Genomic DNA, 72,089 nt, shown 5'->3' on the forward strand with positions numbered 1-72,089 from the left:
TGATATTTTGTTCTGAATTTGGTTCTAGCCTCCCAATTCCTTTGATGTAAACATGACATCACTCTAAAAATGGATCCTTAAGTGTCTTAATTCTTACCCTGTGGCTTTCTTTCTCACCAGAGATACCTGAAATAGATCAAAGCTTTAGAAGGCTTGTGGTTTGGATGCGCTGTTAGGAACATTTTGATACATCTGCTCAGATTTCCTTCATGTTTATTATAGTCATTGGTTTTCCTTGTTTGTTTTTAATTGCTTTTTTATCTTAGTGCATTTTCTTTAAGAGAGGCAGGCCCAAACCCAGACCTTAGATCAAAACGCACTGAACTTCAGGGAAGCTCAGATGCAGAGAACTTTGAGGTTTAGGCCCATCATTTTTCTTTTTTTAACCTACACTTATAGTCAGTGTCTCACTGTCTGGACTTGTTTTGAGAATGCTGGCACTAAATTAGCTAGGAAAGCTTTGGGACAGGGAACCAGTCTGACTAGTCTTGGTCTATCATTTGGGGTCATGCGAGTGGATCCTTGTGCATGCATGGTGCACCACTGAAGTCAGAGGGGCTCCACACATAATTAAGGGTCTTTGCATACACATTGGATTTAAGGATCAGTGCTTTAGTCCAGTAAAATAGTTAACTAAACTGTAGTATCATCAGCCACAAGTGTTCAGAGATCACGAGTCAGGCTCTCAGAAATCATGAGATGGGCTTAAAAATCATGAGATTAAAAACAGCAACAATAAAACAAGTTTGGTTTCTTTTAATCTGCCTTCTTCTTTTTCAGCTTCATCCTCCGGTCAGCTCTAGTTAGCATAAATATATTTCATCACCTTGTGACCTTCAGTTCATGGTTCTTTGCAAAAGGAGTTGAGAATGAACCACTTCATGTGGCATTTTGGAAAGAGCACATATATTTTTCCATAGAACTAAAAAGGTAGTGGTCAGGAGTGATGCGAAATGAAAACACCATTGAAGTGGAAGCAGACGTGTGCAGTAGGGGGTGTAATGAATGTAAACATGGTGCAGATTTATCATTCTATAAATATACCCAGTCTTCCGATAAGTCTCTTTTATTAAGACAATTTTTGGCATAATGTTTTACCTTGGTTTCCACCTACAGAGAGTCTATCCATGTTTCCCACCTTCACAAATCTTGTCCCCAAAGACAGTTCTGTAATGAGAGTGAAGTGATTTTATTATTGCTTTTGTTAATCATGCTTCCTGCATCCCATGATATGCATCTTATTCTTCTGGACATAAACTGTGCCAGAATTATTGGGGGATTAATCAATACCTGTTATTAATCACAATCACAACTGGTAATCAGAATTGCAATTGCCAATTTATTAATTAGTGTAACCCTGTTCAAATGTCAACAGTCATTAAATGTCCAGTACATATCATTTTAAATTCAACCCAGTATCTATAAAGCTGTACAATTACACGTCAACCTCCTGTAATTTATTACACAGCAACAGTGCTTTTTATTATTAATTATTTATTATATTTTTTCCAGTCACCCAGACTGTTTCCTAATCTATTTATATGTTTTTTTCTTGTTGTGTATATATAATCTAATATATAAGAATTTATTACCATTCCTAATAATAAACAATTGTAAGGTCAATGCAAACCCAACCTGGGAATGTTTAGAGTTCTTGTTTTGAATTGTCCTTTCAATGTGATAAATGCTTCAGCCAGAGAACAACATTTGGGTGCATTCCAGATGCTGATAAACTGAAATTATTTGCTTTCTTCTGCTGGAGGACATAATTTATATTAACAAAGCAGCATTTCATTTTATTAACTAGGGCACTGGTTTATTTTTGCCAGACTATGCATGCCATCTAACTGGTAATTAATTGACCTTTCTCCTGTAAAGATCTGGGGGAAAGAATCTTAACCAACTGCTGAACAATTTAACAGAGTGAAACGAATTAAGAAAGCCACTCATTACAATGGAATCATATTTTTCCTTATGTCCTCTTATTGCTTTTGTTGCTAAAGATATAAAAAATTAATTAGAAAAAAGGAACTTTCCCATAAAGTCACCAGTTTGGCTTCCACTCTCTCCCACCTCCACTGAAATTGCTCTCACCAAGGTATCCACTGTCCTCCTCATGGCCAGATCTCATGGTCTTTATTTAGTCCTCATCCCTCTTGACCACCACTTCTGTCTTTCACACTTCTGACAATACCCTGTTTCTCAAAATCTTGTCCTCCCTTGAGGCAAGTTTGTGGCTATACAATCTTGACTGTATAAGAGGCAGAGCATAGCAATGCAACCCCTCATAGGCACTATTCCTTCCTGCTCCCCCTTGTGCCTGGAGGGTAATAATCTGCTAGTGACCCATACCACACTGTGCTAACTAAGTTGTGATGGTCAGCAGAGCTAACGTTCTATGCATTCTCTGCTCAACTGGAGCATGGCGGCAGGCAAGTGTCAGACACACAGTGCAGGCTTTCCCCTTACACTCTGAGACCTGAAGTCCAAGGAGGCCATGAAGGCATGTGGAAGTGGTTTAACTCCCCTCTTTGTCCATGCATAATTAAGATATGACAGTTTCCTAATATATCCTTGAAAAAAAATTCTGAATTAAACTTTAGGTAGCTTTGGAGTCCATTGTTTTAAAAATGCAAAGTTGATGTATTATTGTGAACTCGTATGTAACTTCTATCGGGGGAGATATGACCAATGTAAACCCTGAGTAGTGTTATGAACTTCAAAGGACTATTTATAAGCTATATATACAGTCTAAGCAAATATACCGCCTTCGGTTATGCAAGAACTTGGACTTTTGAAGCTTCATCCTGAGAAGTGGACCTTTGTCTGCTGATCACCTGCTATGGGAGGACAAGCTCAAAGGCCCAAACCATATATAGGAGAGACTGAACGATTTGTGGGTGTGACTGTTCTGAGATAATAGCTGTTTTGGCTTTGTAATCACAGAAAAAAACCCTTGGTGGGGTTCTGATCACCTGCCAGAACTCTTGTTGGAGTTGGCAGTGATCTCTGCTAAGCTTATTAGCATGCATGTAGGTTCTTTTATTGTTTTTAATGTTTTTTCTACAAAGCTTTCACTTTAAAAATAAATGTGCTTGATTAGAAAGGGTGGTGTGGTAACTTACAACTGTGAGCAATTACACTGTATGTGTCCTCTGAAGAGAAAGTGAAACACGCAGGCTGAGGCAATCTGTATTGCTGGGAAACTCATAGTAGAGGCAGGGAATAATGCAGTCTAGAAAAATCCTGGTTAGGAGGGAAAGAGATGTGGGTTTCCACCCAAGAGAGGTAACAGCTGAGAAGCCAGGAGCCTGGAGTGGATGCCATTGTTGGATCATGAGGGGGGAAATACAGTTGCAATTGCAGTGAACTATGACATGCATTACGCTGGCTTTTGGTTTTCATGACACTGTCCCATTCAGATTTTATTTCCTCATTTCCTTATTTTATTTCCTCATTGTAACACTAATTTATTGTGTGGCTCCAAATAAGACATCTGATGTCTGGTAATGCAAATTCTTATCATATCAATAGTCCTTGAATTCAATAGGACTACTCATGTGAGTAAGGGTTTGCAGGATTAAGCTCTTGACTATAGTTTAGCCATCTGTAAAACGAGCATATCAACACTTACCCACCTCAAAGATGTGGATAAACTACATAACATGCCTTGAGATTCTAGGATGAAAGGTGCTACAAGTATATCAGTACAAAACATTAGCATCAAATATATAGCTCACAGTTGTAAAAATGAGACAGATCCAAGACAACCTTATTTCAGCATAATTGTATCTCATCCCATGTGTGTTTTGCATAAGTTACATATTATGTATTTCACCATTTATTTTTATCCATATGATAGTGATATTTAACTGGAGAGTGATTTAAAGATATATAACTAGAGCTAGACATTTTTGTGTATATATACACGTTTGGCATATACCACATGTAGAATGAAATTGCAGGGGAAATAAATGCTTTTGTTCCATATGTAGTTACACAGTCAGCAGTACATTTTTCTCTCACCTTCAAAGTGGACAAAGCACAGCAGAGAAGTAGAAGCTATTGAAAATGTAATAGCTGGATTACTTGGAATTTTTGATAGCATTGTACATTACATCCATGTTAAAAGCAAATAGCTGTAGCATGAATAAGAGTCTCTTACAATGAATACCCAATGAATTAGGGACCATTAGCCCTGTGCTGAACAGCTCTGCATATCTCTGTAACGTGAATTCTGAAATTGGGCTATACCTTCTATATTCATTGGATCTCAGTCCTGCTGCTGCCCATTCTAAATGCTGTTGTTACAGCTTGCAACTTGCTAAGCCATGCAAATGTTAGTGCTCCTGGATGTAGAATAATAGAGGTTAAGCACTGTAAGAATGTTGCTGATTCAACTCCCATCACCTCAGTACAATCGTATAGAGGATGTCCATTCAGTGTGACAGTCTCATAGGGACAAAGAAAAGGGGGCTGTTTTCAAACATCAACCATTTAACGAATGAAGTGTCACAGTCTCCTGGCAAGTGATTACCTCACTGGCACAGCAGTTTGATTTGCAGCAGTTGTAAAACAGCTATTCTTGGATCCAGAGCTAAGCAGAGTTAATTACACTAGTAAGCAGATTGGAGGAATAAATTTATATTGAGATGCTTTGGTTGGGACAAGCAAGAAAAGATTTGTCAGAATGTACTAACCTGACCCCAACCCTGAATTTATTTGCAACATCAACAGTTATAAAGTTAACTTGCTATGTTATGACGGAGCCAAAATATAATCAAGGAAGATCTAGGCTCATCTATTGCCTGTTCACTTGGCCTTAGGACCTTATTCCAATTCCAGGTGCTGTTAGTCCATACACACCAGGGTTGAGCTCTGTGTCAACTAAGTCTTACAGGAAAGCAGTGAGGGTTTTTTTTTGTTTGTTTATTTGTTTTACAGGCATTCAGTGTTATACAATGATATTCGTCTGGCAAGACCAGAAAAGTCTAAAAGTGCCAGGACCTTACATATGCAGAGAAAGTCTCCTTGTGCTTCTTGGGTGTTGCATATTGACCTTTTATGATCAGGGCCAATAGATAGAGATAAGTATGATCCTAGGACAGTATTTCTCAAGCTTTTCAGGCTGGCAACCCCTATCTGAAGTAAAAATATTTCACAGGCCCCTTACATTTAGTGTAACCCTGAAAATGTATCAGTGATAATGATAAACCTATATAATTTGTGTGTGTGTGTGTTTCAATAGATTGGCAATCCATACTTGACCTTGAAGGGTAAGGATGTTCAGGGAGTGGGGAAATTGAGATTTTATTTGCTTTAGATTGTAATAAAATTGTCAGTCCTTCACAATTCCCCCTTTCCCCAGAGGGTCACCATCCAGCAGTTGAGAAACACTGACCTAGGATATACTGACACCACCTCATGGCTGAATCTGTGTGTCATTTCATGCAGACTTTACTGGCATGGCAATTTTCACCCTCTGTTCCCATCCAAGCTCTTGCCGTTTCATTAGACTGTAATACTGTTATTAATAAAGCTTCAGTTGTATTAGTTAGACAAAACTGGCATGGTATGACCCTCTGCTTCTACAAGATTGTTAGTCAGCTGAGTGCTACATACAAGAGAGGAAATGTTAGCATCAGAGACAAAGAGAAAGAGAGATTGCTAACACCAAAGTCAGATCAGTAGTGTTCTTTGTATTGAGCTTTGCATTGGGAACTGTGCATGATTTGTGTCGGAGTAGTGTTTTAGGCTTTGGTCCACTCTCTCCCTCCCCGTCACCCCACAAAGCTACAAGGTGTTTGGAGTGTTGCAGAGATAACATAGTCACCCCCACCCACAAGCATTGCACAGTCAGGTCTTAACTAAGGGCTGGAAGTTTGTTGCACCAGTACAAAAGTGTTCACTGATAGTGGAAACATTTGCACTTGCAGTTTGTTGCTCCATCCTGTCCCGTAATCAAAGCAACGAAGATCTGATCCACTGTTCCAGTTCATGGAAGCTTTCCCTGTGATCCTGAGAGAGGACCATTCACTGCTTAGACAGTGAGCATTATTAGTTCCTCTGAAGAGTTGAAGTGAACTATCTGCTGTGGACTAATTAGTTGGCTCCTATTCCTGAGACATTTAGAGGCCACCTATCTGCAAAGTGGCTTTTGTTGTGAGTACCCCAGGGATGCCTCTCCCTTGTCTGGTTAGTTAGTCAGAGACACCTCGGGGGAAGGACACACAGAGTGATAGACTTTGGTTCATACAGGACTCACATGCCCTGCACTTCCACATAGAATCTCTGGCTGCCCTGTGTGTTTACATAAGAAGGGTTCAGTTTGCTGTTACCATTGTGCTTGGATTCTTGCTACTGATTAAGACTGTTCCCCATCTACCACTGCACTTAGCAGCCACATCCCTCTGGAAGAACAGGGCTCAAAGAAAAGTAGAATCCTCAATATTTCTATCTGTGTATGTATGTTCTAACCACACCACTCAGGGCACATTTGAAGGACTCAAGAGCCTGGCGGCATGGCTGTCAGGCAACGAGGGAAGTGTTGATGGGAAAAACTGACTAATTTCCGGTTTGCTTATTTATTACTTTTTTCTTCTCCTTTTCTCAGTAAACCTCTCCCCCACTCTTCTCCAGCCCTCCTAGAATTTTGCTTTAAGAGCTCTGTAGCCAGATTGGTTCATTGGTCCTTTAGAGCACTGTATGAGTTGTACTCTACATTGAATGTATTCTCATAGTAGCACTCATGCGCATGTCTTGGGAATTGGAGGCACCATGTGATAACACAACCAACTGACAACATCTCAACTCGTTGCCAGTGAACAATCATAAACCAGGCCTCTACCATCCTGACTTATAAACCCAGCCCCTCTATATATGCTAGACAGTGGTGCTTAATGGAATAGAGGTTATACAGGAAAGTGACCCTTCCTCATTTTCCTTCCCATTCCTTCTACCTAGGCTACTTCATTAATGGATTTTGAGTTCCAAAGCAATGGAATATCAACCAACTGGAAAGCTGTTTTGACTGACATATTTTCTCAGATGGCAGTTTATGGTATGCTTTTTTGATTGACTGAATGATGAAAAAGCTCACCAGCCCTCCCATGAAAACAAGCTGGACAATAATTGACATGGGCCAATGAATTATTACCAATATAGGGGTGCCTATTTTATACATCAGAGGCTAAATTTCAGGGTAATGCTTTGGTGCTCTCTGGCACCTCCCATCCTATAACTTCCAATGACCTCTTACAATCGTCCCATTGATTTAATAGGTAGTAGGATAAGACCCTTACAGCAAAATATTTAAAAAAAACAGCCACTAATTTAAACTGAGACATCCAGGATCTGATTTTGAGAAGTGAAAATCATTTGCCATTCCCATTGCCTTCAGGTAGGCTTGAGAGTGCTCAGCAGCCCTGAAAATCAGGCACCAGGAGTCTTAATCTGGATCCCCAACACCCCAACAATTAACATGCCAAAATCAACCACTACTTATGAAAATGTTGGCCTTAGTGACTTACTTAACATCACATGGTCACTCTTGGGGAAAGGTGGGAATATAACTTAGATCTTCAGCCTATTATGTATTTGTATATATTTTAACTTTTCATATTTCTTGGTCTTGGCCATTGCCATAAACAGAAGGATAGAGACACAGTGAGAAAGATCAGTCTCATGTTCCTTATAACCTCGCTGAAACCAGAGAGTCAGAAGACAGTGTCTGAGCAACCTGTTCATTGCTATTTCTAGAGCAGGCAGGTTAGGCTAAGATTTTCATACAGATAGGAATACAACTTAGCTGTACCTTTGGAGAACAGAGTGCATTTCAATAATGCTCTATTGTAAGTGGCATAGAGTACATGTTAAAGTACAGAGACATACACTGGTTGCACTTCTAATAAATGCTTGCATATGTTCTCGATATAATTATACTCTAGTAATTTCTGTGATATCTGCACTAGCAGATCTGAGTCTGTAAAACTCTACTTGACATGCACAGTGTAGTAGTTGATATCAAAGGAATGAAGTGCACTACTTGGTGTGATGAAGGGTACTTACTGAGCTTGTACCAATTAGAACAGCTAGGGTCCTTTGTTGGTAAAACTCTCAGATAGATGCAATCAGTGAGCCATGGATGTAACATGATAGGGAGAATAAATAAAAGTTAGAACTAAGCACCATCATTGAATTTACTTATCCGAAGCAGGAAACTCGAAGAAGGGATAGATTGTAACAGGAAGGGTGAATCAAGCCGTGACTCTGCATTCACTATTGCCCTCCCTCATTGGGCCTTCCAGGGGAAGCCAGCTTTCAAACATATTCAGAGCTCCCCTTAGGAACTTTGCCAACACAGGCTTCCTGAATAAGAGCGTCTTCAGAGTTCCCTGACCATGCCCACTCTTCAACCTGCACTGCTCAGCATTGGGTTGGAGCTGACTGATTCCAAGCATCTGACAAAGTAACATGGGTGTTGTGGGTGCCTTAAACTGCTGCCTTTTCCTCCCCTCCAGGTGGACTTCCCAGCTCTGGGAACCCACAGTCTTTCTTCCATTGCTTTGTGACAATGGAAACCTGGGAGCAAACCAAGCCCTCAGAGTAGAGGGCCCAGGGTTCACTGTGGGTCATTTAGGACAGGGGTCAGTGTGGAGCATCTGCAACCAGCCTAGTAAGCTGTGCAAGTAGGTATCTTTTGTGTAACTATACGTGATTAAACAGGATCCTTTTTGCTCATTACAAATAAGCTCATTCTTTCATTATGATGCATGCAGCAGTGGGTTTGAAATGGCTGCACAAGTTTTGGTTGTTTCCAGCAGGTTCCCTCCTATAGACTGTGGTCATGCCAAGACTGCATCAATAAATGATTTCTTGGACATTTGTCTAAAAGTATTGTTGGGTCTTTTCTATGAAAACTGCAAGCATGACTCTCCATAGAGTTATAAGATGGTGCCTAAAGGCTTGTAAGAGATTGTTAGAAGTTTATAAAGGACAAGGTATTATTAAATGAGACTGAGGATGCTAATGACCTATGCGTTCCTATGCACGAAAGAGCTGTCAGAGCTTTGCATTTGCCAGGAGTGTCCTTAGCTAGTCTGTGAAATTCACAAAGGAAAAAGTAAGTACAGTGTCTGTCACAAAGATTCTACTTCCTGCAACGAGAGAAAAGGTGAGAGAGCATTTTGGAAGCAAACAAATCCCGAATCTCATTTCTGCCACTGAGAGAATCAAAACTTGTTAGTATCAAGTGAGCTTATCTGAACGTTATCAAACAAACTTATACAAGGACTCAGTATCTGTAGGTGAAAATGAAGTATGTCACAGATTCCTAAATGTAGATTCCTAAATCTATGCCACAGAGGAAAAAGGCTTTTAGTTCCAATATTTAATTCCGATTAGTTAGGGCCAGATGTTTTTTGGCCCTTATGCAGTTGAACTGGCTTGTCAGGGGAAAAAGGACATCACCCTGGTCCTTGGCATAGTTTGGATCCAGGGGCGTGCACCAGGTCCACCCGTTGGAATCTTGGCTCTGCCCAGCTGTGACAGAGTCTATCAGATCTTCTCTGCCTTCCACTGGAGGCATCTGCACCCTGGCAGCCCCACTCAAGGAAACCCATTCAGACCACGTGACCAACAACATTGTCCTCCAGAGGCCTAGAGTGACCCGGAGAAACACTGGTCAGTCGGAGCCAGCAGGCCAGTGAAGAAGTCTTGCCTGCTGCTTCTCACTGGCAGACCTGGGGGAGAATGTGGTGGGGCAAGTGTGCCTCAGTGCTACCCCAGAATGATGTGCTGCAACTAAAAACTTGCTTGCATTTGAGGCTTTTTGTTTCTCTGTTTATAAGGTGCAAACAGCCACCTTTCTGAGTTATTTTGTTAGTTAACTGTTTAAGAGACTGATGCCAAGCTTATGGCATGGGTCACCCTGCTCAAAGCAGGAAGACAAGATCTTGTGTATGCCTGGCATGCTTGCACTACCATGCTTTGTTGCATGGGCTTTTAAAGAGCAGCCCCACGGCCACACCCCCTCAGACACCAAACAATGGGACTCAGACAGAGTGATCTGGGAGAGTATGCTTCACCTGATAAACAAATTACTCCCTCCCATATTTCTCACTTTGCTTCAGAGAAGGAAGTTTGATTCTCCAAGCCCTGAGGCTCCTCAGGGGGTCAGTGCAGTTATGAGCTGCCCTCTCACTCAGGGCAGTTTCTAAAGGCACAATTATTTATTATTTGCACTCCTGTAGTGCCTTGGAGCCCTATTCCTAGGCCAGGACCGTACTGTGCTACATTCTGCAGAAGCTGACTAAAAAGAAGGTCTGTCCCTGCACCAAGGAAATTACAATCCAGCCTTTAATAAGCCCTTTCTGCTCCACATTGCTCCAGGGAGGTAGAGGGTGCAATAGTTTGCTGCTGACCTATTCCAGTATCAAAGTAGTAATCCTCTCGCCCCAATACAGGCAATGCCCACTCCCTATACCTAGTGTGTGAGTAGTAGGGGAGTATCAGGCATGCAACACCCACGTACATGTGGGTGGCTTGACACAAGATCTGAGCAAGGGCCTAAGGGGTGTTTCTTCCTCCACTTTATCCTCTGCACATGTACACAGCCCAGGCCACAGTCTGGCCCAGTGGAAAAGCCCATGGTGTCTGGCACGCACATGTGAGTGAATATGTTTTTCGGATCTCCACAATGAAGTGTTGCCTAGGATTTTCCTTGACAAATAAGCATTCTGTACAAAGAAAGCAGCAATTACCTGACAAGTGGCAAACTATTATTTCTTCCTTTGTTATTCACTGTCACCCCACTAATCATGATGAAAGTTCTTTTGACACTCCTCATGTACTGTAACATAATCGCATTGAAGAAAGATTGGTGATGCTTGCTATTAGTAAATTGGTGTCATTTTTTTTAAAAGGTTGCCCAAAGTAGTGTTGCATATACTTAGCCTGCCTATCTAATGAGGGAGTGTGGGCTGATGGTTAGAACAGGGAACTTGGGGTCAAATGCTATTCCCAACTCTGCATATGACTCACTCCTAAGCTTACGTTGAGTCCCTTAAACCAGTGGTTCTCAAACTAGGGCCGCCGCTTGTTCAGGGAAAGCCCCTGGTGGGCCAGGCCGGTTTGTTTACCTGCTGCGTCCGCAGATTCGGCCGATCGTGGCTCCCACTGGCCGCAGTTCGCCGCTCCAGGCCAATGGGGGCTGCAGGAAGCGGCGCGGGAAGAGGGACGTGCTGGCCACCCTTCCTGCAGCCCCATTGGCCTGGAGCGGCGAACCGCGGCCAGTGGGAGCCGCGATCGGCTGAACCTACGGACGCGGCAGGTAAACAGACCGGCCCGGCCCTCCAGGGGCTTTCCCTGAACAAGCGGCAGCCCTAGGTTTGAGAACCACTGACTCAAACCCAAGTTTTCAAAGGTGGCCACTGATTTTGGGTGCCCAACATGAGATGCTTTGGACTTGGTTATCAGAGGTGTTCATCACTCACAGCTCCCACTGATTTGATTCTGAAGCCACTTTTGAAAGTCTTGGCCACTAACAGCACAGTACCTTAATTTACGCATCTGTAAAATGGTCATAATAATACACGTGCTGAATATACTAAAGACATTCATGTGCAGAGGGGATATTCTGTGCCTGGATTTCTCTGTTCTGCATGAAAATGGGACTCAGTTGCCCCTGCAACAGTGTTCCCCTGCTTCCACCTGACCTCACAGAGGGCTGTTTGTGGGATTAGGGCATCCAGAATGTGGGAAGCAGGTGGGCAAGATTGACAGGGCATATTCTAGGTATATATGTTTCCCTATCTGTACACAAACACACACAAGCTAGACCTTCTGCTGCACAAAGGAACTGAAGGTGCTAGGCTTTCTTATTTGTGGGGCCTATAGAAATTCCATTTTAATGAATTACAAGTGGATAATTGGATGCCTTCATATCATATAACCATAGTATTTCATTGCTATTATTATTTATTAGTTTAATAGGTCAGTCATTAATTAACTTTTACAGATAAGGCTGTCATGGTTTTTGTCTGTTTTGTTTTCTTTTTACATAGAGAAACTGTAATAGTATGTGGCACTTACACAACATTTTACATTTTCAAAGCACTGTACAGATATTAATTAACAACAAGTCGGAAATGGTATGCTAAGGAGAGGAGGATAACTTCAGGTCCAGGGTTGATGCAACTTTGAATACGGTTTGTTCCTTAAAAATGGCAAGGAAATTAAAAAAGAAATTGGGCCTGAGTCACTATAGCCCAGCCCCTGGTGGTGTCATTTGCACCAGTGCAAAATGAGTAAGAAACATTATCTTTCTCCCCTGATAGCATTTAGCCCTACTTTACACAAGTGTAAATGACAAAGCCAACTGCTAGGCAGTGGCAAATCAAGGCATTCGGAGTAAATACAATATGCTGGCAAGTTCCTGGTGTGAGTTTAGTAACTTCCCCTCCCCCAACGAGCCAGCATAAAAATCCCTGGTTCACATAGATACAGATAACATTTATAAAGTTGATACTAAACTAAAAAGGGCCAAAATACTATCTGAGGACTCCTTTCCAAGATCTCATTGAGAATTAAGTGCCATAGCACTTCTCCTACCCACCTCTGTATGCACTGGTGATTGATCAGAGAATCATTAAAAGGTTGCCACCATTGGCACGAAACCTTCTCCCATGGAAAAAGTGAGGGATTTGTGGCAGCCCCTCAATAGCCATGGTACTATTTTCTGACGCTGACAACTTTTTTGCCACTGCAGTGTTAGAGATAAAATTGAACCAAACCCCTGAGAGGTTTGGTTCTCTATCTGGAGCTGAACTCCACAATCTCTATAATGTGACAAACCAAAAGTCTGGATCTGGACCTGAATCCAAACATGGCTGCTTAGGCAACTGTCTATTGAAAAAAACCTGGACCCTGAGTTCTGGCAGTCACATTGACTTTCTTTGTCATGCTCAGGGCAATAACCTGAATAAACTGCATCTTTACCCAGCTTCCCTATCTTAAACAAACAGACTGTCAGGGCATGTCAAGGTCTCTCCCAGGGAACCTGCTGACTTATATAATTTACATAGCTGACTTGTCACCTTACACTTTAACCTTCCAGCCACAGGGACTCATAGAATCATAGAATCAGAACTGGACGGGACCTCGAGAGGTCATCTAGTCCAGTCCCCTGCACTCAAGGCAGGACTATTATCTAGACCATCCCGGACAGGTGTTTGTCCAACCTGCTCTTAAAAATCCCCAATGATGGAGATTCCACAACCTCCCTAGGCAATTTATTCCAGTGCTTAACCACTCTGACAGTTAGGAAGTTTTTCCTAATATCCAACCTAAACCGCCCTTGCTGCAATTTAAGCCCATTTCTTCTTGTCCTATCCTCAGAGGTTAAGAAGAACAATTTCTCTCTCTCCTCCTTGTAGCAACCTTTTATGTATTTGAAAACTGTTATCATGGCCCCTCTCAGTCTTCTTTTTTCCAGACTAAACAAACCCATTTTTTTCAATCTTCTCTCATAGGTCATGTTTTCTAGACCTTTAATCATTTTTGTTGCTCTTGTCTGGACTGTCTCCAATTTCCCCACATCTTTCCTGAAATGTGGCACCCAGAACTGGACACAATACTCCAGCTGAGGCCTAATCAGCACAGAGTAGAGCGGAAGAATGACTTCTCATGTCTTGCTTACAACACTCCTGCTAATACATCCCAGAATGATGTTTGCTTTTTTTGCAACAGCGTTACACTGTTGACTCATATTTTGCTTGTGATCTACTATGACCCCCAGATCCCTTTCCACAGTACTCCTTCCTAGGCAGTCATTTACCATTTTGTATGTGTGCCACGGATTGTTCCTTCCTACATGGCGTAATTTGCATTTGTCCTTATTGAATTTAATCCTATTTACTTCAGACCATTTCTCCAGTTTGTCCAGATCATTTTGAATTTTAATCCTATCCTCCAAAGCACTTGCAACCCCTCCCAGCTTGGTATCATCCGCAAACTTTATAAGTATACTCTTTATGCATTATCTAAATCATTGATGAAGATATTGAATAGAACCAGACCCAGAACCTGCAGGACCCCACTCATTATGCCCTTCCAGCATGACTGTGAACCACTGCACTGCTCTACAGCCAAAATGCTTCTGAAATAAATGTAGTCAAACTTTACTAATTCTGGGTCACTGAGAACGAAAATGATGCTTAAAATTGTTGATTGGCTCTAGTTTTCAAGATATGCTATTGGGTCAGTATATACGACCCTTGACTTGGGAATGGCGGAGGATGAGTGAGTTATAAAGGGAAGGGATCTCAATTTAAACCAGAAATGACTAAAATACATCTTTGACTGGATCTATGAATAAATCTATGACTGGGTTTGGACAGTACTTGCTTTTTAGGCAAAACAATGAATGATGCAATCTGAAGCTGGTATTGCATCATACATTATATGAATTGCATCATGTTATTCCTAGAAGTCATGGATGATGCAATCATAACGAAGCTTACATCACTCTGCTGAACAAATTGCCCTATATCAGCTCGAGAAATCATATAGTGTCGTGCTCTCTTATTTGTCAGTGTTTGATTTTGCAAAGGGACACATTTCTGTTTAGCCAAAGTGAGCAGAGATGCCTCGTACTTGTGTGAACAAGGCAGATAACTTCTGCTATGTTTGTGGTGAAGTGACTTTTGCATCACAAAAGCGCAGTATAACCACTATGGTTAAGAGAGCCTATCACCTTCATTTTGGCTGCAAAATTGGAGATCAGGACAAGATGTGGGCCCCACACATATGCTGCAACACTTGTGCAACAAATCTTCGCCAGTGGTTGAACAGGAAAAGGAAATCTTTGCCTTTTGCAGTGCCAATGATTTGGAGAGAGGCAACAGATCATACCAGTAATTGTTACTTCTGCATGGTGCCTCCAGTTGGGAAAGGTGTGTCAAAGAAGAAAAAGTGGACTGTGCATTATACAAACATTCCATCAGCTATACACCCAGTACCCCACGGAGAAGGACTGCCGGTTCCTGATGCACCAGAATCATTCTCACTTGAGTCAGACGAGGAAGAGGAAGAGGATGAAACTTCTGGTCCTGAACCATCAATGTCACAGGACCCACATTTTCTCCCATCCTCCTCCTCTGAACCACACCTCATAACACAAGGTGAACTGAATGACCTTGTCAGGGATTTGGAACTACCCAAGAGTAAGGCAGAGCTGTTGGGCTCCAGACTACAGCAGTGGAATCTCCTGGCAGGTGATGTTAGGGTTTCCATGTTCCGTGACCGTCAAAAGGATCTTGTCCCATTCTTCTTCATGGAAGGTGATCTTGTAGCCTGCAACAACGTCGATGGTGTGATGGCAGCCCTCAACATCGTTCACGATCCAGATGAGTGGAGACTGTTCATTGATTCATCGAAGACGAGTCTTAAAGCTGTTTTACTGCATAATGGCAATGTTTTGCCATCAATTCCAGTTGGTCACGCAGTCCATATGAAGGAAACCTATGACAACATGAAACAGCTTTTGAGGTGCATAAACTATGACCAACATCAGTGGCAGCTTTGTGGCGATTTGAAAGTTGTTGCTCTCTTGCTTGGTCTGCAGACTGGATACACAAAGTACTGCTGTTTTCTCTGCGAATGGGATAGTCGTGCAAGAGATTCCCACTACATCAAGAAAGATTGGCCACTGCGACAGTCATTGGAGCCTGGGAGGAAAAGTGTTCAGCATCCACCACTTGTTGAATCAAGGAAGATTTTGTTACCACCCTTACACATCAAGCTGGGTCTGATGAAGAACTTTGTCAAGGCCATTGACAAAACACAAGCAGCTTTCAAGTACCTCCGTGGAAAATTTCCAAGGTTCAGTGAAGCTAAGATAAAGGAAGGTGTCTTTGTTGGTCCTCAGATTCGTGAACTTCTTCGAGATGATGCATTTGACCATGCACTGCGTGGCAAGGAAAAGACGGCATGGAAAGCCTTCCAGTTAGTGGCAATAAATTTTCTCGGAAACAACAAGGCAGACAACTACAGGTTGTTGGTGGAAAACCTCCTCAAGGCATACAAAAGCCTTGGTTGCAACATGTCACTAAAGATACATTTTTTGCACTCTCATCTAGATTTTTTTCCACCGAACTGCGGAGCAGTGAGCGACAAGCACGGCGAGCGATTTCACCAGGACATTGCAACAATGGAGAAACGCTATCAGGGCAAATGGAGCCCATCAATGCTTGCAGACTATGGCTGGACGGTGACAAGAGATGCTCCATTTAATGAATACAAGAGACAAGCCAAGAAGCGCCGAGTAGACACTGAATAGGACTAAACTATGTACAGAATAGTTTTTTGCCTTTTGTTTCATAATAAATGTTATTTATATAACCCTTTTGCTGATTTTTAAAGTGTTACATAAACAGGACAGGTGAAATATTATCATGTAAAGCAACTATAAACACATGAAAAGACCTAGGTTTACAATTTATGATTAAAACTCTACTATCTACACAATATACATAGACATAAAATGTAAAAACTTAAATATCTTAGAAACACTAGCCAATCAGTTGTTTTAATTGTCATATTTGAATTCAGCACATCAAAATACATAATAAATAGCACATTTTATCTCTGAAGCAGACGACGTCTCAAAAATTGTAGACCAGTGTAACTACTCTCTGGGAACGATTTTCCAACCAGTTATGCACCCACCTTATAGTAGCTCCATCTAGGTTGTATTTCCCTAGTTTCTTTGGCCTGGTCTACACTGGGGAGTGGGGGAGGAAATCGATCTAAGATACGCAACTTCAGCTACGAGAATAGCGTAGCTGAAGTCGATGTATCTTAGATTGACTTAGATTGACTTACTTCGCGTCCTCGCAGCGCAGGATCGACGGCCGCCGCTCCCCCATCGACTCCGCTTCTGCCTCTCACCCTGGTGGAATTCCGGAGTCGACGGGGAGCGCGTTCGGGGATCGATGTATCGTGTCTAGACGAGACGCGATACATCGATCCCCGATAGATCAATCACTACCCGCCGATCCCTTTATGTCGTACCCTTTATGAGAAGATCATGCAAGACAATATCAAATGCCTTACTAAAGTCAAGATATACCACATCTACCGCTTCCCCCCTATCCACAAGGCTTGTTACCCTGTCAAAGAAAGCTGTCAGGTTGGTTTGACAGGATTTGTTCTTGACAAGTCCATGTTGACTGTTATTTATAACCTTATTATTTTCTAGGTGTTTGCAAATTGATTGCTTAATTATTTGCTCCATTATCTTTCCGGGTACAGAAGTTAAGCTGACTGGTCTTTAATTCCCTGGGTTGTCCTTATTTCCTTTTTTATAGATGGACACTATATTTGCCCTTTTCCAATCTTCTGGAATGTCTCCTGTCTTCCATGACTTTTCAAAGATAATTGCTAATGGCTCAGATATCTCCTCAGTCAGCTCCTTGAGTATTCTAGGATGCATTTCATCAGGCCCTGGTGATTTGAAGACATCTAACTTGTCTAAGTAATTTTTGACTTGTTCTTTCCCTATTTTAGGCTCTGATCCTACCTCATTTTCACTGACATTCACTATGTTAGATGTCCAGTCGCCACCAAACTTTTTGGTGAAAACCGAAGCAAAGAAGTGACCCTCTCCCATTTCCATATTTTCTGTTATTGTCTTTCCCCTCTCATTGAGTAATGGGCCTACTCTGTCCTTGGTCTTCCTCTTGCTTCTAATGTATTTGTAGAATGTTTTCTTGTTTCCTTTTATGTCCCTAGCTAGTTTGATCTAATTTTGTGCCTTGGCTTTTCTAATTTTGTCCCTACATGTTTGTGTTATTTGCTTATATTCATCCTTTGTAATTTGACCGAGTTTCCACTTTTTGTGGGACTCTTTTTTGAGTTTTAGATCATTGAAGATCTCCTGGTTAAGCCAGGGTGGTCTCTTGCCGTGCTTCCTATCTTTCCTACGGAGTGGGATAGTTTGCTCTTGAGCCCTTAATGTCTCTTCGAAAAACTGCCAACTGTCTTCAGTTGTTTTTCCCCTTAGACTTGTTTCACATGGGATTTTACCTACCAACTCCCTGGGTTTGCTCAAGTCTGCCTTCTTGAAATCCATTGTCTTTATTGTGCTGTTCTCCCGCTTACTATTCCTTAGAATCATGAACTCATCATTTCATGATCACTTTCACCCAAGTTGCCTTCCACTTTCAAATTCTCAGCCAGTTCTTCCCTATTTGTCAAAATCAAACCTAGAACAGTCTCCCCCCAGTAGCTTTCTCCACCTTCTGAAATAAAAAAAAAGTCTCCAATACAGTCCAAGAACTTGTTGGATAACCTGTGCCCTGCTGTGTTATTTTCCCAACAGATGTCTGGGTAGTTGAAGTCCCCCATCACCACCAAATCTTGTGCTTTGGATTTTTTTGTTAGTTGTTTAAAAAAGCCTCATTCACCTCTTCTTCCTGGTTTGGTGGTCTGTAGTAGACCCCTACCATGACATCACCCTTGTTTTTTTACCCCTTTTATCCTTACCCAGAGACTTTCAACAAGTCTGTTACTTATTTTTAGCTCAACCTCAGTCCAAGTGTATACATTTTTAATATATGAGGCAACACCTCCTCCCTTTCCCCCCTGCCTGTCCTTCCTGAGCAAACTGTATCCTTCTATACCAATATTGCAGTCATGCATATTATCCCACCAAGTCTTCATGATGCCAACTATGTCATAGTTGTGTTTATTTACTAGCATTTCAAGTTCTTTCTGCTTATTCCCAATACTTCTTGCATTAGTATACAGACATCTAACATACTGATTTGATTCCCCCTCCCACCCAGTTCTGTCTTTTCTCTCCCTTATTTTTGCTATAACACCCCATGCTCCCCCCAGATTCTCCATGTTTTTAACTTACCTGTGGGCTTTGGTCACCTGCCCCTGTTGAACCTAGTTTAAAGCCCTCCTCACTAGGTTAGCCAGTCTGTAGCCAGATATTCTCTTCCCTTTCCTCGATAGGTAGACCCTATCCCTGTTTAGCAGTCCTTCTTCCTGGAACAGCATCCTGTGGTCAAGGAAGCCGAAGTCCTCCTGGCAACACCATCCTCGCAGCCAGGCATTCACTTCTAGGATATATCTGTCTCTGTATGACTTTAGATGCTATGTGAATGTTTCCATGGAGGACACTGATTTTGCAGGCCTCTTTTTTGGGGTGTCAAAATAGAGGTAGAGCCAGGAAACCCCAAAACTGAGACTCCCCAATAACAATGGCCACTTGGGGAATTTTGGATACATACGCCTTGTCTCTGACTGCAGTAACCCAGATATTGCTACAGTTAATGCAATGCCCTGATGTTTAAAGAATATTCCCTACACATCACATCAGGGTGGAGAAGTCAGCTGCACATAGCTCTCCCTGGCAAATGCCTGGGATTCAGCTTTCATGAAATAAGGAAAGAAAGAACCGGACCTCCATGCTCTTCCTATTCATGCATGCTGCAAGTGTTATGAGGCCCATCGCAAATTACTATTTCCACATTCATATCATCTCCTATTATCTCTGCTCAGTGACTGTGAGGCAGCCTAATCTATTCCTCGCCATACAGACCATTTTATTCTAACCACCAAATAGTATTTCCCATTTGATTTCTCATAGTCCGTGATAGGCTCATTCATTTAAATAGAGTTTTTGCATGACTTACTTAAAGCTGACATTTGGCAGACATGGAATTTAAAATCTCTCCATACCTGGTAGATTAACCTGGACTTCTTTATTTTTATTTTTTTTTAGTAATAACAAGAACAACCACCAACTCTTGCAGAGAACTGGATGACTTGATGGCTTGAAAATGGACTATAGAGACTTTCACTTGTAGGTCACTGGCACAAATCCATGTATAAGTATTAAATGGAACTGCCAACCTGCTTACAGTTAAGCATGTACTTACTTTTTTTGCTAGATTAAAGGCTAGGTTAGTGGGGACTGCAAGTTGTTACCATCTTCTTGTCCTGTGTAAATGATTTGAATGGCTCTCAGTAAAAAAAAAAAAAAAAAACCACCCTTCAACTGGCATTCTCAGAAACAGAATGAATGGGCATAAAGATGATTTGCCCTGTATTATTACTCCTCTTGAGTTTCAAGCCTTACTCATTTAAAACTACCATTGAATTTATAGTCTTGACTCAGTGCTTAATTTGTGCCAGAGCTTGTCAGGGCTCAGCCCTGGCACCTCTGGGCTTGCTGCACCAGTTATGAATGTAAAAAAATTGCTTGAGCCCCAGAACTAATTGATTGAGCCCCAGCACCTTTGTACAAATTAAGCATGGTCTTTACTTCATGCTTGCTCAGGCATAACTCCCACTGACACCATATTTATGGTTTGGTTTTCAAGCATGTGTGCATCTGTATCCCACATATGTAAGGTCAGATCAGCACATAGAACATTATATGTGCATTGAGGTATTGACTTCTGGGCATCCTATTAAGGTATTTAAATGCTGGCTTCCGGTAAAAGAGTGGACATACTGGTAGGCATCCCCCCAGGCTAGGCCTGGTGTTGCAGCGCTTTTCTTCCTAGTGCCATCTGCCGGTGGCCACTCAAGTCCTGCAGCATTCCACCTCTTCTCATGACTCGCCCCTCCAGCCAGGTCACATTTCATCACACATTTGCTGGGGTAGCAAAGTCCAACAAATAACCACTGAACATCCTTATAAAGGGGTTTAGGCCTCACTCTGGTCCCTGTGGTCCTCACACCCTTCTCTCAGGGCTTTAAATGATCCTTGTCTTCTTTCTCAAGGGCCTCATGCTACCTTATCAGTGGCTGGTAGGGGATCCCTGGCTCACCTTCTACACTGAGGTCCAGTCCAGGGACCCTATAAGCAGCAGTCAAGGTCTATTATGTCAAACTTCTTGCTCAGCCTCCCTGGACTTCTTCCTATTGTAGCCTTTTTTTCAGGCCTTCTCCCTACAACTTCTCTAGGTTCACCCTTCTGAGGACCAGGATTCATAGGGTTTTCCCCCGGAATCTCCCAACAAAATCCCAAACCATAAGTACAAATGTAAATTCCTTTCTGCCCTCCTTGGACTTGACATTCTTCCTCCTCTGTTCCCCAGTTGAACACCTTCAAGGGCTCTCTCTCTCTGGAAATCCACATCCTGTTCTGTCATCAGGGCTCACCAAACAGTGACAGCTCTGAATCTCTCTTGGCCTCTTGCCAGTCTTTTCCTACTCAGGAGAGGATCCCAGGGCCAACTCTCCCCCTGGGCTTCCTCCTCGACCCTCCTAGTCTCTCCATTCTCTAGTCTCAAAGAGAGACTGCACTTCACTATATCTCTTTAATCCCTCAATTATGGCCAGAAGAGATAATGCAATCCTGAGATGCATAAAACAGGGGAATCTCAAGTAGGAGAAGAGAGGGTATTTTACACTAGTGCGATTGTCCTGTTCTGGTGCCCACAATTCAAGAAGGATGTTGACAAATTGAAGAGGATTCAGAGAAGAGCCATGAGAATGATTAAAGGATTAGAAAATATGCCTTATAGTGACAGACTAGCTCAATCCATTTAGTTTAACAAAAAGAAGGTTAAGGTGTGACTTGATTACAGTCTATAAGTATCTACATGGGGAACAAATATTTAATAATGGGCTCTTCAGTCTAGCAGAAAAAGGTACAACATGATCCAATGGCTGGAAGTTGAAGCTAGACAAATTCAGACTGGAAATAAGGGGTACATCTTTAACAGTGAGAGTAATTAACCATCAGAACAATTTACTAAGAGCCGTGGTGGATTCTCCATCACTGACAATTTTGAAATCAAGATTGGATGTATTTTTTCTAAAAGCTCTGCTCTAGGAATTACTTTGGGGTAGTTCTCTGGCCTGTGTTACACTGGAGATCAGACTAGATGATTGCAGTGAGACCTTCTGACCTTGGAATCCCACAACATCATTAGTGGGACCACATAGCACTTTCCAGCAAATGTTTCCATTTCCAGGTACCTGCAGCCAATTTATGAAGCTGCCTGTATGGTTTCTGCTTTGAAATAAGACAGCTAGGGAGTAAACTTTCAGACTACAACCATTTTACCCAAGACTAAAAGGCCATGTGCTTATCTTGCAAGGTCTGCACTGGCAAAGACTGCGAGGCTTGCAGACTGCCGCTGTGCTCAAGCAGGAGATAATAAAATCAGCAGAGCTGCAACAAGACATCACTTGATCTCGGATGTCCCTTACGACTGATGGCATTGGGAGATTCTTCCCAGGGAGAGGTTCAGTGACTTGCCCTGGATAAAGCCTAAAAGCAAGAAAGTCACATAGACACCTATCCCTTCTCGTAGGCCTGTAGCCATTCTCAGACACCACCTTTGAAGGGAAAGTGAGCTCACCACCAGAGGGGAAGAATCAATCACGCCAGCAGATCATCAGAGTCATTAATATCCAGCTGTTATTTGCTCTGCCCAACTTACTTTTCCATTTGCAGTACTGTTTAGTTTGATAGAAAAGGTGTTAATGATTTAGACTGATATGGGCCTTTAATTACATGGACCAACAGTGTTTTTTATAGACATGGAGAAAACTGAAAACATGTTGTTCCCAGGGCCGGCTCCAGGCACCAGCATTCCAAGCAGGTGCTTGGGGCCGCAATCTGCAAGGGGCGGCAGTCAGTGTGTTTTTGCCGCCCCAACCAGCTCACCGAATTGCCGCTGCGGACGGCGGGGGCAGTCCGTGTGCCGTTAGGGCGGCACACACATTTCCGCAGTGGCAGCAATTCTGCGGAAGCTTCTTTGAAGACAGAAGCTGCCGCTGAATTGCCGCCGCCGCGGAAACGCGCATTCTGCCTTAATGGCACACGGACTGCCCCCGCCGTCTGCGGCGGCAATTCGGCGCGCTGCTTGGGGCGGCAAAAACAGTAGAGCCGGCCCTGGTTGTTCCACCTTTCTTTTATGATTAAAATTTCCTCTAAAACTTTAGTGACTACTGCAGAGGTGATATATTAGCTCTCAAAGGATCCTTTGCCTTGGTTTGTGCTTTCTCTTTGGCTATCAGAAAGTGAAGAAACAACAACATTTTCATCCAAGAAGCAGGACTTTTTGGCAGATTCTGTTCCAATTGCGGGTGGGGGAACTGGCCTGGATAAACTGACAGGCCAACCAAATCTCCCCAAGTTTGAACTGGATCTTGAAAATTCTACCATTAATCTAAAAGGAAGTGAACAATTGTTTTACTCCCATTATTTGTCAGTTTTGTGTGCCTCTGTGCTTCTAGGTTCTGGCAGAGACCAGCAGCTGAAATACCAAAACATCACTAAAAAAGCTGATTTATGACATTTCCAGCCCTGTTTTGCAGACTCAAGCAGATTAGCTGGATGTGCCTGTAGCAGATCAAGGGAAGCGATTATTCCCCTCTATTCGGCACTGGTGAGGCCACACCTGGAGTATTGTGTCCAGTTTTGGTCCTCCCACTACAAAAAGGATATGGAAAAATTGGAGAGAGTCCAACGGAGGGCAACAAAAATGATTAGGGGCTCAGGCACATGATTTATGAGGAGAGGCTGAGGGAACTGGGCTTACTTAGTCTGCAGAAGAGAAGAGTGAAGGGGGATTTGATAGCTGCTTTCAACTACCTAAACGTGGGTTCCAAAGAGGATGGAGCTAGGCCATTCTCAGTGGTGGCAGATGACAGAACAAGAAGCAATGATCCCAAGTTGCAGTGGGGGAGGTCTAGGTTGGATATTAGGAAACACTATTTCACTAGGAGGGTGAAATCACTCAAGGAAAAAAAGTATAATTTTCCTTCAGTAAATGCAACATGCACAAATTGTTTGTTACAGCTGATTCAAGTGGGAAATGAATAACTTTCCCAAGGTCACAATGTGACAGCAAGTGCTTGCTGCATGCACACATGGAGGAGGGAGCAGGGACAGATATTGTAAAATAGCAGAACAATTTATCTGCCTCATCACCTCATGCATATTTGAATGGAGAGTGTGTGATTGGGAGAGCTCTCTGAAAGTTCCATTTTTCCACCCTCCCTATCCCCTCCTTCAGTAATGGTGAGTTCTGCTAGTTATTTCCACAAGGAATGAAATGTGTTAAGAAGTTTGTCTCACTCACATGAAAGGAGGGTAAGTTTGTTGGCTAGGAGGAAAATCAGAGTGGAATCAGAACTCTTGGGTTGTATTTAGTTCTTGGGGAGTTAGGAAGGGAAGTCAGGGTTTGCAATATGTAGTGTTCCCATTGTCTCCAATACCTGAAGGTTAAATTGGTAGGAGGGTTAAAATGTAATTTGGTTGTTCTCATATGCAATTTATATTGTAAACCTAGCTGTTCCTGAAACAAAACAAACATGTAAACTTCCCCTAGCTGAATGTCATAATATGAATGTCTATTGAAGTCAGGGCAAAAGAGCCAGAATGCATATTCCTGGAAAGAGGGAATGTGTGTTCAGTTCACAGCCCTGCTCCTCCACATGCTGCAGAGGACAAACACAATGGGGAGACATAGGATTCGAAATGACCACTTGAGCAGATGCAGCAACCCTCTCCACTTGCTTTGCCTGATTGAATGGCTGTGTGTGTGCATTTGTGACAACAACCAGCCATCTAACACATAGACCATGAGGTAACTTCATCTGAATAGAATGTGGCAGCTCTGAACCAATTTTTTTTATTATTTTACAGAGTCCAAAAGTGTGCCAAGCATTTTGTGATGCAAATAGAAAGACATGGTCCCTGTCCTGGAAGATTTACTATATAACCTGAATATAAATTGTGACCTAATATTTAATTAATGCAAATTGTGAAAGGATTTATATAACATAGCAAAATCCTGTCCATTACAGTTGTTCAAGATGAACTAGTGATTTTTATGTTAACCTTTGGTGCATAGAGTAAGACACATCCCAATGAGTCAGCCTCTGCCTCTGGCACTTTTTAAATAGGAATGAGGGGTTTATGGTGCATCTCCTGCTGGGGAAGGGAAAAGGTGGTGTTTTGATAAAATGAAATATAGGAAGAAAAAAAAGCTCAAAAATTACAAAAAACACTTGAAAAGAACATGGGGGCGGGGAGAGAAAATTACTCTGGGATAGCTTTAAAGTTTGTGTTTATAAGCAAAGCAAATCAATCAGTATCAGGATCGGGGACTTCATCCTGGGACACACTGACTGAAAAAGATTTGGGGTGTGTGTGGGGGGGTGGATAATCAGCTGAATGTGAGCTCTCAGTGTGATCCTGTGGCCAAAAGGGCTAATGCAATCCTAGGATGCATAAATGAGGATTCCAAGGAGAAGTAGAGAGGGTATGTTACCTCTGTATTTGGTGCAACTGCTTCTGGAATACTCTATCCAGTTCTGATATCCACAATTCAAGAAGGATGTTTCCCCCCTGTAACTTTAACTGGACAAAAATCGTCCTCTTCTATACCTCACCCTGTCAATGTTGCTCTGCATTGTTCAAGAACTGCTGTGTTACCTCAGAGGCGGCTGCAGCTCATTGATTAATGAAATGATAGAGAGAGAAACGAGTCTAGGTGGATAAATAATGGTAGTGGAGTTCTGTCAAGCTCTGCTCGCAAACCAGGCCCCACTATTTCATACACCCAAATGAGATGCCACTCACCTTAGACTGCAGATATTCCTAATATGATGGTCCTTTTTTCCTTATGTGCCATACATTTAGTGACATCAGCTAATCATTGTTTTCTTTTTTATTATAATTATAATTATTATTATTCATTATTACTTTAGTGCCCAGGACCCCCCAGTCAAGGATCAGGGACCCATTGTTCAAGATGCTCTGCAGACATTTAGCAAAGATGAGAGTTCTTGACCCAGAGAGCTCACAGTCTGACAGACAGAGTACACCAGTTGGACAAAACAACGTGGGTAAGTGTGGGTTGGGAGGCTGAGGTAACAATAAAACAAACTGAGTTTCAGTTATAGAATTAACAGTCTTGACATTTTTAATGATCATTTTTTAGACTTCAAAGTTAACAGTCCACTGAGACAAATATGGGCATTTCCTCATTCTCAGAGCTATTGTTTGGCCATTTGCAGGCACAGGCAGATACAGCCGCACTGGGTTACACTTGGTTCACAAACTGAAGATTTTCTTTGCAATCACAGGAGCTAAAGATTTGATTTTGTTTAAAAACAAAACAACTGAAAACTAGATTCTGGAGTAGAAGAAGGAAGTCTCCATAAAAGTACTGGTACCCCAGGCTGCAGCTTGCCAACTCATTTCAACCACAAGAATAAAGCACTTTGAAAGACTGAAAGACACTAGAGAATCAAAAGCTACTGCAAATGTGTACTTGCTGTGGCTGGGCTTTTAAATGAACTGGACAATTTTTTGAGTGCTAAAAACATTTGTAAAATAGTGATAAGAGTAGCCAAATCTCATGCTTCAGGGAAGGGATTAGCTCATTGACTGTGGGGTGATTAGGAGGGGTCAGGGAGGAATGTTTCATGGACAACTTTGCACAATAGGCCTGGCATATTATAATTTATTTTCCTTCCTCTGAAGCAATGAATATTTTCCACTGTTAGAGGCAGAACACCTGACTGGATGGTATCTGCTACATTACAATACCTTTGATAGTAATCATGCATCTTGCACAGATTAAGATGCTGCTTACAGTAGAAATTTTTTTAGCAAAAATATTCCCACCAGCATTAACAACACTGGGAGCCATACTATAGATAGCTCTCCAGCACTTGCAGCCATTTTCAGCACCGTGTGACTTAGGCATGCCCTGAGCAGGGCTAACCAAAGCGGCACTGAAAATGGCTGTCAGAGCATTCTACCATAGTGGCATTCTACTGCCACTGCAGCACCAGTATTAGGATCAGTAAGAATTTTTTTTAATAGCATTTCCTACTAGTCAGCATGCCCCCCCAGAAATGGACAAGCTGTTGCTGAGGTTTCAATCTCCTTTGTCTGGTCCTTCAGAAACTTGCTGAAGTTCTCCTAAATATAAGGGTGATATCCGGAATGTGACATTCCTAATGTTAAAACACCAGAAAGCAGACCTCTTTCCAAATGAATATCATAAGGCCATTTTCATGCATCTTAAAAGAAACCATATGCACAAATACTTTATTTTGTTTACTTTCTTGCTTTTGCATTGCACTCCCATGGATTTAGCCTTAATAGGAGGTTTCTGTTCTGATGTCACAAAGAAAGCAAAAGGACCCCAGAGAAGTGAACAATTCTCATTTTAAAAAATGATCCACTTTTAGTCTCTGATCCTGTGGTTGAATATGCATAGATGGATGCCTTTGCAGATGCCTCTATCTGATATCCGTCCGCACAAATCCAATCACATGTTCAGGGCCATAGTACCCAGCTCTCTCTCCCCACAAAAACTATCCTTCTCACCAATTTTCCATCTAGTTACACAAAGATTCAGTTAAGATAACTGTTTGTTGCCCAAATCACTGCAGGCAATGACATGCTAGAAAGCATGCATCTGTGATTAATGGGTAGCACACTCCTCTGGCTCTGAAGTGGAGAACAGCAAAAGTAGCTCTTTCCTATCCCTGCTCATCTCTGTCATTAAATGGATATAAGGGGCTCAATAAAGCATGAAACCGAATCCACTAAAACACCTACTGAACACAACAAAACTATTTAACCCCTTGTTGCAAGCCAGCTAATGCAAGTTGATTTCAGATTACATTAATATAATTAGGAAAATACTGACACCCTAGTATATCAAGATGTGTAAAAATAGAAAAGGTGGTCAGTTAGGACTAGGTGGGAGTTACATGCTGCCAGGGAGCAAAAAATAAAACCCAACAGGGTTTGTATTTGCATTTCTCTATCTGATATTTAGCAAGTTTATCCTGTTAACATGAAGGACCATTTAAATGAGATACAGTATATAAACAGGCTTGGCAGAATTCCTTTTTAAAAATAATTTTGACAAGATAATATTTATATTTATGTTTAAGCTTTTTTTCCAGTTTTAATCCATTTTAATTTTCACAGTTGTGGGAAATTATGTGGGGGGCAGACAATTATTTAATGACAGACATTGAGACATGGTTATAAAGCTTTAACTTTCTGAAACACAAATTATCAAACTTATGTCTAAATAAAGTAAATATCCTTAAATCAAACTCTAATAAGTTGTCAAGAAGCATTTTTCTAACTTTGCCTATATGTACATTTTTATTATTATCAATGGTAATACTTTTTCATCAGTTTGTGTGTGTACGGTGAAATTGACTAATAAGAGATACCAACATTTACCCATAACAATCTAATCCTTCCAACCCTATATATAAAGAATAAGGAAACGAGATCAACTGGAAGGATGGTGGCCTCGTATGTAGATTGTAATGTATTAACTGGTCATGGGTTCTAACATTTTGGAAGCTGGAGAATCATATTTCTTTGCCTCCTGGTTTTGTCCTCCTCCTCTTCACAGATTTTGGGTTACACATGCTGGCACAGGACTGAAGTAGAGGCTAGTGAAGAGTACTGCCAATTCCAATAGTCCAAACCTCATATTTCAGGCACCCAAAATATCACCAAATTGTCTTAAAAATCATTTATATAAATATATATGTATAATTGGAGTTCTTTTTCTTTGCCTTCTATTTCCTGATGTTTTGGGGTGCAATTAGGTCACATTGTCAATCTTTTTTCTGCAACCACAATGGCTAGAAACTTATCCTTTCCTTAAATGAAAGATGAGAGTTTCACATATTCATGTAACTTCAGGAGCTGGGGCTTTATGAAAAATACTAAATATTGCGAAGCTCGTGATAAAAATCACAAGAGTTGGCAATGCTGAGTGGAGAGTCAGCACAACACTGAAGCCACAGACACCTCAGTTTTAATCCTATTTTTGACACTAACTTTAGGCAAGTCCCTTAAACTCTGTGGGCTTCAGTTGCTCATCTTTAAAATGGGGATCACAGTAGTTATTAATCTTCACACCCTCTCAGTGAGGCATATAATTCGCTAATGGTGCAAAGAAACTGGTGTTGGCCTGTAGATGGGAAAAGGGTATAAATGCACTTTCTTGTGCTAGCTAGGCCCCATCTGCTCCAGGGTGCATTCTTCTCTAGGGAGGACATGCAGTATTCTGGCTAGCTAGCAGGGTATTCATCTAGCCCCCATCTCCAGGTTGTTGAGCATCTCCTAGGTATTTATGGATTTAGCCTCACACCACCACTATGAATTAGGGAAGAAGCATTATACCAATTTTACAGATGGGGCACACAGTGACTTGCCAAAATGTCAAGCAAGAGTCAGGAACTGGACCAGGTTTTTTTGAGTCCCTGTCCACTGCCTAAATCACCACCATCCTAAGGGTTCTACTAGGCTGAGGCAGACCAGTTTTACTTTATTGCCAGTGTAATAGAATGCTTCATAGAATTGGCATCAGTGGCAGGCTGCTGAAGTGATACACTAATCCACCAAAGCATGATATATTATATAGTTATTATTGAATAGCAATTACTGACACACACCAAATCAGTGTGGAACATATATAAGGTGAATGTTATGGTTCACACATATACGGTAGACAGGTTTGGCCAGTGAAGCCCTAGCAATTCTCCCCCTAGTTAGAATATGTCTCAGAAGCTTTGCTCAGTATTTTTACAGCACTCCTAAAAGTAAAGGTGTTTATTGAACACTGAAAGCTGGCTCTCTAATGGGCTGATCAGCCTTCTTCTATTTATATATTTCATTTACTTCAACATTGGAGCATTATAAGACTATATTCAGAGGAAATGTCAATCTCTTATTTTAAAGTAGAACAACTAGGAGAAATTATTACCCATGTTTTTTGCCTACGATCTTTCTGGTTGGGATTTTTTTTTTTATGAGGGAAAATAAACAAAAGATATTGCAACATATTTCAAACTGAAAGCTTTTAAAATGCTCTGTTCTTTTTTTTCTCTCTCTCCAGTCGCGGAAGCAGCGCAGCCCACAGATGCTGCATAGGGTATTTTGCAGCCTCATTTATTTAGAAATTAATCTTACCTTGCAAAGTAAAATCCATTTTGCTATTCCCACCAGTGATGACCTGAAAAGTCTGCATTAAATGGTATTTGGTAGACATTTTTGTAATGTAATCAAGCCTCTTTATTGACGCTTGCTGCTGAGAAATGCAGAAAGGTTCTCCCAGAAAAGCAATAAGACTAAAGAGGGGCTTGAGCAATAAAAGCTCAGATTCAGCAAAGCACTTGAGGAGGTAACTTTAAGCATATGCTTAAACCCCATTGAAATCAATGGTTTAGACAGTAGTCAGGCTCCCTTATGCCAGGCTCCCTTGTGTCATATTTCAAAACTGAGACTAATAAAATATGTTCAGAGAATATCAAATTGATGGAATAGCAGGCATAAAGTCTACAAAGTAGTTAGAATTTCCCACATTTCTTAATTCAGAAAAGATTTTGTTCCAAAGAAGCCCACAGCTATTCAAAGCCAAGATTTAGTTTTGCTTCTCTGACATGCAGAGCATCCATACTTGGAATGGAGACCTTTAAGGAAACCTCAGTTGCTGCAGAGAGGATAGTGCTTACTTCATTGGCATTCTTACCCCCCGAGTCCATAGTGAGCCAATATCCCACTGTTGTTCTGGAAATACTATTACTAGGCTGAGGCATAAAGTAGAGGTGCTGGCCACTAGTAGTCATTAAACCTCTGGGCACTTTTTTCCTGATGTCCTGGCCAGATTTTAATTTGGGTAATTCCATTCTGCCTGCCTACATTTCCCCCTATGGTTTCAGCTGAATAACATATTCATCTTTATTTCCTTTCCTGAACTCTTGTGCTGTTATCTGTTAAGAAATTACTGCATTTCAATGATGGATGAAGTGCTTCTGAATTATTTAGGACCCAATTCTGAAGTCCTCACTCAGATGAATCAATGAGTATTGTTATGATTTAATACTGGTACACACTACCATGTGTGCATGGCACTTATGTAAAGAAAGTAGGCAAAGTCTCTGCCCCAAGGAGTTTACAACCTAGGATATATGTGATATGATGGAGGAGAGATTGTATGAAGTTGGAGGATTGCAGGATCAGAGGAAGGAATAAGGTTGGTTGATATGCATACTGTGTAGTATTATTTTATATATAAATAAGTATATTGGGCACTGGAGTGAGTCTAGATACCTGGGTTCTAGTCCCAGCTCTGCCACAGAGTCATATGACCTTGGTGAGTCATTTATTCTCTTTGCCTCAATTTTGCCATGTGTAAAATGCAGATAATACCACCTGCCTTTGTAAATTGCAGTGAGATCTCTGGATGATAAGTACTACATAAGAGCTAAGTATTATAAAGATAAAATAGGTAGATAGTTTGGTATAATAGAGTGAGTCATTATTAGACATCCTTGATAAAGGGCTTGCATATGCTCTGAAAGGTCAGGTTTAAAATTTGAAGAACTCTTTGGGATACTTTGGAATGAAGGACACTAATCAAATGTTAGTCATTATCATTAAAGAAGGCAGTCCTTACTAACACAGTAAAAACCATGTGTTATAATTAGTGCTAGACAGTATTACTACTGTTCTCCATTTATACTACCAACAGTTCCCAAATTGACTGGGGTGGGAGGAAAGAGCAGAAATTGTTTGAGGACCTGCTACCAATCCCTAATTGATTGGGTACATCACACCTTAGAGACACACACTTTCCCCCTTCTTAAGGATTGGGGCCTATATTAGAACACCCTCCTCCTACCCGACCAGATTTTGATTTTGCCAAGCCAGCTCACTCTCTGGGGTAATTCTGCCTGAAGCTCTCTCATGGAATCCAGGGAAGCAGCTTCCAGCAGGGTTAATTGTTTTTTTTTTATTATTATTCTTATGGTTTTATTTCTCACCTTTGTAACAAAAAAAATCAAAAACCTCAGACTCTTCTCACAAAGTCCGTGCAGGCTGACTAGTCCCTTCCCCAAGTCTGTTCCTCACACCAGTAAGCTCGTCAACCCAAATTTCCTGGCTTTTACCTCAGAACCTTAGTAATACAATTGCTCCTGCAGCAGTCCATTGTGTGCACATCCACTGAGACCTCAGCTTTCTGGAGGATACTGCTGGCCCCTCATCCCATTTCCTGCTGCCTTCTTTTATGAGGATCAGCCAATTGAATGCCAGCTCTTTTTCCCAGGTGTAGCGGGCAGGGCTAATGTAATGAGACAGCCAGCCAGTTGCAGGGCTCTGACCCCAGAGACATGGTATCTCTTATAACTTTACACACCTGAAATATTATGGCAGGTCCTGTTAGTGTGAGCACCAGACTGTGGTGATTAAAGAGCAGGTGAACTCTGAACACAGCACCATGGACACCAGTTGGACTCTTCAATAGATATCATCATTACCAACAACATTTCTGCAACAGAATTGGGGTTATAACTGGGAAAATAATTCAAAAACACTTTCACAAGCTCTGAATCACTTTGATTTGGCCAAGTTCTCCCCCTCCCACTCTCCCCGGTCCACTGTTTTCTGTTAACAGTGGTTCAAATGGGGTTAGTTTTGCACAAATGTTGAGTTTATCATTTGAATACTCAGTTGCATGCTAACAAGGATCGACATTCATGCATGAACACGAGAATGCACTACTAATGCCAGAAGTGCTCACTCTCTTCTCAAAAATGTTTCATTCCTCCACTCAGGAACCAAAGCCACACAATGTGCCACAGGCAGCTAGTTACACACCATGAATAGAAATTCATCAATGACATAGTTGCAGCAAACATAAATCACATAGGCTAAAATAGGTTTGTATAAAATGTTCAAACCATTAAAATACGAATAAAAATGGAAGGCTGTGCATCAATGATTCCTGAATAGGACAAAGAGCTAATTTCGGATTCCTGAATAGGACAAAGAACAGAAACTGTTCACTCTGAAAAGTTGCCCAGCTCTGTCAGTTGCAGAGCGGTCCGCCACGGGGTCAGCGGGCAGGGCCGGCTCTGGCTTTTTTGACGCCCAAGGAGCCCTGGGGGGAGGGTGGCAAGCCCCGGGGGGGGCTCCGCCCCCCCCCCGGCCGCCGGGGGCAGAGCGCCGGGGGCAGGGCGGCGAGAGGGCGGCGAGCCCCAACTGGGGCTCGGCTCTCCCCCCGGCGGCCAGAGCGCAGGGCGGCGAGCCCCAGCAGGGGCTCGCCGCTCTCCCCCCGGCGGCCGGGGGGAGGGCGCGGGGGGGGGGGGCGCCCGGGCGGCGGGGGGGAGGGCGGCGAGCCCGGCTGTGGCCCCGCTCTCCCCGGCGGCCGGAGCGCCGCGCCGCCCCCCTCCAGGTGCCGCCCCAAGCACCAGCTTGGGTGCTTGGTGCCTGGAGCCGGCCCTGTCAGCGGGGAATCCTACCGAAATACGCCGACCTCATAATGGTGGGACGTACCACTCCCTTACCTTCCCTGGGTCACTTCCTACCACTTCTCTGGCAGCAGTAGTCCATATGGCATAGGGGTCTCCAGGTTCCCCAGCACCAGACTTTCCCTGGGATTCCGATAGCTGCAAGCCTCTGGTCCAGGTTTCTGGCTCTTCAGCTCCGGGATCTCCAAGCTCCTCAGCACCCAATACTCCCTGGGCTTCTGATAGCGTCAGGCCTCTGGTCCAAATTTCTGGCTCTTCAGCTCTCATAGGTAAGGGCTGTAGCGGCTCCTGGGCTGGAGCTTCTGTTGAGCGTCCTTCCTCCTTGGCAGCTAGCCCTGACTGAGCAGCTCTGCAGGCTTTTATACCTGCCTTCCAGTTGGAGTATGCCCAGCAGAGCCTTAGGGGTGGGGCTTCCTCTGCTAGGAGGGAAGCGTTAACCCGCTCGGTACCAGTGCAGTGCCGATCCGCCCCGTTACACCATCTCATTCCATTGCAGCATCTAGTCTTTGCCCTTACACAACTTCCAGGATTGCTCCCTTCAGCACATTCTCTTTTGCAGTTCTGTAAATTCTTTATAACTAATTACCTTGCATATTTGTAATTATGTAGTCAGAATTTAACTCAACACTGTAAGGGCCAGACCATAAGCTGATGTAAGTCATTGATTTCAACAGAGCTATCGAATGAACACCTGCTGACGTAGGTGTTCCTGGGTTGGAGCACCCACGGCAAAAAATTAGTGGATGCCAAGCTCCCACCACCATGCCTCCTGCCCTCCAGTGGCCATGCTGATCAACTCCTCCCTCTCCCTCCCCAGTGCCTCCCGCCTGCCACAGATCAGCTGTTCTGCGGCATGCAAGAAGTGCTGGGAGGGTGGGGTAGGGAAGAGTGGGGACAGTGTGCACTTTGGGTAAGGGGCGAAGATGCAGGACAGGGGCAGAGCAGAGGCGGGAAGAGGCAGGGCAGAGGTGGGACATTGGGGGGAAAGGGGTGGAGTGGGGGTGGGGCCTGGGGCTGAGCACCCCCCAGGATAATTGGAAAACAGCATCTGTGCCTGCTGAGGATCTGATCCTCAGCTGTGGTTCTACCACCAGAACCACAGAGAGAGACCGTATTGCTCTGTGACATGACGTCTCTGCCTACCCCGGCCCAAATTGCATTGCATTGACATTTTCTGTAGCCACATTGCATTGCAAATCCATGTCTGATTATCTCCATTATCATACCTTGATCTCACTTTCAGTTTTCCTGCTTCTCAGTTTTTTTCCCTCCTACTGAAGTATATGTTTTGCATTACTCAGCTTTCTTGTTATGGACATATAATTAAAATGGAAGACCAATGAATTCCAGAGCATATGTACCAACAAATGCTACTGTTGCTGATCGTGTGGTCTCCAAAAGCTTTGGTGGTGCGATAAGATTGCCAGTGATGGACATAAACTGACTATGTAGCCAGACTGCCTGTAACTCCTTGCCAGAGATAGATCTAAATTGCGTTTGATCTGCAAGGGTCATATGTCACTTTCAATTTGCCATGATGATGATGGAGGAGGAGGCTGTTTGTACATACCTATGCATGTCTAAGGTACTTTTAAGTCCCCTAAACCATACTATCTAGAGACTAAGAATCCACTAGCTGTATTTTCCTTAGTTAAATCCAATCGATCCAGGTTTCTTTATATTATTTCTTTTTCCTCACTGATGTTCACAACTTCTCACAATTTATCATCATCAGTGAATTTCATTAATACACACTTAACTTCCCTCCTTCAGATTATTAATGAAGCTATTTAATAAGACCAGGCCTAATACCCTGTGGTACCCCCTTCTTAACAACATGAATGTATTTGCTCAATACTTGGACTCTACCTTGCACTGTTCTTTTTTTAATGACATACCATATGCACTCTATTAGATTTGCTGTTCTTTTGTTGTGCAGCAAGCAATCCAATTTGGTGCTGTATATTTTGATTTGTGTTAACATTCCCATGCACTAATCTTACTAATATCCTTTACATTTATTTGTGTCATAAATCATATTCTTTCCAATCTTGACTTGCTACTTGCTTTCTGCTACAAATATTTATGTTGCACTTTTTTCCTACGCAAGTGGAAATTTATTTTGGAATGACATTATTGCTGGTTTAGCAAACATTTTATATTCTTCAATGTTCTGTAAACTTTTATTTTTTTATGATAGACCCATTATGACAAGTGTTATAAGCATTTACTATAGAGTATCTCATTTATTCAGCTATGCTTAGTTTCATTTTTACTATACACACAATACTCTAAAACTGTACCACTCTATAGGCTCCAAGAAGGTATGTAAAAATATATAATATCTATAAGAATGATCACCAATGGACAGTGATACTTTGCCTGTATGTAGCATCTTTAGTCCAAAGATTCCAAAGTGTTTTACAAACTCTGATTAATTCTCAAAACATGCTGTTGGGTAAAGCATTGTTAGCCACATTTTACAGATGGGAAAACAAAAGCCCAGAGAGATTTATTGACATGGCCAAGGTCTCATAGTGAGTCAATGGTAAATGCAGGAACAAAATCTGGAAATCCTGATGCCCAGTCACCTGCTATAACTACTTGATCACAATGCCTCCCTACTCATTTTGCTTATTCTGTTATAGCTGTACATCCATCCAACTAAACCTTTCACCCGTAGATGACATAATTCAGTATTTAATGCTAATGTCCCTAAATAACATGAGGAAAAATGAGTAATAGTATATATGTAAGTATTTATTTTGTGTAGTTGGTGTTTCAATTTTTCCAGTAGTGACATTAATTACTAGTATTTGCCTGTGAAAGCTAAGAATTCATGTCAGCTACAGGGACATTCTATATATTATACACATGATAAAGGGAAGCATGTTAAGTCCCTCATCTTGAAATGTCCTTTAAATGGTCATAATGTGCTTGAGAAATATAGATAGCAGTATGACTACTAATATAGAAAGACCATTTGGGTCTCCCAATGGAAACTCCATTTTTGAAGATATTTAAAATCAGACTGGACAAAACAATGGGGGCTACACCATAGGCAACAGTCCTGTAGTGGCAGAGGAAAATGGATCAGATTACCCAAGAGATGTTTTCCACTTCTACTTTCTATGCTGTAGTCTGGCCCCTTGCATTGTTCAAGTCTTCTCCCTATACTGTTTCTGAGAGTGAGTGCACTCTGGGGCAGGGACTCTCGCTTATGGATACTTGCCTTTATTCAGAACCAAACCCAATCCATTTTCTCAGCCATAGAAATGGGACAAAATTAGAACCTTTCATCCAAAGCCATGAGCATTGACAATTGCCGGGGGGGGGGGGGGCGGAGAAGTAAGATTGGATCTGCAAAACCAAAAACTGACTGAAGAGCTTTCCCCAAACACAAAACCTAAATTCCGTCCCTTCCACGCCGTATCTAGAGCAGAATAGAGGGGAGGAAAAGATGCATAAATGGTCAAGTTACAGCAGGGCCTTCCAGATGACCAATGACTTTGGATAAGAGGATAAATTTGTTTACTACTCTTGGGAACTGACAAGGCTGAGATATTTTGGCTCGTTTTTTGTATCAATTAGCTTTCCCTTCTCAAAATAGAATATAATCTGAAGTTATTGCAATTTTTTTAAGGATGGCTCTCTTGATGTAATGTTTGTTTTTGCAAGTCCAATTTCACAGCTGAATGGGATCTCTGGATGCCTAGCCATCTGAGAGGGGCTCCAGAAATATCCTGCAAACTGAGCGGCAGCTGGGAAAACAGTTTTTGGCAGCTCTGCCTTTCTAATTACTGCAAGAAGAACCCAGCATTGTGTCTCCTCCCTAAGCAGCTGTACTTCCATTTACAAAGGAGGAAATCCAATCAGGTGTCACTGGTAGCTCTCTCTCTCTCTCTCTCTTTTCACTCGTGTTTAACCCTTTCTTGTTTTATTTCTTTTTATATTTTTAAACCAAACTTTCCCACTTTTTCCATGGACTGGCTGCCAAGAAATTTCCCTGTGATAGGATTACTCAGGCATAAACAACTGCCAGGTACTTTCCCTGAGCATGATGGGATTTTTAGGGAACTGCTGTGATGTTCCATCAAGATTTTGGATTCATGGGGCAGGCTGGGCTGCTCAAGCTGTAAAGTCACAAATTTGAATGAGAAGACATGAGGGAAACATGACAAGAATGGAAATTGGAGAGTACTAAAATTCAGAAGAATCTGTTCCACTAGTACCAACCATCAAGCTTTCCAATTTCTCATTTAATAAATTAATGCACATATGGAAGGGACCAGAGGACTTGGGTCCAGCATAAGCATCTAGCTGATAACTGTCTTTTCTAGTTCAGAAACTCACCAGGGTTTATGTTATCTCATATTGGTTTGCTTTAAATATGTTATGCTCACAATACCACCCAGGAAAATCAGGAAAAATAAACCGCATATTGTCAGGCATTAGCTAGTGTGCACAATTTCCCTCTATTGGATGAAATCAGGACTGCTCTTCTGTGTGCCATAGGCTCTGTGTTGTTAACCATTAATGAAGATTCACCTTCAGATCAGACAGAACAAGGGTCCTGTTCTTATGAAGAACGGCTGTCTGAGTTTCATCTTATTTCAGTGAAGTTGTGAGGTGTGCTGTGCAGCACGACAACCAGGAAGTCCAGGACAGCCACAAACTTCTTAGAATATACGTTACATAGCGCATGTAAACTGGTGATATATACATGCTTGGTGTCTACTTTTAGTCAGTCAGCTCTGTACAGATGTGCACATGCCAAGATTCTAAATCAGTGCATATTACATATGGAAATGACTCTAGCAGACTTGTTTATATAAATAGTCACATAAATCTGACATTAACATTAGTTTGCTCAACACCACTTTCCTCTCTGAAAGAGTGATGATTTATAGCTCAGTGTAATCTCAACAAGCGTTATTAGCTTGCAAAAAGGCAGCTGTCAGCACATCAACCCAGTCCTCGGAAAAGCTTGTTTCTGCCAGAAAAGTGGCTCAAACTGACCAGGAAAACATGTGATGGGAAGTCAGCTCTTGACCACTGCTATATAACAATAGTGGGCCACTTAACCCTTGAGTGACCAGACAATATTTAAACCATGTATCCTCTATCCACTATGTATCCTCTCTTCTTTCTCCTACTGGTCTCATTGCTACAGGCTTTTAAGGTGGAGTGGGGAAAACATGAGACATGGAGAAGTGAAATAACTTGCCCAAGATCAGTCAGTAGGTCAGTGTAGGGTTACCATCTTTGAAATGAAAAAACCCTACACAAGACAAGCCCACTCCAACCCCAACTCCCAACCACAAGACAACTCTGCAACCCCCACCCCTTTCAACAGCCATTTATAGTATATAGAGAATTAACACACATAGATAAGATTAATAACATCATTTTCTTACCTTGGTTGTGTTTATCCAAGCTGTCTTGTTTGTGTCTGTCTTGATTCCCCTTCCTCACCCCCCCCCCACACACACTGCATTGATTCTATATTTTTAACTATATACTTGAATGTGAATGTTTTGGAACTTTATACATATTAAGAAAATCCATGGAGTCTATTTCTTGAATTTGTATTTGCCATTTCCAGCAATTTCTTATGTTTAATGACAATATCATAGCATCTTTAGCTGGACACAGAAACTTATAAACATTAGCTTATCCCAGTGTATTGTAATAATAGTGCAAACATATAGACCAGGGGTCTCAAACTCAAATGACCACAAGGGCCACATGAGGACTAGTACATTGGCCAAGGGCCGCATTACTGACACCTCCCCCCGCCACCCTTGGCCCCGCCCCCACTCCACCCCTTCCATGAGGCCCTGCCCCCATTCCAACCCCTTCCCTGAAATCCCCACCCCAACTCTGCCCCCTTCCTGCCCCCAGGGAGGGCAGAAGGGGTGTGGGGTGTGGGGCTCAGGGCAGGGAGTTGGGGTGTGGGGTGCAGGAGAGGTGTGGGGTACAGCAGGGGGTTGGGCTGCAGGAGGGGTGCAGGGTACAGCAGGGGATTGGGCTGCAGGAGGCACTCGGGGGGCGGGCTCCGGCCTGACATGCACCGGGGGCAGGGCAGGCCGCCTGCCTGCCTGTCTTCGCACTGCTCCGGGAAGTGGCCGGAACCTGGGGGAGGTGGGGCACAGGGGTCTGTGTGTTGCTGTTGCTTCAGGCACCACCCCCAGCAACTCCCATTGGCTGGGAACGGGGAACAGCGGCCAATGGGAGCTGCTGGGTGCGCTGCCTGAAGCAAGAGCAACACACAGAGCCCTGTGCCCCCCCCTTCCCCACGTTCCGGCTGCTTCCTGGAGCGGCAGGGGGCAGGGCAGGCAGGGAGCCTGCCCTTCCCCTGGTGCGCGTCGGGCTGGAGCCGCTCTAGGTAAACGCTGGGGGGGGGGCGCGAGGAGCTTGTGGGCCGCAGAAAACAGCCCCGCAGGCGGCCCCCGGGCCGCGTGTTTCAGACCCCTGATACAGCCCCACCCACCCCCCCCCCCCCCCCCCCCCAGCAGATTAAATTATTTTTCTGGAAACTGGCAAATCCACCAAAAAACTGTCCAGGTCAGTCAAATACCAGCCAGGTGATAGCCCTAGGTTGGTGGCAGTGTCAGGAATTGACTGTAGAGCTAGGCCTACTGCCTTCCAGTTTAGTACCATATCCACTGGACCACACTGCTTTCTTTTACAACAGAATGGATCTGCCACATGGACAGAATACATAGAGAGTTCATGTGGCAGATTGCTTAGTTGTCTGTGTGACTGTGGGGTTTGAAGAGCAGCTATTCTCTAGTTTGTCTAGAGCAATGACCACCCTGAAAATCAGAGTCCAGATTTACCTAGGTCTGTATAGGCTCCTACCACTGCAGCATTCAAGCACCTCACAACTATCAATTAATTTATCCTCATAATAGATCTGTGAGAATGGGACAGTATTGCAGCTGAGAGGAAAATAAGTATTTTCCAGAAAAAAAAGTGGATTTTTTCAAGAAAAAGCTGAAATCCAATAATTACTATTCTTTAGTTTTAAATACACATTCTGTTTTTAAGAATTACCACCCCTCCAGTTTTGGATTTTCATCTAAAAATGGAAAATTTTCCATGAAAATGGATTTTTGCATGATTTTTTTTTTCATTTTGGACAACAAGGAATTTTTCATTGAAAATTAGTGTCAACACAACATTTTCAAGGAGCTTTGGTCAGCATATTATCCCCATTTTGAGGACATGGAACAAATGCATACTGAAATCAAATGACTTGCCCAAGGTTAGTGTCAATACTACTAATTGAACTCAGACTACCTGAGCCCACATGTAGTTACCTAGACCTTATGCTGGTCATCACAAGAGTGAATTTCATATAGTTAATACTGTAGGAAAACAAACTCTTATTTTTTCTTCCTTCCTTCAGATAAATTGCCAGCTGGAATCACCAAAAGACAGATCTATATTTTTTCCCCCAGAGAAATGTATTTCCTAACAAAATGCATCATGAGAACTGCAGGGAAGCATGTTCTGAGTAATTGGAACTGAAGACAACTGGTACTGTAGCATAAACAGGGTTTTGCTGTATGAGAACCCATTAGGAAATGATCCCACTCTAATATTAATTTCAATTCATAAAGCACTAGTTGACGTCCACAAGATTATGCACCGCGCCTTGGTTGTTAAAATATAATACAAAGTAATGTATTTGCAAAGGACAGTCTGACAAGACAGCACAACATGATTATTGTTGTTTATTGGGCCACAAACCCCATCCCAGCCCTTAAGAAGCAAGATTTAATATTGTGCTATAATTTCTTCAAACTCCTGCCTTGATGGATTTTCAAATTACGGCAACATGCTTTTGATCCTTAAGGATAGTGTAAAGAATAAATATTCTGTTGCTCATCTGGTAAATGTGTACCACCAATCTCTACTCAAACTCAGTATTTATAATTCGATCCTACATCGCTGAAATCAATGGGAGCTTTTCCATTGTCTCAGGACTGGCCCTCAATTTGCAGCTTGGGAAATATGAGGAATAAGCTGGGAGCTGTTCACCTGCACTAAGAACATATCAAAGTTAAGTATTAAAGAAGCTAATTGGGATTGTATTCTGGTTTAGTGCTAGCTCTTAAGAAGATATATAAAGGATGGTATGGTATATTATAAAGGTTGTATCTACATGAGTTTTGGACTTCAGTGGTGATGTAATACTTTCCCGATAGATCCTTCATACTACTGCTCCCACACACTGAAATGCAGTCACTTGTGTAGTGGACTTAGGCATCCATTTATGCAAAACTATGCTTCTCAACAGACTACAGGTGAGGGTTAGGTTTTCTCCTAGTTACTTTTTTTTTTTTTTTTTAATCAATTTTACCAACAAGCATCAGGAAAAGAGAAATAATTCACCATCAGAGATCAGTGCAAGATATGATCTAACATGTATTTCTCGCTCAGTCCCAGTGAGTATTATTGTTAAGGTCCTACCAAATTCATGGTCCATTTCGGTCAATGTCATGGTCATAGGATTTTAAAAATCGTAAATGTCATGATTTTAGCTATTTAAATCTGAAATTTCATGGTGTTGTAATTGTAGGGGTCCTGACCCAAAAAAGGAGTTGTGGAGTGGTGGGGGGGGGTGTCACAAGGTTTGTAGGGAGGGTTGAGGTACTGCTACCCTTACTTCTGTGCTGCTGCTGGCGGTGGCGCTGCCTTCAGAGCTGGGCAGCTGCAGAGTGGTGGCTACTGGCCGAGAGTCCAGCTCTGAAGGAAGAGCCGCGCAAAAGTAAGGATGGCATAGTATGGTATTGCCACCCTTACTTCTGCGCTGCTGCTGGCAGACGTTGCCTTCAGAGCTGTGTACCCAGCCAACAGCCGCCGCTTTGCAGCTGCCCAGCTCCGAAGGCAGTGCAGAAGTAAGAGTGGCAATACCGAGACCCCTCTGAAATAATCTTGCGAACCCCCTTGCAACTCCCTTTTGGGTTAGGACACCCAATTTCAGAAATGCTAGTCTCCCCCATGAAATCTGTATATAGGGTAAAAGCACACAAAAGACCAGATTTCACGGTCTGTGATCTCTTTCTCATAGCAGTGAATTTGGTAGGGCCCTAATTATTGTCCATATTGGTGACATGGATTAGTGCAGCAGTTCTCAAACTGGGGTCCATGAAGGTACGCCAGGAGGTCTGCGAGTCATGTCTGCCTCCAGGTGGTCCGCGAGTTATGGCCGAGGCTGCTGGCCCTGCTGATCAACTCCTCCCCATTCCTCCCACTGCCTGCACCCCCTGGAACAGCTGTGTAGTGGGGTGGGTCCTGGGTCTGAGTGTGGGTTGAGCACTCTCAGCTGCTCAAAATTAAAAGCCGGTGCCTGTGCGTTGAAGGTCGTGTTCTTAACCTTGTGGTACTGCATTATGGATCACTGGTTAAAATGTAAGAATGATGATGTTGACTTAAGTGAAGTTGCATCATGTTCAAGCAAAACTACTCAAACACGGGAACTAAAACGCAAAATATGTAAGTACTGTGACAAATACTTGTTTGGATTTACAAGCACAGACTATGAAGATGGCCAGAAAAGTACAATGTGTTCTCTGTCATGAATTATTATCCAACAAATGCATGAAACCAGCCAAACTTCACTGGCATCTAGAAACGAAACATAAGCAGCACGTGAAGAAATCTGTCAAATTTTTCCAAAACAAACAGCGAGAACTACATGCAAGCTAGAAATCAATTGAAAAAACCGCAACTGGCTGCAAAACAAAAAGTCTGTGTTTGCTTCTTATCAAGTATCCCTAATAATAGCAAGGAAACCTCACAGTATCACACAGGAACTAATTCTACCTGCTGCACAAGCAACGACCAGTGCAATGCTGGGGGATAAAGCTGCAAAAGATTTAAATTTTATCTCACTCCAACGACACTGTCACCCATAGAATTGAAAATACACCTCTACCCCAATAGAACGCTGTCCTCGGGAGCCAAAAAAATCTTACCGCATTATAGGTGTTATATCGAACTTGCTTTGATCTGCCAGAGTGCGCAGCCCCGCCCCCCCGCTTCCCCCCCCCGGAGCACTGTTTATCCCATTATATCCAAATTCATGTTATATCGGGTCATGTTATATTGGGGTAGAGGTGTATGTCTGTGAATATAAAAGAGCAGTTAATTACAAGGGTATGCAAAAGCCAATATTATTCACTGCAACTGGATGAAAGCACAGATGTTTCTGGCAACACTAATTTGCTGGCATTCATTCGATATGAATTAGATAGTAAAATTAAAAAAGATTTCCTATTTAGCCATGCATTACCAACACATACTACTGTGAAGCTGTGTTTAATAATCTGAATGATTTCATAATAACAAATGAAATTGAGTGTTCAAAATGTGTAGGAATCAGTACTGATGGGGCTTGTGCAATGTCAGGAAATTACAGAGGACTCACGCACGTGTTGAGGATATCATAACTACAGTTATGTGGAATCATTGCTGTATACACCGAGAATCATTAGCTGCCAGAAAAATGGCAGGAAAACTAAAGATAATGCTGGATGAGGTAGTGAAAGTGGTGAATTTTATTAAAGCTCATCCACTAAATTCCCACATCTTTAATGCCCTTTGCGATGACATGGGTAGCGATCATAAACAGCTTCTTTTACATTCAGAAGTGTGTTGGTTGTCTTGTGGGAAAGTACTCAACTGCTTGTTTGAGTTGCGTGATGAAATCTGAATATTTTTCATAGGTACGACATTTCGACTGAGTGAGGGTTTCAATGATTTTTCGCGGTTAGATATGGTAGCATACTTAGCCGATATTTTCCATCTGTTTGAATGGACTAAATTTGAGCCTACAAGGGGTAGCTGTAACTATATTTAAAGTTGAAGACAAAGTGGAAGTGCTGATTAAAAAGTTAGATTTATGGTCAAATCATCTTCAGAACGGTGTGAATGAATCATTTCCAACGCTGAACGATTTTCTTGAAACGTCCAATGAAGAGATCTCTGATGAAATACAAAATGTTCTCATTGATCATTTGCAGGCTTTGAAGAACTTCAGGGATTATTTTCCTCTTCCCGATTCTGGTAACAATTGGATCAGGGATCCATTCAATGATGTCAACACCACCAAAAGTCTAACTTCATCTGAAGAAAATAGCCTTGTGGAGCAATCAATACAGTCTGGCAGACTTTTTGGTTAAGTCTGAGACCTGATTATGCCAAACTGTCAGGCAAAGCGTTGAAGTTTTTAATGCCGTTTCCCACAACGTATTTATGTGAATGGGCATTCTCTGCACGTTTATATGGGAAATCAAAATGCAGAAACCGATTGAATGTAGAACCAGATCTAAGAATACAACTTTCCACCTTTGAGCCAAACATTTGTGATCTTGTTTCGGCAAAACAACATCATCCTTCGCATTAATGTTTTGTAAGCTTGGGGTTTTTTATGAAGTTTTGTAGCTGTTTATATTAAATAAAGAATTAGTTCCTTACCAAGACATATTTATGTATCTCTGTATAATAATAAATAACAAAATAATTATGTTAATGATAATTTCAGTAATAATAGAGCTTTTCATGAACATGCATTTTTTTTTCAAATGAAAAAGAACATCAGTAGGCTAAGGGGTCCATGAAAATTTTTCAATCAAAATGGGGATCCTCAGGTTGCTAAAGTTTGAGAACCACTGGATTAGTGCATGTGCAAAAGGGAAGGAGGAGCCTTCTTAGTGAGAAACTATTGACCAACATGCCCAGGCAACTCAATTTTGCTGTGAACTGTCAAACAAAGGTCCTTGCCGAAGACTAAACAGGTCTGGATTTATAGCTGCAAAATGGGTCCTTTATCATTCTCTACTCAAGATGAGAACTTGGTTTTATTTATGCTTTATTACAGCTGTGAACTAACAAGCACTCTGAGGGAACTGCTCTTGTGATAGACACACTACGAGGTTACCTAGTGAATACAGAACCTTTTCCTGTGCTTTAGATAAGGGGACCGCTTCACTTCAACCATATGTGAAATGCAGCCACCTCTGTGGTGGAATGCTCATGCTTACTAAAGCACAATATTATATTACAATTTAGTGCAAGAAGTGAAGACAACAGTGAGATCAATAAAGTTACAAGAAGATTAGGATAGGCAGACTGGAATTAGTTCATTTCACACAGACACTGGGCCAGACACCCCTGTTCTTGAGAAAATTGTCATAGGATCTTTAATGGCCGTAAGCAGCCTAGGCTTCAATTGTACATCAGTTATGTATGACACTTACCCTGATGCCATGATGGGGCACTAGTTTAATGTTGATTCAAATGCTGATAACATCACTTCTTGCAGCATCTGAGTATTTCCACTGAGATTTCTCTTCAAAGTACTGACCATGCCCAGCCCTTTTGAAGTATCATTATACTCCATCTACAATCAAGTCCACTTGTGATACGTAAAGATTTCTTTAAGACTGACTGTACCATTTCCTTTAAAGAAGGTAACACTGATTATCCCATTTATATTGTGGGATTGGCGTGCTGTCTGGTAAATTTCAGCATGAGGGCCAGGAGATTTGCCAGAGCTTTCAGGGGTTCCCCTTTGCAGTGACAGTTCTAAATTTCATCAAGTCATCTAGGATGTGCTTCATTCCTAGCCTTGATCTTCTCATTGTTTCCAATAGGTCTAAGCTAATCAAACACAATACTATTATTAGAATATAATAAAATATCATCCAGAGTCAATACATATAAACTTGGAGTTAAAGTATCTTAGAAGGTAGCAAAGAAAGGTTAGAGGTAGACAGTTCATAATCCTGCACTGTTTTAAACCTTACTTAACTCAGCATGAATGAGTCAATAGACAAAGCCTTTCTGATTCAAGCTCTTTAAAGACACAATGTGATCAATATTGCCATTGATTGCCTGACCTGTTGTGTACTTTCACAGGCATCTACCTATATTTTAAGACAGTTCCCCATTTGGATTTATCACAGTAATAGACATTAAGCACAATCTTGTTCCTGCCTCTTGCTTATTGGTGCTGTACTGAGGTGAAGTAAAACATATAATCTCTCTTTTTGGGGGAGGGAAGGGTTGGAAGTCTTTGTTATTTAACTTTTCAAAATAATTTATGATCACTGAACAAGCTAAAGAGGGAAAAAAACACCATAAAAATCAGCAAATGTTCATAAACATGGCATGAATATCAACACTAACATTTCATTCTTATTTTAGGGAAACCTAATGAATAGCACATTACATTGGTGAAATGGGATTCATGTTCACAATTCATAAGTTTGATTTAAGTAAATTAATTTAGATCTCCCTAAAAACTCTTCAGTTGGGCCCTCAACTGCAAAGACTTCTCTCCACAACCTGCCCCAAACTCCTCTGCCAGTAAATCTCAAACTGTGGTCAATGGAGCACCTACTGGAAAACACCTGATGCTGACTATTTCTCCTTGTTTCCAGCTTCTTCTAAAAATGTATAGGCTTATCACTACATAGAAAAGATTGGAGGGCTGTAGAAATAGCGGCAAAAGGAAGAGGATCCAGCCTAACTAATGGTCAATGTACGTAAGAGAAGGAGAAGGAGAGGAAAAGAGCTGTTCTCAGGAACAAACTAGCTGCAGGAGACTCCAATGGGACTAGAGCCACCAGTGAAAGAGAGGTATCCAGTAGAGTGGAAGACCAAGTAATTAGGGAGCACATGAAACGGAATTGGAGACAACTTTTTGTTTCAGAAAGTGGAAGAAGTAAACAGGGGAGCATCCATTTTAGACTTGATCCTGACCAACAGGGAGGAATTGGTAGGAAATCAGAAGGTGAAAGGCAATTAAGGTGAAAGTAATCATAAAATGATAGATGTCATGATTCTAAGGAAAGGAAGGAACGCGAGCATCAGAATAAGGACAATGGATGTCAAAAAAGCAGACTAAGACTGAAAACTGGTAGGTAAGGTCCCATGGTGGGGGGAAATAAGGGGAAAATGAGTTTAAAAGATCTGGCATTTTCTCAAGGAGACAATTATGAAGGCACAACTGCAAGCATTCCTGCTGTGAAAAAGAAAACCCAGAAAGAATAGTAAGAGGCCAATATGGCTCCATCAAGACCTCTTTAATGGCCTGAAAGTCAAAAAGGATTCCTACAAAAAGTGGAAACATGGATGCATTGCTAAGGGGGAGTACAAAAGAATAGCACAAAATGTGTTACACCTATGACGGGACATGAAAGGGAATAAATGCATTAGGAGCAAGAGAAAGACAAAGGAAAGTGTAATTCCTCTACTTAGTGGGGAAGGAGAGTAAACTGGTGGCAATAAGAAAGCTCAGGTGTATAATGCCTATTTTGCTTCAGGCTTTATTAAAAAGGTTAATGGTGACCAGATATTCAAGACAGTTAATATTAACAACAAGGGGGAAAGCACACAAGCCAAAAAGGCAAAGAACAGATTAAAGATTATTTAGATATATCACATAGATATTAGATGTATTCAAGTCATCAAGGCCTGATGAAATTCACCGTAGCATTCCTAAGTAACTAGCTGAAACAATCTCAGAACCATTCTTTGAGAACTCAAGGAGGACAGGTGTCAGCTGGATCATGGGTTGTCTGACCTAGTGAGATCCCCTAGCTGAGATTCCCTTCAAATGGTTTCCAGTGTCAGCAATATAGATATTAACATACACATGCTTCTTGGCCTGAATTTCTGGATATATGTGCATATATTGAACAAAATGGGAGCTAAACTTAACTCTTGTGGAAGGCCATTGCAGAGACATTTAAGGAGACTGATTTTCTCCCCTACTTGTGGGATAAAACTTCCACTTCTAATAATTTCTTGAATGAACCACATTATCGGACTACAAGAAATAACTTGCAGCAGCTGGACAGTGAGTCCAACTTGTCACACAGTCATAGGGTGCTGCCAGATCAGTAAGTACTGCACCAACTTTCTTTCCTGACCCAAGTGTGTTTTTGGTATCCTGAGTTGGATGGAGTACCTGATTATGGCTCCTGAATCCATCCTGCATGCAAGGCATCTGAGGCTAGACTCTCTCATTAATCTGCATCAGGATTAGTTTGTAGATAACACAGCAGAGAAATCAGTTGGTAGCTCTTTGAATCTGTCAGTCGCTTCCCTGGCTTGGGAACAGCTATGATCTTTGCTCTGCTCAAGACTTTTGGGATGCTGCAGTCCTGGTATAATGATCCAAAAATCAAAGCAGTTAACTATTGGTGACTGGCCCAAAGTGAGAGACAAACTTGTTGTGGATGTTATCTAGACCAGGAGCCTTGTTAGGCTGCAATTTATGTATGGCCAGTCAGTAAAAGGAGCCATCAAGTTCATGTCCTCACTCAGAAGTTACCATCTGTCAGCAACCACCATTTTAATTGTATGGCTAAAAGCGTTGTCTGGATTAGAAGCTTTTACACTGGTCACCAACTGGGATTCAATGGAGTGGGTATGACTGGGTAGTCTCTCTTGCTCAGATTAGAATTTTCACTCAGTCTCTTAATAGTTTGTCAGGCTTTGCAACTAGAATGTGTGAAATTCAATTTGGAAACAGTTTCTTTCCATCTTTCTTGCCTGGTTTGGTCTAGAAGGTGGAAAATATCTCTACTTTCTCAAAAATCTCCTGATCAATCTTGGAGAATTTAAATACCTGATACAGTCTAGTTAGATCATCCAGAAATGAATTATTGACAAAATCTGAGGTATAGATTTTGTTAGAGGCCAGAATTTTATAACAAAGCTTCTGACCCCATCCACTCCCTACTGGATATTACTCACACTAATTATGTCACATCTCTAATAAGATTGTACACTCTTTGGGGCAGGAACCACATCTCTATTTATACTGTGAAGCACCTAGTACGCTGGGTGCTATAAAAATGCTCTTCTATGATGGCTCTTCAGCATTTCTGTTTGTCACCAAGATGGCTGCCATGCAACCCAGCTCCCAGAGATGCACTGTCACACCCAGTCCCAGTTAAGGAGGGTTATTCTTTTATAACAAAGGTTAAAACAAACAACCAGAGTGCAGTCTTAAGGCAGTACCTGGCCCCCAGGTTTCATGGCCACCCCTCCCAGGGGACTCTGACACTCCAGCTCTGGAAGTTTCCTAGCCTCAGCCAGCTCTATTCCCACTCTTGAGGCAGCAGCCACAGGAAGTTGTTCCCCCGTCTCCAGGGACTCACCACAGGAGCTAGCTCTCATCTTGTGTAACTTTTGCTACCCGGGGCTCAGCTTGTCTTAGGCCTGCCTCCCAGGACTCATCCTGCCACAGCCCTCCCTCTCAGCTGCCTACTAGCAGCCCTTCATAGACCCAGGTGTAGCCCAGCCCTCTTTAATTAGCTGGATTAGGCTCACCTGCTCCAGTCCAGGGGAGCTGGGCTCAGTATATCCATAGAGATCAGCTACCCTGTAACACTGTTACTGTGCTTTATTGACACAGTATGTCTATTTTGTTAAAGTTGTTAGGGATGGTAATTCATATAGTGTAATTATTCAAAGTTATGAACATCTGCCAATATGGAGGGATAGTTGGGTAGACAAATATCTGGTCCCATATATAGGTAGGTATCTTTGTGTTCAGAAGTGCTTGAGCTTTTCCCAAGTTATTAGACAATTACATATAGTAGCATTTAAGGCTATAGATCTGCACATACATGGATCCATTGACATGGATCTAGGCTTTATATGGCCATTGATTTATCTCAGGGAAGGTGAACTTGGTAAGAAAAACCTGCCTTCTGAACCTTTTATACATTTCCATTTCTAATCCCGAAATAAAGCTTTTTAACAATTCAGAAACTTTCCATTCACTTTTTTCCTTAATGTTCTTTATTTTCATCCATGACTTCCTTAGTCAGAAGCAGGAAGTATCCAAAAATCTCCTGGAAAAAACATATCAGATGTTTAGCCAAATGCTGAAGAGCCAAGAGGATTGGAAAAACATCTACAACATTTGGGTGTTTATCTTGCCTGAACATCACCAGATACAAATGTTGTTGTTGTTGTTTTTTACTGGAAAGTACAGTAAAATATATTTTACATCTGGAGATACAGGCTGCAGACACTGTATCAAGTTTGCATTACTTATAAAATAATGTATCACAGAAAGTTCTACATTAGTAGCCATTAAAAAAGACTAAGTGCCCAATCCTGCTCCTATTGAAGCCAGTGGGATATTTTTTTTTTAATTTTGACGGAAGTGGAAGTGGGATCTAGACCCCAAATTCTCAACAGCTATTACACAGGTATCAGAGTTGTTTCCTATTCCTCAGCACAGAGAAATACACTTGGAAAGGCTGACATGTTAGTTGAGTCCCTGGTGGCATAGAAGCCCTTACACACATCCTAGCTCAGTTTAAGAATGACTATAAACTGTAGATTGTACACATCACCAAAGAATGGGGAAAAGCTCAAGCAATTAGTGCTTTCTCAGCTGGTTTCCATTCTCCAAGCAGCACATAGGAACCAGAACCCACCCACCCCCCATCTCTGCTTTAACAAAGTATAGATTTCTATAATGAGGATGTGCAGTGTCTTCCACTTCCTAATTAACCAGCCAGTTCCAACCACTTCAGGGAAGTGCTTGACACAAGACCATATATTAAACAGGGCTGGTCTTTTTAAATTGAAGTAGCTGAATCTTTCATTAGTCTTTTATGGCACACAGAGTCATTTTTAGGCATCTAGGAGGGCGAAAGGTCTTTCTCTGTGTGTATGTTTCTTTCTCTCTCTAGTTCCTTTTATCTGTTGACAGAGTTAACAAGCCTTACATTATAGGAATTTGTGGGGCTCTGTAAAAATAACTGTGTGTCAAATAAATGACTTCTCTATTTTTGCTTCATGATCCCAGAGGACTGGTTTCACAAGATTCATAGACTTGACTTGCTCCTTCAGCATTGTTTGTTGCCTACAGCCAGAGAGTTATACAAGAACTATATGAAATGTGTTGACTCCGCTCCTTTGGACCTGTGGCCCCACACAGCGATTATACCATTTGGCCAGAAGAAATGAAGGATCCTATAGCGTTTGAGCTTTCTGTCAATTAGAACTACAAACAGCTGAGGGGAAGCAGGGGAGAAAGAAAAGCCAGATCTTGCATTTTATGAACAGCTAAAACATTGAAAAAGCATTATTATTCATTTAAAGGCCTCCTTTAATATCTAAGTTGTTTGCAGTTGAAGTGGAAAATTCCTACGTGCAAACAAGTTTTGCCTCTAGAAATCTATATTTTTTTTACTAGAAAAATGGTTTTTAACAACTGAAAATACATAGCAATGAAATTCAAGACCTATTTTAAACAAAAGATCTGAGTGTAATCCCAATATACCCAGAATCCTGGAGAAATAAACAAGTCATACTCTCTTCCAGTCCCTACAGAAGTTGTCCAAAAGTTTTCTTTTTTGTTTAGCTATGGCCCCCATTACTATAGTATCTGAGCACCTCACAATCTTAAATGTATTTACCGTCACACAATACCCTTGTGAAATAGGGAAGTGTTATTAGCCCCATTGTACAGATGGGAAACTGAGGCATGGAGGGAGAGAGAGAGAGAGAGACTAAGTGATTTGCCCAAGGTCTGTGGTGGAGCAAGGAATTAAACCTGAGTTCCCCAAGTCCCAGGTTAGCAACCTTCATCTCTAGTTTTAGGCGGCCACAGGATTCTTTGTCGCTTTTTACAGATCCAGACTAACACAGCTACCCCTCTGATACTCTAGTTTTAGGATAATTCATCTACCACCATATTACCATATTTATTCCCGCCAAATGTTTTAGCATACTAGTTCCTGCATACCAGTAGCCTCCCCCATCACAGATTTTTCATTGCCTTTAAGCCAGCGGGGCTTCTGCCATACAGTAAGGACAAGATTGAAGTCATGGATCCACAAGATATGTGGTATTCCCCAGCTTTTAAACAGACTCTTGGAGGTTCCCCTTCAGTATACCAGACCCCCAAGGGTAGGTCACCAGGTCTCAATGCCTCCAAGACTGAACCTCTGGGCTCCAGCATTCCTGCTTCACACCATGAGCTCTCTCAATGAGTCCTACTGAGATAGACTCCTGGTCAGAGACTTTTACAGTCTTCAGGGACAAGGCAGCCTTTTCACAGCACAGCTTATTAGTCAACTAGAACACAGCATCAGGAAGCCTTTAGGTTAGCATAGAGAAGCAAAGATTAAGACATAGTCCATAATGGCCAAGCCAGTACAATCCGCCAGCCAAGATGCCGGGGAATCCATTTCCGCTTTCTCTCCCCATCCTTGTGTATTTGTCTCTCAGTACCAGGTAAGAGCCTTGTGTCTCTGGAAAGGCCAGTTCTTATCCTAGCTTCCTGTCTCCTCTCAATCCACATACCACCCCACACAATCTCCCCTGCTCTGCCCCAAGAGCAGTTTTTTAACCCTTTTGCCCCCACTGGGTAGAAATCCCTAGTCAAGTGGGTCACTGTCAGGCATATCATTCATAAAAATATTACAGAAAATTCCTACTTCATCACAATTGCCCATCTCAGTTGGCTCTTTAAGCCTACACCTAGGACACTATGTTCAGTTTTGAACATAGGAATACCGGGAAGATACTGTATAGCAGCAGAAGTGATAAGAGGCTGCAGAGAATGACCAGCTCTCACATTTTTTATCATGTGTCTCATGATATTTGGTGTTTTTCTTCAAGCCACAGCTGTTGGAATCAAAAGCTGTGTGAGAATCGCATCTTTCATCTAAAGATAAAGTCTGTTCCTAGCTCGCAGGATTGTGGAGAAAAAAAATTAAAACATGAATCGAGTGCACCCTAAAAACTCAAAAACCAGAAAGCAAAGAGAAAAAAAACCTTAAAAGTTATCTGTAAAAAAATATGATATTTACACAAGTTATGATCTATGAGGTATGACTTGTTATTTGAATGCTTGAGGTTGGCAATACAGGACCTTTGATGAGTAAAGGGTGAAAGAACCAAATATGTTTCACTTGGCTAGATGATGAATGAAGGGTATATAATTCTTTCTGAGAAGTTCTAAGGCCTGTATGATATCAGACTAGGTCACCACAATGGCCTCTTATGACATTAGAATCTAAAAATCTGTGTAGCCAAAAACTCAGATTTCCATAGAAAAGTTTTAACAGAAAATTGTTTACCAGCCCTTTTTGTTTCCCTGATTCATGTTGCCCATGGAGATGGGGTTGGGGGTGGGGAGAGGAATAGATGCTCGGTGGGTAGCTTACTATACGTGAAGTGGACTAATTGTTCATTAGTTTCACCTCATCGCTACATGCGAATACTCCAAAGCAGGATAGGAATGAAGGTAAAATAGAGGGGAAGCTGGCACTATCACATGCCTTTATTACACTCTATGATGTGGAGAGAGGATTTATATCTTCACAGCTGTCAATCTAATGCCTTGAAAAACCAAGGCATTTATTTAATTGCTCTTAAAAACACATACACATAGAACTACCAGTTCCATGTCACTGTAAACCACATTGCTGTCCTAAACAGGTAGGAAGGAGGTTTGTTTCAGTTTCTCACAGTCTCTGCATAGACAGCTCCACTACACAAAAGCATGATCAAAGTATATTTCTGGTAATGGAAAGAAGCTACAGAAGTTAATTAATTCCCCAACCCAATTACTTTCCTGAAATGCCACATAAATCCTTTATAAAAGGATCAGGGTTGAGGATATGGAAGTAAATCTAGACTGATTGCTGCGAAGTGGCTATGAGAAGAATGGTTTACTGGTTTCCCCCAACATAAACACTATTACGGTCCTCAATGCAAGGGGGAAATGTGTATGGTCCCCTCTTCCTGTCAAAGCTACTCTGAAAATGGCCAGAGCTGTGGGAGTTATTCCGTACTTCCCTATCCTTTCCCCACTGAGCACTTCCATGACACTCCCAGACTTTTCCAGCTCTAGTTACTATGCCCACATTTGTCTCTCTTGTCTCCTGAAATGATAGACTGGACTCCTGCTAGACTGCCAGGCTGGTTGCCAAAGGCCAATTAATTTTACTGATGTTTATCAGTTCTCTGATTTGTGAATACAGCTGTTAAAATGACAGGGGGTATGAGCTGTTGATTAGAAAACAGGACTAGGAGCCAGAGCTCCTAAATTCTATTCCCAGCTCTTCCTTTGACTCTCAGTGTGCCCCAGGGCAAACAACTTTGCCTTTCTGTTCCTCAGATGGCCTATCTGTATGACAGATAACTAATGCACAGCAGTGTTGGAAGATTTACTTAATGTTTGTAAAGTAACTAGAGATCTTTGAAATGTGCAAATTATTAGTAAGTCACTTCTATTTCTGGAGCGTGTTGTCCCATAATCTTGGAGTGTTTTCTTTAACAAACGTTCAGGAGGAGAAGCAACACTAACATCCCTCTCTGACCTGAGAATTCAATTTCATCTTCAATCCCTACATGTTTGCAGCAAGAGAGACTGTCCCTCCATCCCTCATTTGCACCTCTGTAGAAATTCACTGTCCAAAAAGGTTACCATCTCTCCAGCTAAGTGGTTTCCATGCCAGACAAGTGGCTGCACTTTAATAGGTCTGTTCTGTTAGATGTTAAGCCAAATTGTCCTGAACTCCCTAAATGATTCTGTGAAGCCACTGAAGTGGAGCATTCCAATTGTGCTGTTTGAAAACAGCATAGCCAGCTTCTGTGGATGCAGAAGAGAGGGTGAATCCATTACCAAATGCCCTGCCTTTAATTATCATTCTATAATACGCCACTCTGTTTTGTGGACCTTACAGTTCAGTGGGTTTCAGGAGAACATCAATAGTACCAAAAAGGTTTGATCACCCCAACCGGCTTGCATCTGCAGTATTTAATCAAAGCATCGATCCATTCAATATAGGACAGACTGTCTATTACAGTGAAATATTGAATTCCTGTCAGCTATCACCTTGCTGAACTAAACTGCTAGAGCATAAATGCAGAAAGACATTCCAAACTGGATGCTCAGTGAAGCTACCTACTTTTGTGCTTAAGCCTCTCAAGTATTCTATCCCCCTTCCCCTTGCCTACCCACTTTGTGGAGACTTGCTGAACATGTCATGTCTAATTCTGCACACAAAAGAGGTAAAAAAGCTAAACACAGGCATATTGTCCCTAGTCCAGTTCAGGTGAAGACTGCATTCAGGTAGTCTTTAGCCAACTAAAAACAAATGGACATGTTGGGGAAGTAGGGATAGAAGGAAAAGTTTCTGCAGTTCCCCCAACTTGATATTCTTCTTTCTGAGTAGCCCCAATGTGGAATTTGTGCCACAATCATCCCCAAACAGGAGCTGCAGACCAGCAAAGGTACCATATTCTAAAAAGATATTGGGTCCTTGAAGAGCCTCCCATCATGTTTTCCCTTCTCTCTGGACGAAGTACGATTTATCACAGGGAGGACTGAAAATTTAGAAAAGTTTGCAAGAGAACAGACTTTCTTAGGTACCATTTCCTCACCTACAGGTTCACAAACAGTTGGTACAGTTATAGCAGATCAAAGGCTCAGGCTGGTTTTCCTTTATCTGACCCTCTCTCCTTTAACCTTGGCAATGAAACTTGATTGAGAGGGTTGAGTATCTGGCTATGAGCTGGTAAACTCCACACAATTATCCTTTTGAAACAGGCCTTTTCCAGATGAGACATTAAACTCCAAGGACTTGTCTGTTCATTAAAGAGCTCATCACACTTTTCATATGAGTAGCAGTTTATCCTAGTGACTTTAGGAAAATAATTATCTTTCCCCCACTCATGTGCAACATACTGTGAACTGGTTAGCTGCTACTCTCCAGTTCCAGAATTGTATTTCAGGATGAAAGACTCTATATGAATTAAAAATGGGCTAAACTGCAAACATGAATCTGAAGTTAGATCAGAATTTCTCCAAAATTGAGTGGGGCTCTGGATCTAGGTTTTTTGGTTGCGGTCAAGTAAATGTAAAATAATATTATTATTATTAAAACATAAATATTGAGTCTCCTAGTCTGCAAAGCAGACTGGACATTGACTAAAACCCCCACCTAGTGCACACATGCACCTGAATAAGTACATTAGACATCATTACCTTCTAAATACATACAATCTCATTGACTTGACCACGTCAATAATCCATGGATTAAAGACACAATGTTTCTAATTCACATTAGCATCCCTATGCCTATGAATACAACTGTGTAGAAGGTTAATGATCTTTAGACTATTGGAGTGTCTCATACACTTCCACTGCGATTTTATTTTTTAGCGGAAATTTACACACACACATGCTTAGAACATTAACTGTAGAAAAAGCATAAATGATAAAAGCTCGGTTTATGCTTTTGGGCCTCCATTGCTGCAACTAAAGTTTATAACATCACTCAAACCACTAAAAACACTCAAAACCTTAAAAATGTAAAACAGTTTGTGTGAAGGGAAAATTTTTAGATAGAGCAGAAGCCTAGCTTCTGAATTTTCTTGATTTAAAGGGAGTGTCAAGATTAATATAATGTATGTTTAAAAATAGTTGTGTATTTGTGATAACTGAAAGATTTTTTTAAATCTAATGCACATCTCACTATGCATATCATTCATTAACACTCTACTCATCTCATACAGTGGAACTAAATTGGCCAAATTTGTTATCTGGCTGTAATCTAGTTCACTTTCTGGATAGTTTGTACGGCTGTTGAATTTGGATTTGCACCAGAATAGAGAAGATTAGAGAAGATTTAAAGGCATCAAGGAAAAACACACCCTTTCTTTATTTTGATTTAAAATAAAACAGGTTTTATATAAACCCTTCCAAATCTCCACTTCTTTATTAAAAACAATCTAGGATTTGGTGGCTACATTTCTTGACAGTATCCCTTTAGAGATGCTTACCACTTAAATTCAACACAATCATGTAGCTAAATTCCTGCATAGTGCTTTGGACATTTAAGGGTTAGCAAAGTAATCTGTAGCACATTTTTGCACTGTGGAGTTGATATTGTAATCAATATTTCTGTGTCACATGGCATATGTGCTTTTAGGAAACAGGAGGGCTCTGGCAATTGTCAATCTGTTAAAATTCATCCACGGTCAATAGTATCCACATGTCATTACTATCCAACATCTTTTTTGGTGGCCTTTGTGAAATGAGCCAGTTCCTAGTGACAGATGTTCCCATCTCAGAAGACACCACCATAACTGGCATCCTTATAAGGACAGATACTGAACTGCACCACTATAGCCCCTAGAAGTGGCCCCTCTGGGCCATGAGCTGAGACATATGTAGGACTGCTTGAGAAAGCTTGTAGTGATCGTGCCTGTTCTGGTCTGTACATGCTCTTTGGCAAAACTGAAGAGTTCAGTCTCCCACTCACCTTTCAAGACAGTAACTTGGTCTAGTAGTAGATAGTGGTGTGCTTTGTGCGCAAACTGTCACAAGTTTAAATCCCCTCTGATCTATTGCAGAGATGGTAAATGCTCTTCGGATCTCCCAGGAATGTTAAATTATTTAAAAGTAAAAGAAAATCCCAGATTGCATTTTTCAGGTAAGGAGGAGACTGATTTTTTCTAACATTATGGGACAGCGCTTCACTGTCTGAGTTTTATTGGGTGTTCACATCCCACTGCCCTCACCTGTTGCTTTTTAATTTCCTCTCTTACTGTGTTGCCTTGGGAAACAATATCAGTAGAAGTGCATATGGCTCCTACCAGGCAGAGATTATGTTTTCTTTGGAAGCTTATTTTACAATAATAAAAAAAACATTATTTGTTACAAGTGGTGCTTCAAAAGCAGATGATTATTTGCTCTTGCTTGAAATGTTTGCACACTAAAAAGTGTGATAAAAATTTAATGTGAGTTTCATGTGATTTTGTTTAAATGCCTTCCAATGAATTATTGCTATTATAATGCTTGCTGATTTCTTTGAAAAAAATGTATAATGTACTGATGGCTTGAGGAATAGTGTGGGCAGGGCTGTGCAATATTTCCCCCCACACAAATTGCTAATTCATCTCCATCCCAGTCTGCCCACACTGCCTGTCAACCCAGTCCTGGGTGCCCTGCGCAGTACTGTCATTGCACCTCAAGCCTAACCTGCAACCCACTCGGTTACTCCAGTTCTGTGTTCCCCCCACAGGTTGGCCACTTCAATCCTCACCAGCAGTTCCTGCTGCTATTTCTGGGCTATATCTAACCAGCTGGTTACCTCCAGGTGTTGAGAGCTGAGTGGGTTTGGGGTGGAGAGGGATGGAAAGCTGCCTCCTAAAGAGAATTTGTAGCAAAATAGGGGAATGGGTTGCCAAGTTATCCACTGACTAATACTGGAAGTGCATACCAGGCCATAGGGCCCTGCCTTAGAAGACAATGCATTGGGTCGGAATTACTGGAATCATGAAAGGATGTAAGAGGCATAGTTGGACCTCGTCATCTCCATCCCCTGGAAGGAGATGATCTTTACTGAATTTCCCAAGGCTCAAATTATTCCATGTTCAATTTAGTTTGAGAAATGGGTGAGGGCTTTGGGAGTTGTGATGGAGTGGTTCTTATTTTATATGAACTGACTTGCTCTTTTCTTTCCACAGTCATAAAAGAGCTGATAAGATAAGCAGTGTTGTGCCCGATCAGTTTTTGGATGGGATACCCCCAGGAAAACCGGTTGTAGGTGTTGAAGAAAAAGGATTAATAATTTAAATCGGTCTTCTTTACATTACATGAATATCAAAATAATGCACACATTGTGAGCACTGTGCTGTTGGAGATACTAGGTTATGGTGAAATGTAGAACTGATGTCCTAAGCACTTCTGGTTATTAAAGATCCTAAAACACTTATCTTAGGTGTTACTCCAAATAAGGAGTATGTTCCAGCTGCCTAAAATTTCTCCTCAAGTTTCAATCAAATACAAGATCTTTCCTATCTTCAAAACTGTTGTGTAGGGCTGCTGTGCAGTCTGAGCTGTTAAAAAGCTGCAGTGTTATACACTACAGCCGGCTGCATTTCAGTGAGAGATACTGAGCACCACATAAATCAAATAAGTTATACTGATATTACATCTTGTGGTGAATCAGGCAAACTGGCACACCTATAGCATAGCTGACCCTATGTGTACTGCAAGGGGGAAATGGAGGCTGTAGTAACAATAGCCACATGGATATCTCAAGACTTCTCACTAAGTGTCAAGTTCTGAAGCTTTTAGTCTCACTAATGAGCATTTATCCACATGAGTGGTTCCATTGACTTCTGTGGAACTATTCGACTATTCAGATGAATAAATGCTCATTGATGTGGGTAAGAGTTATATGATATGACCCTATGATAGCAGTTTGGTTGGCTGGGTTTGTTTCATATAAAGCTTTTTTTATTTCATTTTATTTCTTTTGGTGGCAGATCAAAGCAGTGGGAAGAGTTATAGGGTCTTTGAATTATTTCAGAAAGCTGAAACTTCACCTTGTTCCCAATTTTTTTGAGAACCATCAGTGGAAAAATGCATCCCTAAGTCTATTGCCAAACATCAGTCTGCTCTGAAACTGCCCTCTGCCCTTCTCGCGGTTGCTGCCAACCAACAAAGGGCAAAGCACAATGGACCTTGTGCCATTAGTGATTCACAGTGATGATTAGTGAGAAAGGCAGAGGAGACTTTAGCCTGCGCTGAATAGCTAGAGAGAGCTAGAGTCTGGGCAATGTGAGAAGAGAAAAAAACAAGAAAAACCCAATGGAGATTATGTCAAGTATCAGAGGGGTAGCCGTGTTAGTCTGAATCTGTAAAAAGTAACAGAGGGTCCTGTGGCACCTTTAAGACTAACAGAAGTATTGGAGCATAAGCTTTTGTGGGTGAATGCCCACTTCACTTGCGTCTGATGAAGTGGGCATTCACCCACGAAAGCTTATGCTCCAATACTTCTGTTAGTCTTAAAGATGCCACAGGACCCTCTGTTGCTTTTTCCAATGGAGATTGGAAACAGTTTTCAGCTCTAACAGCTTTATGTAAAGACCAGACAGTGAGCACAAAACTTAGAATTTCTTCTGTAAGAAGCCAGTAAAATTAGAAAGGGGACGCTACCATCAGACTTTATCTCATCATTTTCATGTGTTTTCTTCCCCAGTAGCCATTTTTTTCTATTCTGACTTTCTCTGAACTTGATTATTTTCTTCACTCTCTTTCTCAGTGAGGTAGTGAAAGATGTCACATTGGTAGACACAGAGACTGAAATTGTTTATTAGTCCACACAACAAGCACAGCTTGGGTGGCAGCTGGGCAAGCTCCCCTGTTCCCACTGTCCTGCCCATGTGTCTCATTTCTACTCTAGAGTAATCTTACCTTTCTAGGAGTGGGGGAATTCAATCTCCATTGGCCATTTAATCTGTGGAGCATCTGCTGAGGCTGCTAAACAAGGTAGCCTATTAGTGACAAACATTATGGTGATTCTGTGCTCTGGACATATGTCCACAATTAACTGGAGTGAGACCCATTCAATTTAGGTTGACCTAACTTTGTAGTGTAGACCAGACCCTAAGAGGACTACCCTGAATAGCTGTCTTTATTGATAGTGGTGGAGTATGTTAATACCTTAAAGTTTTGGTGCTGGTCAATGAATAAGTTCAGAGCTAGATACATTTTCTGCTCCTCTTTCATTTGCTTTCCCAGAAGAAAACCCTTTTACTTCAATGGTTATTGGCTATTGCAGCTGAGCCTCACGGGATAGGATATTAGAATAATTTAGCTATATATGATCATATCCAACTCCATGGGTTGCAGCCTACAGAATAGATAGACTACTGTTGCTACTATGGTTTTTCTCCTTTAGCTCAGTTGAGTAGGGCCTGTATGTGTCTAGAGCAGAAGATGCAGAGTTCTATTCCTGCTTATAAAAGGGAAACCCATGAGATCATATATGGTCTAAATATGTAGCCATCTGTGTTACAGTTGTTGACTATAAAGGTTTTATAGCTATGGAATCATTACAACATTAATAAATTAAAGTAAAAATAGGTGCCTTCTTGCCTTCCACCATTCCTTGCAGAGTGTGTGTGGAGTAGACAGTTATTTTTAGATGATTTCTGTAGTAGGGAGTTTCCAGCATCAAAGGTAAACAGAGAAAACAAGGTACATGAGAAGGCAAGACACATTCAGGGATCTAGAGGAAGGAGTCACTGGTAAATATATTCCACGTGGGCCTTTAGAGGGGATTTAAAGAAAGAGGGAGCCTGACACACAAGGTGTGGGGTAGTGTTCCATGGATCAGAAGCTGAATGGAAGAAGCTAACTAGTTTACTGAATACCTTAATTAAAACACCTCCCCTACTAATGGAGTGCATGCTGATACTTATAGCTACCTTCCTCCACAAGGTATTCCCATAGTCTGTTTTCTCATAGGAACATTCGTCATCCCTTTGCTTTGGTTCTTCTCAGTCCTCTACCAAAGAGTTGAAACTTTGCTCTCAACTGAGATCGTGCTCCCCCCCCCCGCCCCAACCTCCCAATAAATGATGGAGACATGCTGAAATCTGTCCAAAAACACCCTGTCCCAGGTGACACAGAGAGCTCAAATCACCACCTGCCACTCTAGGCGAGATTACTAAATGCAGAGCTATGCATCATTTAAAATCATTAGCGTAAAATCAATAGCTCTAGGAAATAATTATAGTTTTCACCATGACCTTGTCCCCTGTGGTACTTCATCCTCAAGGGTTATTTAATTAAGGCCCAAGAAGGATGGTTTTGCTCAGTGATTTTGCATGCAGTGACTGACATGAAGATATTGAAAGATTCCCACTTCCCTCTCTCAAAAGAAATTTTATTTCCCTATGCTTGATCCAGGCCAAGAGACACAGAGAGTATTTAAAGCACAGTTATGGTCAGACACAGGCAAATTGCTTTGTATAAGTCATCTTATGTAATTCTATATTAATTTTCTCACTGCGATGCCAGTGTGCAAATCAAAAGCTTGTTTGCAGTGCTGTAACCGTGTTGGGCCCAGGATATTAGGGAGACAAGATGGGTAAGATAATATATTTGATTAGACAAACTTCTGTGTAAGCTTGAAAGCTTGTCTGTTTCACCAACAGAAGTTGGTTCAGTAAAAGATAATACCTTACCCACCTTGTCTCTCAAATCAAAAGCTGTTTTTTCCTAACTGTCAGGTCTGCAAATGACTTGAAAATGAAGGCATTTCCTTCTGCCCTTGAACAGCAACACCAGGAATAAATACTCGGCATTCAAGACTCAGCTCACAAGTTGGTGATGATTTATTTATTGTCTGCATTTAAATGTTTTCTGAGTAGAATAGTCTCATAAGAGACACAGGTCAAGAGAGATGGAGCAAATCTAGGGGCTAAAGCACACTACTAAGAATCAGAACTCCAGGTTTGTATTCCTAGAACTGTTGCAGACTTGCTTTATGGCCTTGAGCAAGTGTCAGGATCCCGGTCTTCCAGGTCCCTGATTGGCACCCATAGACTCCACGCCACAACTCTACACTGAGCCACAGCCTGAATGCTCAGGGCCTGTGGCCTCACAGCAGCTACGCCCCAGACTCCTGATTGGCCGGACAGACAGCATTCTCATTGGATTATATAAAGACCCCAACTAGAAAAGGAACTGTCTGACCAACAGGCCATTGCTGTCTGGTTGCTTCCTAGCCTGCCTTACCTCACTATCTTGCGTAACCTTACCTAGCCATGCTGCTGTCTCGCCTGACTCTGCCCCAATACCCTGTTGCCTTGCCTGACCCTGCCTTGCTGCTCTGCTGCATTGCCTGACCTTCCCTTACTGCCTTATCCACCTTCTCCTTCCTAACCTGCTTACCCAGCCCTTTGGATTAGATCTCCCAGCTATGGACCCCTGAAAGAACTCCAGCCATTCCATCGGACTGCCTCTGATATGGATTGACCTGCCAGCTACCTAACCACTCGCATGCATTTTATCATGACTTTTGACTGCTCCTAACCTGCTTTGGCCATCTGGCTTTACAGCAAGTCACTTAAATGTTCCTCTGAGCCTCAGTTTCTTCATCTGTAAAATGTGGATAAGACCTGTCTCCACCACAAGGAGGTTGTGAGGATTCAAACTTTAAAGTTTTTAAGGGATATCAAACCCCAACCAAATAGCACAAATTGCCAAATTGGTGCAAATCCTATGGAACTAATCCCAGGGGATCTGACTCACGAAATTCGTCAACTGAAACCAGAACATAAAGCAGAAGTACTAAAATAATGTGACTTTGCATGTCCAGCCTATGTCTCCAGCCAAACATAGTACATCTCATCAGAGCTTTTCTCATAAATGCAGCCCTAAAGAGATGTCTTGGATTCTATGACAACAGTCTGCAAATATATAAAAGATAGAAAGTCCAAGGAGGAAGAGGAATTACTTAGAATGGCCCATGGGGGTATAAAACTAGGAGATACAGAATGAAATAAAGAAAAGGAAAAGTTAGGGGAAATTGTGCCTCTAGTTCCACAAACAGAACTCACACTCCATGCATGCATCTAGCCCTATGGGAGATGTACTGTTGCAAATGCCCTAAAATCCATCTGTGAGCAAGACAGGATGTTGCAGGTTGGTCTGCGCCAAGGGGAGGGAGAATTAATGTTCTCACCGAAAATGTAATGAATGTTTAGCATATCTATCCAAACCTCATAGGGAACCCTAAGGATGTATTAACTCTTCCATGGCCCTATTACATTGTGAAACCTACTACTTCATTTAAGGGGGAGAGACAGAGATAGCCATTCAAAAATGGAGAAGGCGTGTTTTCTCTAAATGATAGTTGGGTAGATTTGGCTTTTATATATGCTGGAATTAATTTGGTAGATAAGATTTTAATTCATAGTGCTTCCGCCCCAAATCATAAAACATGGAGGGAGGGAAGAAGAGTTTAATAAATGGAGTAATTTGAAATGTCAGGGAGTTGGTTTAAATTATTTTAAGAATGCTTTGATTAGTAATTCATTTTTGAAGTATCCTTGTTTGGTCAATTCTTCTGCTCTGATAGCTGCTCTGCAATAGAGAATGAATGTTTATCCTATTAAGGAGACATTGGCCAAATGTGAACATGATACACAGGTGGTGTGGTAAGGCTAAGGAGACAATTCCCCATGTTTCTGGGCAATGTTTTAAAACAAAAAATGCCCGGATTAAAAGACATAATAGGATACTCCATGCCTTGATTGATAACATTAACAAGCTGTGTTGGAAAGCATTGATAGAACCTCATCTGAGGAATAAGGAAAGTGATTTGAGAAAGCCGGATGTTATATTTGTGAGAGATGGTGTAGCTGCTATGGTGGATGTTATGGTTTAGTGGGAGGATAATGCCTATAGTTTGGAGACAGACCATAGAGATAAGGTGGAATACTATTCTGAGCTGGAGGAGGAGATCAAAAAGATCTCTGGATGTAAGATCATTTCCTTTTATGACTTCGTACTTGGGGCACCTGGAAAATGGAACAAGAATAACAATAATTATTGACGCTCCTGGGAATGGATAGAAATAGCAATTTAAAGAAAACCTTTGCAGACTTGCTTTATATTCTACAGCAGACATGATGGCCTTGTTTAGTGACAAGTAGAGATTCCGAGTCCTCATTCCGTATATACTTCAGAAATACTCATGTCATTTTAATTTGAATTCTCCATATTTTAATTGGCAGGAAGTTTTGTGTTTCCTGGGAGCAGAAGGAGCTGCAGGAGCCTCTAGAGTTGGAGCAAAGGCACAAGACCGCAACACAGATGAACTGTTCTCCTGTGGCTCCCATGGGGTCCATGGGTCTGGAAGCAGAAACCCGTTCTTTGATCCTCAGAAGATAAACCTCTCCACAATGGAAGGAGTTTGGGGAAAGAGTTTTCCTTTACTCCTTATCTCCAGTCTTGGGGCCTTCAACCACAGGGGGCAATTTGGCCCTGGGGGCTCTAAAAGGGATGTGAGCTGCATTTACATTAAAACCAAGACACACAGTTCTAAATGATAAAGCAAATACGGTGTGAAACTTGCAACAAGCTCTTGTTCTTTAATGCAATCTGTCACGAGTGAGCCAGATTTACCTATCCTGCTCTCCCTTTGCAAGGAGGCTTAATAAATACTGACAGCAATTACACAGAATTAAGATTTTATACAAGCGTGATTCAGACTATGGAATGGATAACACGGCTAATAAATGTGCTGCCATTATTGCAGAACAGGCTGCCTGTGGAATATAGCCTGTCTCAAGTAAAAGCCATGACACACTAGATACTTTCTAATCTACTGTCTGAAATTCTCTCTCTGAAGCATGTTAATTCTAGCTATCATTTCCTGTTATTTAAGAGCTGCAAGGGCAGCAGCACGCCAGCCCCACCCCAATACAACCCCTACACCGGAAGCTGCTGCGGGTGTATACTACCTGATCATTCCTCCATGCCATGGGATGCCACAGCTGGCCAGTTACCTCGGCTTTCCAGACCATCAGCACCACTGGAGAGATGGAACACATGCAGGGCCTTCCTTGCTCAAGCCCCGTGACTCTGAAATACTCCTCTTTCAGAGCCCATCTGTGGAATCTTTCAGGGTGAGAGACAAGATACCTTGTGTTCTTGGCTTTGGTGTTAGGATATAGATATTCAGGCCTGTTTGTAAAGGCCTATACTTTAAAAATGTACGTGTATTTTTATTACTTAGCTAGTTATAGAGGTATAAAAGAAAAAGAATCAAAATTACTTTCTGTATGTTTAAGGGCCTTTTTTTTTTGTAACAGTTTGAGGCCTGGTTTTTAAGCTAAGGCCTTTGGCTAAGCAGCAAAGGCAGTCATAAACTAAAAAGTAAACGGTCACATTCTTACATTTCAGACTAGTCACATGAAAATAAGGTGCTCTTGGGCTGTTAGAAATACAATTTTGTCCTAATATTTTTATTACCTCCAGAAAAAGAAAAGAGCCTAGAACATGTAAAAGAAAATTTAGATTAATAGTTTTTTGTCTGGTAAAAACTTACTTATTAATAGACACAGCTGGAAAACCCTTATGTCTGTATAAATGTAGTTGTAAAATCCTCACTTCTGTATTGTTTTGTATGTTTATTTGCATGGTTTCTGTTTGGTTTTGTAATTGTTTTTGTCTGCTGTATAATTAATTTTGTTGGGTGTAAACCAATTAAGGTGGTGGAATATAATTGGTTAAATAACCATGTTACAGTATGTTAGAATTGGTTAGTTAAATTTTAGTAAAATGATTGGTTAAGGTATAGCTAAGCAGAACTTAAGTTTTACTATATAGTCTGCAGTCAATCAGGAAGGGAGGGGGGAATGGGAACAGGGAATGGGGGTGGGAAAATTGAAATCATGTTTTGCTAAGGGGGGAATGGGAACAGGGAATGGGAACAGGGATGGCTCTGTGATGTCAGAGCTGGAAAGGGGGAAACTGAGGAAGGAAACTGGAATCATGCTTGCTAAAAGTTCACCCCAATAAACATCAAATTGTTTGCGCCTTTGGACGTCGGGTATTGTTGCTCTCTGTTCATGCAAAAAGGACCAGGGAAGTAAGAGGGTAAAGGAATAAGCCCCCTAACATTTGGATTGGCCAATATTTTGACATATTGCTTTTTTTTTTTTAACCAATCTTTTTTCTAAATTAGATTTTTTGTTAGACCTTGGGCCCCTATAAAATTATGAATAAATACTACTGTTATTATCATACAATGCAATCATAATTTTCAGGAGTTTGCTTGTGCATCTTAATACACAAAAATGCACATGTGGTTGCACACCTTGTTTTTTGCAAAGGTACTTCAGTAGCACATGAAAATCAGATCATTGTGCATGAATAATAGAGGATTATATGTGTAATGGGCAGTTTTCACATGAAGTTCTATAACTGACTTTTTTCAGTTTCTGAACTTTCAAATTAGTATTACAATTGTACGCTCAATTATCTGAGAAGCATATTATATATATCTTCTTTTAAGTGAAGCGTTAGCACTTTTAGACTGTTCCTGTAATACTTTAAATACTGGCAATGACCTTGAAGTTCATTTAAGGGATAAAAGGCATCCATTGCATTTTGTGGACAGTGAGAAATATTGAGTCTTGGTATAAGAAGTTATGTCACGGTAGCACCAAATAATATGCACCACCATAAAGTAGCCAAGCAACAAACATGGTTATTCTTCAATTGACTTGATATATTGAATCTGACTGTAATTTAATTTTCTGACATGGTAGGTCAGGCAACTGCCCTATCTCAGTGCCAGATCTTGAGGTCCTAAATCAGGGCAGATTGCACTTAAGTCTTACATGGTCAAACAAGGGCATAGGTGGGAGTAAGGACTCCCGCTGTAAGGGCTGCCGTGGATAGCAGCACAAATGGCCATGCAACAGTTGCTACCAAATTCCTCCCCCATGGCAAAGAGCCAGCCTGGGAACTCCCAATTCATTTCACACAGGCTACAGACAAGTTGCAAGATGACAAAGACATTTGTTATTTTTTGACAGAGCTGGAATTGAACAAGTGACTTGAGATAAATAGGCTTCTGTTTCCTTACCCTCCCAGAACTTTGGTAGAAGGATATTGAATTTAAAAAGGGCCAGAAGAACTAAAGGGAATGCTGTGGCACACTCATCCCAGTGTGCATAAGTATTGCAGCTAATGTTGCCATCCCTGGCAGGGAATGGGAATACATGTTGCCATTTCTCACTGTGAACAAGTGAGTTACGGAACAGTTTCAGCAGCCACACAAAATGTCTTTGGCTCTCATCATCTCTGACTAAAGATTTTATTTATTTATTAATTTAATTTAAATATTGCTTTTGCTTCACATAGTGCTGGGTACAGCATCAGTCAAAAGCTGGCTAAAGACAACTACATCTGACCCTGAGTCCAGGTTGCACAGGGAAACTTGAGGGCTCAGTGTTTCTGCACTGTGATCATTAAATGAGGTTTTAAATCAACAACAACAACAAAGCTAAAGTGAAAGGGCGAAGGGGGAATAAAGCAGGGAACAGAAATGAGGTGAGTTCTAATAACGGCTCCTTATGTGCAGTAGAAACACTTAATCTCTAGTCAGGAGGAATGAAGCTCTCATAGTCTGTTCATATACAGGCAGGATTGAACCCAGTGAGGTAGAATCATATGTGGGCAATGAGGGGAGAATATCCCCCAGTTGGTAAAAGTTTATAGCTAATCCACATATTCCTTAAAAACATAAATTATGGGAAATATTTATAGAAAAATCAATGCTAGGTTGATTACCTGAATGCTGTATATCAAGAAGGACTTACCAACTAAGATAGGAAAGGGCTAAAGAAAGGCACTGAAAATGACAATAGGCATGGAGTTGTTTGGGAAGCAGGTTTCCATATGGACAGACATTGAAGTCTAAAACTGTTTATTCTGGGAAGGAGAAGAATAAGAGGACGATAGCCAGAGCTTATCAAATAGCTACAAAATAATTGTTGTGAATATTCCCTTAAATTAAAATTGTATTTGCAGTCCTTGAGTATTCACTTTCAGTGAGGATTTTAGCAAATACATGAATCTCCTTAGCAGAAATTTTCACATGGACACAGAGAATTTTAAGTGGAAACTTCCAAACACTCATAGAAAGAGGATTTTGAAATCAAAATCAAAACTCAATAGTATCTCTCATATTTTGAATAGCAAATATTTACACTGAATTGCTTGCAAAAAGTGCACAGACCAAGAATTATTCATAGAATGTATTATGCAAATTTAGAATAACAAACAAAATTCATGAAAATTGAAAGCTATTCCTGGACAATTTGAAAAAAGAAAAAAGTAATAAATATTTGAATAAATGAGTTCCAGAGAAATACTCACTCAATATTTGTTATGATATAAATTTAAAATATAATGAATTAGGCAGAGAAGTCTTGATTTTGTATTAATCCATCTCTGTATTCTGCAGGCATGATTCTCCTCCCATATACATCATTTTGACACCTGTGTAACTTTACTGACTTCCATGGAGTTATTCTTGACTTACACCAATTAAATGAGAGAAGAGTAAAGTTATATGCACATGTGATATTATGTATTTGAACATATGAGTCATATAAAGCATATAGACCACACCCACACATTAATACATGATATCACTGATAATGTTTTGCATTAATTTTATATAAACATTAACATTCCATCATGCGGTTTTCCAGGAGAATTGTGTTTAAGGCAAACAAAGTGTAGAAATGGACTACTATTGGGACTTTTGCCCAGACATCAGTCTAGATTTGAATGCAGAACTGGCACATTACTTCTACCTATTTTGGTGCCAGTAGACACTTACTGGCACATGAGCCCCCCTGTATCACTCCCTCCTCACACCCACTCCATATGGTCTAAAGACTTCCATACAAGATCCACAAAGGAGATCTGGGTAGTATGTTAAACTTCTAATACAAGCTGAATGTTGTGTCAGCATCAATTCTAGCTACTCTCGTTGGTGTTATTAGATACACATGGTGAGACTTCATTCCCATCATGTTTATAGCTTCAGCATTGCCCAAGGGGGTTATAAAAACCAGTAGTGCCTGTGTAATTTTTCTGGCATGGCAAAGAGAATAGCCTTGAACTCAGAGAATGATCTCTGGGTGTAAAGTAGTAATGGGCTATCATTCACTCCTTTCTTTCCAGGCTGCATTAAATAACACTTTGGTATTTAGCCATAATTCACAATCTGAAGAAGCTGTATTAGAGGGAAAGAAGGAAGTTCACTCAGTGTGACTACAAATTCAAACACAGATGGGGCAAAGAAAAGCTTCCAATGAACCTACACAAATTATTATTCCACACACAACTTTATAATTTGTCAAGATACCTGGTCTTTTTTTTTTTTTAAGTAACTCAGATGGTGTACTCTGGGAGGTAGAACATTGGATTTCAAAACAGGAAGATATCATGTAAGGCTCATCAGGATAAAAAAGAAAAGAAAGCATGAGTATCTGAGGTGGTTGAAAATAGCAAAGTTGAACAGGCCCAGGTTGTGACATTTTTACTCACATTAATTATTGCCTTTACTTCACAGTAGCCTCATAGACTTCAGTAGAACTACTCAAAGTAGGCTAGGACTATAACAGCGTTTAAAAGAGAACTGGATAAATTCATGATGGTTAAGTCCATTAATGGCTATTAGCCAGGATGGGTAAGGAATGGTGTCCCTAGCCTCTGTTTGTCAGAGGATGGCAGGAGAGAGATCACTTGATCATTGCCTGTTAGGTTCACTCCTTCTGGGGCACCTGGCATTGGCCAGTGTCGGTAGACAGGATACTGGGCTAGATGGACCTTTGGTCTGACCCGGTAATGACCGTTCTTATGTTCTTATGTAAAGTATAAGGTACTAAGTATTTAACATGAGCAAGGGTATCACAGTCGATCCCACAATGAAGAAACAAGTAATATTTCAATATAAATTAAAAAAACACTTAAAATTTCTCCTTTGTCAGAAGACAAAGGGCATAATCACAAGACAAGAAAAGGAAGGATGATTTTGTGATTAAGACTCTGAACAGGGACTCAGAAAACCCAGATTCCACTTCTGTCTCTGACACGGACTCTGTATGACCTCTTTGGATATGTCTTCACTATATAATTAGTGCACCTAGGTTAGGTACAAGCAGTCCCACAGCAAAGCCCTGACCATGTTACTGTGTCCTCACAATTCTGCACTCACCTGTGTGCATGGGGGGGCATATCCCATGGTTCTTTGTGCTGAGATACTCTAGGATTCTTTCCCAGTCAACTATGTCAATTGCAGGAGTACTTGTCTATCCTACAGGCAAAACTGAAGGCAGGCATTGGAGAACTCTCAGTACTTGACTGATTTATCCTGTGTCCTCACTGCAAACTCCAGCCTGAGTTAAAACACAACTGAGTTCTAAATCACACTTCCCTCTCCCAGTTGGGTCAGCTAGCCTGGACATAAACCAACTCCAAACCCAGGTCAGAAGATCTGCTGTGTGGATGGTAGGGGGTTTGGGCTAAAACTTGGGTAAGAGCCCTAGTTAACTGTGCAGTGAAGACATACGCTCTGTACCTTAGTTTCCCTGCCTAAAATATAGGGATAATAATTCTTTCCTCCTTCACATAGATGTGATGAGGATAAATTAGTTAATGTTAATGAAGTACCCAGGAGTAGGGCTGCCTCCTGCTTGCTTAAATAAATGAATAATAAACCTTAAAAAAACAGCAAACAAAGGATGGCTTGCATAAGCTGGGGGGGAAGCAATCTAACATACAAATTATCTTCTTATATAACTAAAATGGTCTGCTTGCTGCCTGAGACTGACCCTGTTCTTGACTAGGCTGAGAAAGAACTTCCTTTTCCCCCTCAAGAGACCTTCCTCTTTGTGGCCCTGACTCAGCAAAGTACAAAAGCACACCCTTAGCGATAACCTATTCAAATCTATTTAACCATCCCAATTCAGCAACGCACTTAAGCACACGCTTCATTTTACGTATGTGCTTGAAACCCCGTTGGCTTTAATTAACTACACACTTAAGTGCTTTGCTGAATTATGAACTACAGGTCTGTCTCATCTTATGCTGGGGTTATGTTCTGCGGTCAGCGCGTAAAGCGAAAACCGTGTATAGTCAAAATTACATTAAGTGTAATGGCGGGCGAAATCGCCCGCACTACAGGAACAGTATTTAAATTGTTATTTTTCTCTTTTTTGTTTTTTTTTGTTTTGTTTTTGCCGACCGTGTAAAGCTGAATTCACACATGTTAAATGCACATAAGATGTGACAGACCTGTATATGCTCTAAGAAGACCATAGAGCATCCCTTTTCCTGGCTCTTTCAG

At 41.5% G+C, this 72,089-nt stretch overlaps 1 long non-coding RNA gene across 3 annotated transcripts; it reads left to right on the forward strand.

Moving 5' to 3' along the window:
• Positions 1–23,963: 23,963 nt before the first annotated feature.
• Positions 23,964–57,846, forward strand: LOC112113511. Of its 3 annotated transcripts, none has more exons than XR_003899809.1 (3): positions 23,964–24,055; positions 25,750–25,887; positions 57,766–57,846. It is a non-coding gene; the product is annotated as an uncharacterized LOC112113511 (long non-coding RNA). The 3 variants fall into 3 exon arrangements; XR_002908688.2 differs by lacking the exon at positions 57,766–57,846 and adding an exon at positions 44,382–44,792; XR_002908689.2 differs by lacking the exon at positions 57,766–57,846 and adding an exon at positions 40,760–41,817.
• Positions 57,847–72,089: the final 14,243 nt, after the last annotated feature.

This window comes from Terrapene carolina, unplaced genomic scaffold (genome assembly GCF_002925995.2).
Source record: "Terrapene carolina triunguis isolate 2854851 unplaced genomic scaffold, T_m_triunguis-2.0 Scaffold96, whole genome shotgun sequence".
Taxonomy (NCBI): domain Eukaryota; kingdom Metazoa; phylum Chordata; order Testudines; family Emydidae; genus Terrapene; species Terrapene triunguis.